Source organism: Xenopus laevis, chromosome 1L (genome assembly GCF_017654675.1).
Source record: "Xenopus laevis strain J_2021 chromosome 1L, Xenopus_laevis_v10.1, whole genome shotgun sequence".
In the NCBI taxonomy this organism is placed as follows: domain Eukaryota; kingdom Metazoa; phylum Chordata; class Amphibia; order Anura; family Pipidae; genus Xenopus; species Xenopus laevis.
The window spans coordinates 161,563,917-161,636,005 of record NC_054371.1 but is presented as its reverse complement, the minus strand read 5'-3'; positions in this window follow the sequence as shown (position 1 = coordinate 161,636,005).

The following is a 72,089-nucleotide window of genomic DNA, read 5'->3' as shown; positions in this document are numbered from 1 at the left end:
AGCTGCCCACTGCAGCTACATACAGAGCACTGCAGTAGAAGGTAGATTACTAGCCAGCAAAGCTACCTAAGCTTAAATGTCCCTCAAACCCCTGCAGACTTCTGTCCCTCCAATAACAGAGCAGTATCAAAACGATTACTAGCCAGCAAACTTTCAACTGTCCCTGAAATCACTAACAGGCAGCAGCTCTCTCCCTACACTATCTCTTCAGCACACACAGGCAGAGTGAAAAAACGCTGCAGGGCTTCGGTTTTTATAGGGAAGGGGAGTGGTCCAGGGGAGAGCTTCCTGATTGGCTGCCATGTACCTGCTGGTCTGGGGTGAGAGGGCAAAAAAAAGCGCCAACAATGGCGAACCCAAAATGGCGAACGTCGCGCGACGTTCGCGAACTTCCGGCGAGCGCGAACACCCGATGTTCGCGCGAACAAGTTCGCCGGCGAACAGTTCGCGACATCTCTACCTATGAGTATTCCTCAATACATTCTGGAGATGCCCTTATCTTGAAAACCCTTATTGCCTATCAAGGTTTAGAGGTTTTTTTTTTTATATATATATATATATATATATATATATACACTTGTCGCTAATCTTATAGGAGATGATGATATGATCACTGTTCCCCAAATGTTCACCTACAAAAGTATTTGAGATAAGTTTTGTAGTAATAGTGTTTACAAGATCCAAGAGAGTTTCTTTTTGAGAATTAAAGTTATACATTAGCATATTCAGAATCATGAACATTTTATGTTGTTAATCTGTTGTTAAGGCATATTTTGTCACCCTCTATACTTAGGTTTAAAAAACAGAAACATTAGGTGCCCTTATACTTTGAAAGTTGTGATTCAGTTTTTTTGCAGCAATATTATGTAAAGACTACAGAATTCAATTCAATAATTTTCCAGTTCTCTTCCTCGTTCTGCTTATCCTTTTCAGAGGGAGGATGCTGTAAGCATTTCACAGAAAGTGAACATTTGATGAATTAATATAGTCTAATCCACCAATAGTTAAAAGGTACAGTGCACTGTATATTTTATCATAGGAGACAATCCCTCATATAATTACTTTAGCTGATTTATTCAGAATCAGTCACAACACCTTAGATTTTTAAGAATCAAGTAAATGTATAAAATGTATATAAATAACACTGCACTAACACTAGTAATTCATGACAATTATGTACTTCACTGCTCCATTAAAACTGGCATATATAACTAAAAGAAAGTATTACATAGTATGTGCACTGTTAAAGACTTTATAAGCATATTAGGTTTATATGCCCATGTTTGCATCCCATTTTGACATATATATGAATATTTCTTCCCTACAGTAATATGCATCAATACAAAACTCCATTAACTTGGCATATTTTAATAGCTCAGAGTGTTTGTTGAGGCATTTTGCTTGAGTGCTCTTTCTGCCTGTTATGCATTGAATTTAAACTAGACTGGAGTTTATTCAAGCCTTGTAAATTAATGTAACTGCTGCTCTTTCAGCAGTTCCAATATCTACGTAGGCCTCGCCTTACTATGCTGAAATATTTAACTAATTGAAGGTTGCATGGGTTATCAGTTTTTAAGTTTTTTTTGCCTGGGAAATTGGACTATGTAAAATAAGTCAAGATCACTGTGTCAAAATTTCTACTATAAGGTCCTGGTATATAAAAATTACCAATGTACTATCATTTTATATAGCATATCATAATGTTCTCTACATTTAGGGGCATATTTATCAAGGGTCGAATTTCAAATATGAAAAACTTCGAAATTCAAATTCAAAAAGACCAACCTAAATTAAGTCTAATGTTTTTTTTGGCTGTTCGTTTTTGATCGAATAGGTCCCTATTTGACCGAATTTAAATCGTACGAATTGAAAAAATAGTGCATTTGATCAAATTCGAATCCAAATTTTTCCCAAAAAAACCTTACATTTTTTTTAAAGTGCACCAATTGACTCCAAATAGGTTCTAGGAGGTGCCAATAGGCTAAAACAGCAATTCAGCAGTTTTAGATGGTAAATGGTCAAAGTCAAATTTTTGAAGAGACAGTACATGATAAATATCGATATTCGAATTTTTGAATTTTCTTCAAATTCGAATCGAGGTACACAAAAATAGCTCGAAATTAGAATTTTTTTAATTCAAAAATTCACCTCGACCTTTGATAATATTAAATGAGTGTCAGTAGTAAAAGTCCTGGAAGTCACCAAGGTGAGATAAGTGAATACATATAGTGGGGAGATAAGTAGATATATATTCAACCAATATATAAGCCACACTCCAGGCATGCTATAGTATAGTTATTGTGATTAAACAAATACTGCAATCAAATAGCCTCCAGAAGCTAGATTTCTGGGTGGTTTCCAGGAAATCAAGAATGGTAACCACAATGGGCCTAGCATTCCCTTATTCTAGTAGAAAGCACCCATATATGTGATATAGTTGACCTGCTAAGAAAAAGGTGGGAACAGGCAGGAGATATCTAGGCTACCTACTCAATTAGGGCTACTAGGTTTTGCCAGGATAATCTGGGAAATTATTAGATCATAGAAGGATATTATTATCAAGTTAATTTTACAGAGCTATTAATGACAGAGATATTCCCCCTATAGTAGGAAAGCATTTGGACAACTATAATAAACAGCAACAATTAAACAGTATGCATTTTAAAACAATATTATGCACTATTCACATCACATAGTCCTTGGTCCATGCAGGTAGTTTTCTGATTCTCTCAATACGCCTTATAGGTTCTCTTTCTTCAGGCCTATTGCAGTTGACATCAGGAGTAGGAAAATGTCCTTCATCAAATGGAGCTTCTCCAAAGTCATATCTAACAGGAGAAAGATGACTTGGATTCCATATGCGACAGTTAATATGTGTATGGTCCTCGCTGGTGTCTCACTTCAAGTGGTGTAGTAAATTTAGATTGTCCTTGTTTCAGTAGTCCTGGTTTCTTAATTCTGACTAAAGATCCAGACTGAAAGTGTACTTCTCTCGCACCACGTTTTCTGTCAGTATAAGCCTTGCATTTGGCTTGCTGATGTTTCACAATGTCAGCAGCATATGATTTTGTAGATTTCCCAGTAAGATTTGCTGTCTGTAGTGATTCTTTCAGACTTCTGTAAAAATCGCTTGATTTCTCCATTTGCTTGTGGGTAATACACTGAAGATTTCGTATGCACAATATTCCTCTCTCTCAGAAAGGATTCAAACTCATATGAGACAAACTGTGGTCCGTTATCTGATATTAACTCCTTTGGATTACCTTCTCTGCTGAAGACTGTAGACAGAAATTTTATTACTGTAGCTGATGTTATATGAGGAACAAATGCAATTTCAGGCCATTTACTGTAATAGTCTATCAAGTTTATGGCAAATCTACAGTCTATAGGAGCATCTGTAAAAGGACCGGCAATATCAACAGCAAGTTTTTCCCATGCTGAATCAGAAAATGGTACTGGTTTTACATCTGGTCTCAACTTAACTTTGTGTACAAAGTTCTTTGCACAACCCAGTTAAGTGTTGTTTTGTGGTGAAACTTTAAACACTGGCTATGTGGCAGGCCTGGTGCTGTAGTAATAAGACCATCAATTAATTGTAGGTTTAATGCAGCAAAGAGATCCCTTCCAAGTATAGCAGTACCCTTATTCACAATGTAAAAGTCACATTTTGCAGTATTTGATTCAAATTGTACAGTCACTGGCAAGCAACCAAGAACAGGGATTGGATCCTTTAAGTAACTGACAAGTTTCAGGGCAGGTGCAACAAGCGGATCTATTGCAAAGTATTTCAAGAAAATATCCTTTGGTAGTATAGAAACAGCTGAACCTGTATCAAGCATCAGGTTAATGGGGTGTCCCTTGTCAGCAGAAGCAGTACTGACACTGACAGTGCATATAAACTTGTCTGGAATAAATGTACCAGCTTTATCCACACTTAATACTGTAACATTTGTAGTAGTGACTTCATGAACATCTTTAGCAGAACTACGGCAGATCTTAGCAAAAGGTCCTACTTTTGTGCATTTGCGGCACCATTTAGCTTTTGCAGGACATGTAACATGATTTGCAGTGTGTTGTGTTGAACCATGGCAAAGCAGTATTTTTTATTTGTATTTGCTGCACGGTTTTGCAGTGTAGGCGAATCCCTTTCCTTAGCACTGTTTTTTTCCTGTGACTGTGCATTATTAGGCCACAGTGCTGAATTCACAGTCTGTACATTCCCAGCAGTTCCCTGACTGAGAGTTTTAGCCTCTGCCACTGCTATTTCAATTTGGCTAGAAACTGTAATAGACTTTGCAAGGGTTGAATCCTGCTCTAGGAGCAGTCTCTCTCTAATGCGAGGTGAGTTTGTTTTTTTCACTATTTGGTCTCTTAGCATTTCATCTGTTAGATTCCCAAATTCACAGTTAACAACCAGCTCTCTCAAAGATGCTACAAATTGTTCTGTGGATTCGCCATTACGTTGTCCACATTTACTCTTGGCACGAAAAAGTTCTTTATAGCAGTAAGAGCAGTTTCATAAGTATCATCAAGTAATGGTAATGTATAGAATAAACGCTGTCCCTCTGCTCCCAGGCAGTGAATAAGTAAAGCACGCTTACTAGCAGCAGAAATCTCCCATTGGTCAGCAGCAATAATGTAATTGTCAAACATATGGATCCAAGCAGTAAAAGGTATAGTAGGCTCAGCAGGGTTTGGAAGAAAGGGTGCAGGCTGCTGCAGAGGTAGAAGATCCATTTCGTTGTCAATCTGTTATGTTTTTGGTAGCCAAGGTTGAGGAGCGTATTAGCAGGCTCTCATGCAGCCATTACACAACAGTAGCATTCACTTTTAAGCTGTCAGGAAGTATGCACAGTATAAGTCTGAACACAGTGACATCTACAGGCCATTTGTATAAACACCACTCACCTGAGACTGCCAGAGCCCGCAGTCACTCATGGAATCTAGGTAGTATTAGGGCTATCCCTGTAGATTTGGAAGGGGTCAAGTAGGAGGCCATCAGAGAATTAGTAAATAACCCCCAAGATGTTTGGTACCAGTTTGCAGGTTAACAACTAGTCATCTTGATAAATACTTTGTAATACCTTCAGTAACCAAAAAAAAGACAGACAGAAATAAGAGCGTACAGCCATTCACAATTTATGCGACATTTGCTGAAAAGTGCCATGATTGAACCAGATACTGTGCTAGTGCTCCAACATTTGGAGCCATGGAAAAAGTTTTTAAGAAGGAATTCAGAAATGGATTCATGAGAGTAAAGTTTAAGGGGATAGAGGACAGTAGATCTGGGTGGAGTAAATGGAGTAAAATGTCCAGAAACTTATCTGAAAAGATGTACAAAAATATAAAAGGCTGAAATAAAAGAGAGGGCTTTTGCAAATATCCATTGCTTAATGGGGAACCTAACATATTTAGTAGCAGAATATAAGATTTAAAGGGTGATTCACCTTTAACTTTTAGTATATTATAGAATGGCTGATTCTAAGAAACTTTTCAATTTGCCTTCATTATATATATATATATATATATATATATTTTTTTTTTTATTATTATTATTTGCCTTCTTATCTTCTGACTCTTTCCAAATTTCAACTGGGAGTCACTGACCACATCTAAAAATGTAAATGCTATGTAAAGCTACAAATTTATTGTTAATGCTACTTTTATTTTTTTTTCAGGTCCTCTCCTATTCATATTCCAGTCTCTTGTTCAAATCAATGCCAGATTTCTAAAATTACAAACTGGAGAACTGCTGAATAAAAAGCTAAATAACTAAAAAAAAACAAATATAATAAAAAATTAAAACCAATTGCAAATTGTCTCAGAATATCTCTCTACATCATACTAAAAGTTAAATGAAAGGTGAACAACTCCTTTAAGGGTGCAGAGGTAATAGTCTAGGTGGTTGGTTTGTAGAAGACTGGAGTACTTGGAAAAGGATAAGGACAGGAATAAGAGATTTTTGTTTGCTTGAAAAACAAAAAAAATAGAACTTTGCAAATACGAGAAGCAAAAATCAACAGTTTTTATTGCGGTGAGAAGAGAAGGAAAAGGAACAGTCAAATATTACCCCAATATGAATATATAGATTGATCCATTTCAGCTAAATTTTTTGTATTACCTTAAATAAACCTGTAAATGAGACAACAGTAGAACAGAAAAAGCTCTATGCGATATTCATGGCATTCATGGCATATTTCAGCATTTGTTTAATATATTAAGAAATGTATTCTTCAATTTGTGTCATGTTAAGTGCTCCAACTAAGTGATCCAACAGTTTAAATGGATCGAGTATTACACATTTACAGGGGCACATTTACTTAGCTCGAGTGAAGGTTTAGAAGGAAAAAAACTTTGAATTTCGAAGGGTTTTTTTTGGTTACTTCGACCATCGAATTGGCTACTTCGACCTTCGACTACGACTTGGACTTCGAATCGAACAATTCAAACTAAAAATCGTTCGACTATTCGACCATTCAATATTCGAAGTACTGTCTCTTTAAAAAAAACTTTGACCACCTACTTCGCCACCTAAAACCTACCGAGCACCAATGTTAGCCTTTGGGGAAGGTCCCCATAAGCTTCCCTTGCTTTTTTTGATCGAAAAAAAATCGTTTGATTAAAATCCTTCGAATAGTTCGATTTTAATCGTTTGATCGATGGAAATGCGGTAAATCCTTTGACTTCCATATTCGAAGTCGAAGGATTTTACTTCAACGGTCGAATATCGAGGGTTAACTAACCCTCGATATTCGACCAATAGTAAATGTGCCCCATAATGTAAAATTAATAAAAAATTTAGTGAATGGACCTTGAAGTTACTTTTATTCTGTGAATATAAAATGTTTTCATTGAACTAAAAGTCCTGGTATTTATTGCAGTTGTTTGTTATCAGCTCTACTATTTTCAAAACCTGCATATAAATCTATGAAAAAAAAACTACAAACTATTCCTAATACAGGAATATAGACTAGTCAAACAGTAATTGTAAATGAATTTTGGGCATTTTTATTTGGCAGTGATACTGGCCCTTTAAACTGGGGTTTTCATATATCAGCTTCCCATATATTTTATTATAATTAATATGTCTGTCACATACAATATGGAAAATATGCCTATTGCCTTTAAACATAGACTGCATATTTCATGAAAAACATCATTGTATGCTAAATTTTTCATCATTGTGATTTAGTTAAAAGTAAAATCAGCACCCTTATTCATAAAAACAAAGCAGAAAAATAAAAGTAAATTACATTCCACTCTATTTTTCCTCTCGCCTTCTGAACAGAATCAGTGAAAGGTAAATTATTTGGAGTTTGCTTCATCTCTTGGGTAAGATGCTGTTATAGAATGAACTGTGAAGGGACATAGAAGGGTAAATTGGGATACTTGTACATGAAAGTTAGAGTGACAAATCAATTGCACTGAATGAGGAATTCAGCCTCAGCAGCATCATTTCCATTTCCTATTCTGAATTTCAATTGGAATCTACATTACATTGGAAAATTTCATTACCTAGCTCATAGGGAATTATAACACTACTTGACATAAAATATACAACCTCCTGAGATATTCCAAAGTTTTAAGGCTAATCAAAGCTGCCCAAGGTATGCAAAAGGACCCAGAGTGAAGTTAGCCTTTCCAAATGACTGCCCAATCACAGCAACAATTATTCAGGAATAATATCTATTTTTATTCTGTTTAATAATAATTCTAATAATAATATTCTATTTTAGCTAGTTCTTGCAAAATAGATGAAATGGTATAATGCAATGTTAGATACTGTAATACCATTTTCTTAAAATTCCGAAGAAAACAGTCACTTTAAAATTGAGAGGTGTAGCAGTATTTTTTTTATAAGGGAAACTTTTAGATTTAGAATCTATTCTATTAATATGCTGTAATTTTTGGGTTATTGAGAAATGTTTCATAGTGATGAGCTACAATTGGCACCCGGACCCAAAAATGACACACGGGGAGTAAACTGTAGAAGACTCTAATCCCAAGGGGACAATGGGAGCATAATAATGAAGTCTCTATTTTTCTCTGGGAAAACATCTTAGATTCAGAGATATTGTTGTCGCTGGTCGCAACCCAAAATTGTACTGGGGCAAAAATGTTAACTCATTCCTTATATTTAACCTTTCAGTGTACTACTTCACCTTGATCCAGATAATGCAAAAACACCACCATAGTGCTTGCCAGCTGAAGACTAATATGTATACTTGTTTTCTGCTTGCAAACAAAGTTGTCTATCGACCTGCATTAGCAATGCTAGGTCTATGATACTGATTCCATAGCATAAATTGCACCCCATGCCTGGCATTGGCTGCAGAGGTGTTTAGTATGACAACCTATACTACATGGCATTTGCACCCACAATTTAACCCACACCATATTATATCATTCACACCTATACTAAACCAACTAGACCTGCAGTTCAATGCTTAGTCTCACCCTGAGATATTCCATCGACAACCATTAAAGGTATGGGATCTATTATCTGGAATGTTTGGGATAAACACTTTTCTGGATAAGGGGTTGAATGCATCATATAAAAGAGTTCTTGGGAAAAACTATTTTATTTAGTATTAATAAATGCAGCATTACATGCATAAACTGACCCAAACTTTGCATTTAATCTGTTTAGTAAAGCAAGTCAACTTTTAATCAGAGCTGGTGCAAAATACAAAATAAACCTAGTTATAATAGCTTATTTTTTAACTACTGCAAATTTTCAGATTCAATATAGTCAGAAAACAGTCTTCATTCCATTATCTGAGCACCATGTATTAGACAAGTAAGATTATTTAATGTTGTAATTGTCATTTACAGCCCTGGCCTCTTGCATTGATTTCTTAGTCATAAGATTTACAAAGCTGCAGTACCATTTATGATCATTTGAAAATCTTTGCGTTAAAATCCTATTACTGGATGCTGATCAGTACCTGGAAATGAATAGATTATGTTTTTAATTTAGCAACATAATGGATTATAGATCTTTTAACTCTTGCAAGGTCAGAAAATCTACAACTGGCAGGAGCATTATTTCTCATGAATTAAGAATGCTTCAACAAAGCTATCAATTGTTTTATTTTCATTATTTTGCTGATGAATTGTTTTTTTTGTGATGTCAATGGATATTTCTTAGATTTGTATGTGTTCTAACCCAACCCCTTACAAATAAATATTCATACTTGCTGTCACAACTGGCTCCCTAAATCCAGAACAGGTGCTAGGTTCCCTGGTCTCGGCTCTGCTTCTGCCTGTAGCAGTCGCCTTTCACTTCGGGAGGAGCCCTCCGCTAATTGGATGCCGCCAGGTCTTAATAAGAGAGGAATAGAGAGGGGATGCACACTCAATGAAGAAAATAATACTTGGTAAACAAAGGTGGTATTTAAACATTTTATTTTATATAGTGTATAGCAAACAAATATACATCAGACAAACTGGTATATTATGCACAACAGTATTAGCACAAATATGTACATACCTTCTAACTTGTAACTTGGTGGTATGTATATATTTGTGCTGATATTGTTGTGCATAATATACCAGTTTGTCTGATGTATATTTGTTTGCTATACACTATATAAAAGAAAATGTTTAAATACCACCTTTGTTTACCAAGTATTATTTTCTTCATTGAGTGTGCATCCCCTCCCCTATTCTTATATATGGTTTTGGGTAACTGACTGTGGGGTTATCCCAGGGTTATCTGCACCTCATATTTCTTAAAAAAAAGAGCATTTTTACCTTTCTAATACTGGGAGTGCCTCCATTAACTTATATTTCTTAATAAGATGGGAGCCTATTAAAAGTTCTGGATGAGTGAAGGGGCACAGTCTTTATAAAGTCTTTATTTATGTATTGGGGGGAACAGACCAGGTCAACGCAGTACTTTTTTGCAATTTATACTTTATTCGACACTACATGTTTCAAGCCAAATTGACCTTTATCAAGTGTAATACACACCATTAACACACACTCTTTATAAGGATACAGTGGGTGGAGAATAGGTAGCCTGTCCCTAAGTGGTTAGGGGGTAAGGTAAGGATACAGATCTGTGCAAACAATCTTGATTCTTTTGTCACCAGAACGTGCAAATACATTAGTCCATTGCTAATCCACAGGTGATATGTGTCAACATTCGAATATTAGTAGATTATCCGCATAAAAAATAATTTCACTAGTGATGGGCGAATTTGCGCCTAAAAATTCTCGAAATTCGCGAAACGGCGAAAAATTTGCGAAACGGTGCCGGTGTCTCGTTTTTGTGGCCGGCGCCCGTTTTTCCGACGCCGGCCCCCGTTTTTGACGCCGGCGAATTTTTTCGGCGAATTTTCGCGGGCGTTTCGCGAATTTATTCGCTGGACGCGAATCGCGCAAATTCGCCGCAAATTCGCGCCTGGCGAATAAATTCGCCCATCACTAAATTTCACTGTTTAAGGCTTTATATCAACCTGGTTAAATAAAAACATATGTACAAATAAACACATTTAAAAGCCTAGAACTTGTTTGCCTACTGGAACAATAACTTGACAGTTGACACATACGTATCAAATTATGTTTTCACATATTATGTTTCGATTTGATTAACTGGTTATGTCTGCATCTGATCTATCTCTGCACATGGAATGACAGACTATCAGAATATAGTATACTTAGTTTCTTACTGATTGTAAGGTTAGGGCAGGACTCTGTGGGATAAAAGAAAGCATATATTAGGTTAGCTGTTATAGGAAGCATCTTCCACTTCACTGGTCATTTAGCCCAGTTGGTTGCATGCTCTCCAATTTCTTTATCCACGCAGCTTCTCTTTGTAAGAGTGCATTTTTCCTATCACCTCCTCTTGTCTGCATATTTACTACTACTACTACTAACCATCTCAGCTGAGATGCATTATGATGACACCACCATTTCTGTGCTGGTATTGGGGGCACAATTCCTTATGTTCCCCTTGTGTTCTTTTATTCTCTCTCTTTTACACACCTTGATGTTTGCCCTATATAAATCTTGCCACAAGGGCATTTTAATAAGTACACCACAGAACTTGTATTACATGTGGCATAGTGTTTCATATTAACTTTGTGTCCTTTTGTAGGGTGGTTGATGTATTTGTCAGGACTGCCAGACGTACCCGACCCAGAAGTATCCAACGGCGCTGTTTACATTCCCGGCGGTCACAGTGAAGATCCAAGATGGCGGCGCCCATGCTGAACACATGGCTGCAGCGTCACTGTATGATGATGTCATCTCTGGTGCTGGGATCTCATCATAAAAGGGCGCCCAAAACACTGTGACGGCGCCCAAGAATAGGATTTGCTGCCATTAATCCTGGGTTCCTGTTTGTGTTTCCTGTATCCTGATTCCTGCTCCTGCCTTGGTTTTGACCCCCTGCCTGGACTCTTGTTATTTGATCCTGATCTGCCTGCCATTGAACTCTTGCCTGGACTTTGACCTTGATTCTGCTTAACCCTTTGGATACCGCGACCTTGCTCCCTCAAGAGGGCTTCCTCCTTGATCCAGACTACCTCCCTGGAGGGAGCTCCCGGCTCCCTGACATTATTCTTGGGCCATGGATCCCACTGAGGAAGCTCAGCCAGATTTCGGCAGGGCCTTTCGAGGTCTGCATACTCGCATGGAGGCGTACGAAGCTCGGCAAAATTATGTCGGACGCACGCTGGAGGCGATTTTGGAAAAGTTATCTATGCTGACGCCGACTACTCCAACGCCGACAACGCCCACGCTAGTTGCTGCCGACATGGCTACACAGTCCTCCACTTCTGGTCCACGTATTCCTGCACCGCCTCTCTACAGTGGCGACCCTCAAGCCTGTCGTGGTTTTGTGAATCAGTGCCAGATTCGGTTCGCCCTGCAACCTGCAGAATTTAACTCTGAGCGAGCAAAGGTTGGTTTCGTGATCACTCGTCTGGCAGGGAAAGTGCTCGAATGGGCATCTCCGCACTGGGAGAAGGAGTCTCCTTTAATTGATGATTCCAAAGCCTTCCTTCTAGAATTCCGGACTGTGTTCGATGCTCCCGGTCGGGTGGCGACCGCTCTGTTCCAGATCCGCCAAGGAAATCGCAGTGTTGCAGAATATGCCATTGAATTCCATACTCTCGCTGCAGAGACTTGTTAGAACAATGATGCCTATCATGCTGCCTTCCACAATGGTCTCTCTATCCGCCTCAAAGATGACCTGGTCTCTCGTGAATTACCCACGCAGGTTGAAGACCTCATTGCTTTGTCTGTCAAGGTGGACTCCCGTCAGAGAGAACATCAAGCTGATAGGGACCGAGTCAAGAAATTTCAACCCATGTTGGCTCCTCGCTTTCAAAGACCTCTATTACCTCCTACCCCCCAGCAGCCTTCTGTTATTCCTCCGGAGGAACCTATGCAAGTCGGAAGAGCTCGTCTCTCTGAACAGGAGAAACTCCGGAGACGTACGGCTGGACTTTGTCTCTACTGTGGGGGTCAATCTCACTTTGCCAACTCCTGTCCTGTGAAGCCTCAGAGTTCCTCTCTTCAAGGTAACCTTGGAAAGACTCATGTAGGGGGCGTTACTCCCAAGTCACAAGAGAACTCTCACAGGTTTCTTCTGCCTTTACAGATCCGTCTGTCCACTAAGACAATTGTTGGCTCAGCTTTTATTGACTCTGGAGCTGCCGGAAATTTCATGGACGCTCTCTTTGCCAAGCATATGAATGTTCCCCTGTTTCCATTGACTCCTCCACTTCGAGTAACCGCCATTGATGACCGACCCCTTGAATCCGAGTTTATCTCTATGACGACTGGGGAATTGCCTGTGCAGGTTGGGACTTTACACAAAGAAAAGTTATCGTTCCTGATTATTTCCTGTCCTTCTGTTCCAGTCGTCTTGGGGCTTCCCTGGTTACGCCTGCATAACCCTATCATTGATTGGTCCTCGGGGCAGGTTTCCCGTTGGAGTCCATACTGCCAACAGAATTGCCTTCCTGCTGAACCCATCCAGAGGGTGAATATTTCTACGTCAGATTTGAAGACGCTTCCCTCCTTCTACAAGGAATTCTCTGATGTCTTCTGTAAAAAGTCTGCAGAATTTCTCCCTCCTCATCGTCACTACGATTGTCCAGTTGATCTCCTGCCCGGAACCATGCCTCCTAGAGGTCGCACTTATCCTCTCTCTCCTGCCGAACATAATTATGATGTAGGAAATCGTGAACTCCTGCCTGTCAAGCTTGCCTTAGAAGAGTGGCGTCACCTCCTTGAAGGTTCCTTGATCCCAGTCACGATCTACACAGATCATAAGAATCTTGAGTTCATTCAATCTCTCAAGAGGCTGAATCCCAGACAAGCAAGGTGGGCTCTCTTCTTCTCTCGATTTAACTTTGTCTTGACTTATCGCCCTGGCTCCAAGAATCGGAAAGCCGATGCTCTGTCTCGAAGTTTCACTCCGGTGGATCGTACTCCTGAAAGACAAGAGCCAATTATTCCTCCTGTCAAGATCATCGCTTCTTTATACCCTCAATTTGCTGATCAAATTCTGGCTGGTCAATCTTCTGCTCCTCCTGATACTCCCATCGGAATGGCATTCGTACCTCCTGAACTTCGTCTGCCTATCCTGCAACAGACTCATAGCTCCAAGCAAGCGGGACACCCTGGTCCTGCTAAGACTCTAGAACTTTTACGGCGTCTAGTCTGGTGGCCGACTATTCGTAAAGATGTCAAAGACTTTGTTGCTGCTTGTACCGTTTGTGCCACTTCCAAGCCTAGCCATTCTCGCCCTAGCGGGTTACTACAGCCTTTGCCTGTCCCCTCTCGTCCTTGGACGCATTTGGCAATGGACTTCATAGTCGAACTTCCTCCCTCCAGTGGGAACACCGTGATCTGGGTCGTCATAGATCGTTTTAGCAAGATGGCCCACTTCATCCCTTTACGGAAGCTTCCATCTGCAGTGGAGTTGTCACAGTTGTTTATTCAATTCATTTTCTGCCTGCATGGCTTCCCGGTGGAGATTGTCTCTGACAGAGGTTCCCAGTTCACGGCGAAGTTTTGGCGTTCCTTATGCAAGGTCTTGGGTATTGCTCTTCAATTCTCCTCTGCCTATCATCCCCAAACGAATGGGGCAGTGGAGCGAGTGAATCAAGCCTTAGAGCAATTCCTGAGAAATCATGTCTCCCTCTGCCAAGATGATTGGTCTGACCTTCTCCCGTGGGCGGAATTTGCTCATAACAACGCCTGTCATTCATCCACTGGAAGATCTCCATTCATGTCTGTGTATGGCCAACATCCTCAAGCCTTTCCGCAAGACTTTGTTTTGACTGATGTCCCAGCCGCTGATGACCATGCTGCCCATATGTCCGCTATTTGGGCTGCAACCAAGTCTAATTTGGAGAAGAGTGCTCTTGTGCACAAGACCTTCGCGGATCGGAGACGTAGGTCCTCTCCTCTCTTCAAGGTTGGTGATAAAGTTTGGCTTTCTTCCCGAAACATTCGTCTGAAGGTGCCATCTCCCAAGTTGGGTCCGAAGTTTGTGGGTCCATTTCCCATCTTGGAGATTATCAATCCTGTGGCTGTCAGACTTCAGCTTCCCCCTGAGATGCGAATCCCCAACGTGTTTCATGTCTCCTTGGTGAAACCCGCTACCTCCAACCGCTTTTCTATTGACCAGTCTCCCCCTCCTACTATCTCTGTGGATGGTCAACAAGAATATGAGGTGGAAAAGATCCTTGACTCCAGAATCTCCAGGGGTTCTCTTCAGTACCTCATCAAGTGGAAGGGCTTTGGCCCTGAAGAATGCTCCTGGGAAGGACACTCTGATGTTCATGCTCCTCGTCTTGTGAGGGATTTGCCAGGTTTCCCCAAAAGCCTTGTCCTGGTGGTCCAGAGGCCCCCCGTGGGGGAGGGGGTACTGTCAGGACTGCCAGACGTACCCGACCCAGAAGTATCCAACGGCGCTGTTTACATTCCCGGCGGTCACAGTGAAGATCCAAGATGGCGGCGCCCATGGTGAACACATGGCTGCAGCGTCACTGTATGATGATGTCATCTCTGGTGCCGGGATCTCATCATAAAAGGGCGCCCAAAACACTGTGACGGCGCCCAAGAATAGGATTTGCTGCCATTAATCCTGGGTTCCTGTTTGTGTTTCCTGTATCCTGATTCCTGCTCCTGCCTTGGTTTTGACCCCCTGCCTGGACTCTTGTTATTTGATCCTGATCTGCCTGCCATTGAACTCTTGCCTGGACTTTGACCTTGATTCTGCTTAACCCTTTGGATACCGCGACCTTGCTCCCTCAAGAGGGCTTCCTCCTTGATCCAGACTACCTCCCTGGAGGGAGCTCCCGGCTCCCTGACAGTATTGACCCTTTATAATAGACGAGCAACACACACAATTTAAGCATGGGAAAGTACCAATTTGGGGGGTGCTGTGAAAGATTGTTTGCTTTTATTTTCCAATTCAACATTCCATAACTTGTCCTTAATTGTTTTCCCTCTCATAGGAACTTGTTTATTGAACAAACATTGAACAAGGCTTTATCTGTATGTAGTATTGGCCAATATTTTTTAATAATGGATTACATTTTCCTGCTCTGTTGGCCATATTGACTTATGAAAGGAATCCTATCCTGATGTGTCTTATTTGTCTTCTCCTTTAACAGGGATTCTCTAGGTACATCTCTTACTTCCTGTATAAGCATGTCTATAACTTGTGGGGCATGTTCTTTTTCCAAAAAGCTATGTTTTAAAGTTTGGGCTGCCTGTTCAAAACCTTTGTCCTTAGACGCAATCCTCCTTGCTCTCAACAGTTGACTTTAGGAATCCCTCTAATGTATTTCAGATTGTGGAAACTGTTTCTATGTAAAAAAATGTTTCTATCCATAGGCTTATAGTAAATACTGATTTCTATATCTAAGAAATGCAGATTACTCTTAGCTATTTATGTAGTGAATCTTATTGTGGGGTGGCTCATATTAGCTTTTTCCACCATTTCTTGAAACACATTGTCTCCCTGCCATATTACCAGAATATCGTTCACAAACCTTTGGTATAGTAAGATATACTGGCTATACTCTGCTATAAGAAACATCTTTAACTTCAACATTTTAGCATTCTTATCACATGCCTCTGTTAAGTCTTAAACCAAAATCTGGCAGGTGTTGAAACACAAGTTTGAAAGACCCATTGGGAAGAGGACCATATAAGCTCATTGATGCAGTCCTCACCCCAACTGCCTGTGTCCCTGTCATATTCTGATCAACCCAATATCACCCACTTCAAAGATCTTTCAATGCAAACCACCTCTAGACTGAAGGCAAATGAAAGGTTGGAGAAGGATCAAAAACACTTCGGCAACCTCCCATTAACTATATTATGAACTTCCTTTGAATGCAAGTCCTGGTGGTTTTGGGTAGTTTTAGGCATATTTAAGGCATTTTTCAGCCAGGAGAGAAAACTCCCTATATGCTTTTAGAAACCTACGGTAGGACAGTGAAAATAAGAGAAAGACCCCTGATGCATTTATAGACAATAAATCTAAGGCCCAAACAAGCTCATGCCCTAAGAAACAAGTACAATACATTTCTTTAAACAGAATAAAAAGGTGTGATTGATATATGTTATGTTATATACATATGTGTATATGTATATCTGCAGGAATAGCGACACTCACGGGACTCTTCTGAAGCTTAATAAATGTGATACTTTATTGGAGACTCAACGTTTAGATTTTTTGCCTACAATATACATTTAATACATTGGGCCAGGGCCCGCACCCCCTCAGGGCCCCCGGCAGCTTGCACGCCACTGACTCCAGTGGCAGAAAATGGTGTACAGAGGGGGGTGCGGGCCCGGCTCACGTCCTGCTCCAGGGCCCGTCCCCTCTAGTTACGTTACTGCAGCTCTAAATTGCATTTTGCTCACAAATTCATAATTCAATGATGCTGTAATGGACGCAACTGCATGCAAGCTTCATTTCAAATTGGACAACAAATATTTTCCAAGTCTATCCAAGTCCATGTTTTCCACTAGTTAGTGACATAATTTAAGGTGTATGGCATGCATGTGATGTATGTATCCAGTTCTTTTGGTGCAACTGCACTACTGCAAGTTGCCTCCTGGTCCAGAGGTTGCAGTAGCTTCCTGGTTTTATTGCGTCAATTAGGGCAGCAGCACTCAATTCTGAATCGAAGGCAGGAAGACCGAACAACGCTGAGCACTATAGTAACACTGTTACTGCACTGTATCCTTGAGAAAGGTCCCCATGTGGGACCGAAACGTCGGATAAGATGTGTGAATAAATCAACACTTGTTTTCACCTAAATATCACAGAGTGTGCTGATCTTCTATTCATTATTACTACAGACTTGATCGTGCACCTCTGACTTTGTCATTGACTGAGTGCGGGCACTGCCTGACACTATATATATATATATATATATATATATATATATATATATATATATATATATATATATATATATATATATATATATATATATATATATATATATATATATATATTATACATTTAAAATTGTATTAATGCTAAAATGAATTCTTCAATATGCAAAAGCTTGAAAGACACGTGGGTTATATCAGGTCATAGTGACCCAAAGAAAATAATGATGCTTTCAAATACCTATATAGATTTTTATATTTGATTTTAAAATACAGTCCCCCTTATATTGTGCAATAGCCCAAATGTACGCAGAGATTATATGAGGCTGCCTATTTCATATTAAAAATTAGTGCATTACCTACTGAGCAATGGGGTGTCAAATGCGACAGTTCATTTGCATCTTGAGGCAAAGCACACAATTAGGAAATGGAGCTTTCGAGGTTAGTAAATGCATGACATGAATGTAAAAGCTCCGGCTGAAATCAATACCTAAATATGAAATAAATAACCAACCATTTAAGCTTTAAACTGAAAATTCCCTTAAAAAAAGGATAATTGCATTTTCCTTTTGATATTTAAGTATACAATAAAGGCAGCACTAAATGTAAGTAGGGTGTTACAGTGAGGGGGCAAGAAGAGCATAATTAAACTCTGCATTGCTGAAAGATGCATACATCTACAAGGTAGGCTAATGAGACATGTACTTGCGCTGTGGTATTATATTAATGATCCATTAGGGAATACAATCACAAAAAGGCTTTCACTGTAATTACCAGACTAATGACCAGCAGTGACATCATGTTAGAGTACAGGCATTGCTTGTTTTGGACTGATTTCAAAGTCAGAAGTTCTTTGACGGGTGAGTATTAAAGCTTTCAACAAGATTACCTTATCCTGCTGTACTTGCTTACCATTTATTCCGACTGCCTTGTTGGTTGTTGGCTTCTAGCCAGCCTTCACTGGAGTCCTGTTTTCACATGCATTTTAAGGTTGCCTCTGAGGCTAGGAACACTAAGCAGCAATTTGTCAGCACTAGCACTGTTCTAAATGTTGTATACAGAGTGAATAGCTTATAGAGCAGGATAAAGTAGAAGGGCTAAGAGGCAAAAATCTAAGCGTTTTGCTTTGTGAACCTTTTAAAGAGTATTTAATAAACAATGATTTATGAACTAATGCACTCTCCTCGAGCAAGTCTGCCCTGTTTAACCTTTTTAATGGTGTTTGAATAAATACTAGCTCTCTGCAGTACCCATTGAAATGAGTGGCTTGCCTCTCAATTACATTACATATTTTATTTGCTGCAACTATCTTTTGATAAGAGCCACTTAGCACAAAGTGGATATTTTTATTTTCCCGAAAGGTCATAGTGTGGTTGTCCTGGTGGACTTTCTTATGATCTGTTGCAACATATGTGAATGTGTTTAGTGTTAATTGTTAATTTAACAATGAGATAAGGAGATGGTTATATAATGTAATTTGTCTGTTATGCTTTAATAAAAAAGTACAAAAAACTACTGATTTTAGTTACAGTATTTTAGTTACTGAAAAAAGCATTCCTTTGTGGGTGCCAAGAAACTGCTAACATTTTACTATTTCTTTCTTTTTTTTTTTTGCTCCTTCCTTTGTATTGTTTATGTCATGTTAGGTATGTATTTTATATTCATGTGTTTTTCATGTTCTGCATTTGGAATTACTTTGGAAAAGTCTTCTTGACGAATATAGTATAATTACTTCATAATAAATATAGGCTATGCTAATAATCCAAAACTCTGTTTATTTTAGATAACTAGAAATGACTCATAGGAAAAGGTAAGCTGTTGAGAAAATGGTAAAAGTTGTGTGCAGCAATAAACAGATTAACTGTCAAAACAATGCATGGATTGGATCTCATACGGTCCTTTTTTCTAAATGGGCACAAATAGAGTCCAATTGTTTACAGTAGATACACCCTGCAAGCTTGTTATGGACCAAGCATACATTTCCCCAGATTGCCAACCCCTCAGTCATATCAACATACAGTATGAGAACGGAGAGAAACTTTATGATATTTAAAATATTTCATTTTAGACTCCCCATTGACTCAATTCAGAGGACTCTCAGGTTTCTTATCAGTATTGCAACCAGGACTCCATTCCAGATCGACTTCACAAGAGCCTTTCTGGCACAAAGAACTGAACAGGTTAAACAGTACCAGGATTTGCTAGAAGATCTTTGAAACTATTCCCCAGATCCCTGTATCTACAAATTAGGAATTACATACATTCTCTTCTCCCTAACAAAACAGAAGAGAGAAATCACCCCGATTATACATATCTGTAAGGAAAGCTACATACAGAAAAGGTTAATCACAAACTGAAATTCTTTGCTTATATTTGGAGACCTAGAAACTATTCCCCACCCATGCATGGAAAAATTGGAGAGAGACTTAAACACCCCAATCCCACTTCCAACCTGGTACAGAATCTGGGAAAATGCACCGAAGACTTACTATTTGTAACTTCTAAAGAAAATATTTATAATTTAAGGATGAGAAGGTATCACATACCTTTGCTATTATAGAAACTATTTCCACATTCTACCTCCCCAGTTTGCTGGAGATGCCAACAGAGATAAGACCCTAGTACATACAGGGCCGGATTTGGGAATAGGGCACCTAGGCCGGCAAGATGTTTAGGGGCAAAAAGCAGGGGCCCCTTACATCTATATAACTGACAGCATATCCAGAACAGACCACCCATAACCAGCAGATCAGCTTCTCTACCATGTGACTGTGTTGTATAAAGCTGTAACATTTATTTTCATAAAGACATTGGCATTCCACTCATAGTTGCCCTGACTAGGGATGGGTGAGGTTTTTTTGCCTTGTTTCACTGCGGAAATGACGCTCATAGACTTCTAAAAAAAATTTGCCGGGCGTAGACTTTAATTGCCGTCGGTGACATTTCGCCGGCAGTCAAATTTTGGCGAAACTAAACCAAACAAAGCCAAATTCGCCCATCCCTAACCGCGTCATAATGAACTCTTTATCTTTAGTTCTCGTCTCTGCCATGGAGCTGTGCACAGGCCGATACTACAGTTCATATGAATCTGGCTGGCTGGCTGGCTGCCGATGCAATCATCTGCAATTTAAAAGCACAGCCACAACAGGCAGGGAAACATTTACAGAACTGTACTTTTTTCTTTATTGGAAATCGTCCAGTTGGTAGGTTAATTATATAAATAATAATATGGGTGTGCTGTCTGCCTAATAACTAAAATAGATTTTAAACAAATGGTGCTGCTGAAATTAATATAAGGATCTTCCCCCCCCCCCAAAAAAATTGGCTTTTTATTTCATAATATTTAATTGACACTGCCACTGGAGTTTGGAGCACAAAGGTAGGCAAAGTTTGTGATTGTTTATGTTTTATTACACACTTATTTGCAGTGTATTATCTGTGTTCTTTTATTTGGATCAAGATTTGCTTCCAGGAGATTGTGGGGAGGGGCGGCACAGCAGCTGGGCCTGGGGGACAAGAAAGGTAAAGCTGGCCCTGAGTACATAACTTCTAGAACTGTCTAGGCTTAACTGTTTTTTTTTTGGAAATGGTAAGGTCTTGGTTAAATGCAGTTTTTTATACAGAAATAAGCAAAGAAGTGAAAGTGTTTCTTTTGGGAGACAAGTTATCCAATTTTAGAAATCCAGCAAAAGGATTGGCAAGTGCTATATATCTCATAGCTAAAAACTGAAAAAGCACACAAACCCCAACGGAAAAAGAATTCCTGAATAAAGTACAATATATTTGCAGGATAGAATATCTTACTGCACTGAGAAATAATTCAGTAGAGAATTTTGACAACATTTGGTAAAATTGGGATGGACATAAAAACACAGGCTGATTTAGTTCCATGAAACCCCATATAATGGGATGTATCTGCATAATAATGTACTCCAACTCACTAGGGGAAACACCCACCAGGGCTCCCTAACACCTGCCCTAAGGACACCTCTAAAACATGGACAAATCCAACTGTATGTTAGGCCTAACACGAAAATCTTTTTCTTTTCCTCCCTAAACAGAATGTTGCAGACAAAAAAAAAACAGACTAACTAGGTGGCAATATGCATATGGCAATAGAGACTTCTCAGTGTCGATCTTATAGCACATCAGGCATGGTGCTCACAGCTGGAACTGGTGCTAGTGGTAGCCGCAAATTAACTAGCATGCAGTGGTTGCAAACAGTAGATTAGCAGGCTACCTTCTTGCAGTTAGTTAGGATTGGAATTCTCGTCAAGAGTCAGGAATTGGGAAAAGCCAGTTGATGCAGATAAGACATTGGTCATTAATACTACATTGATACTACATTTTCTTTGTTTTGACTTGGTACTTTGTTTTATACCAGTTTCTAATAAATGTAATTCGAATGTTCTAAAGTGGTCAGGGGTCTCATACCGAAGAAGCACCTCAGAATGCAATAATTTAACACAACCCTAAACTGTCTGTTATGCCATATGTTATGTCAGTTTACCATTGATACAGAATGTGCCTCCTTTGAGTTAATTCCTAGAACAACAGGGGTCAATAGTTTAAGATATGATCAGGTAGACAAGAGGGAATATATATAAAAGAAAAAAATGGGTAGAAGGATGACATATCAGGAAAATTAGAGTTTACCAAAAAAATAAGTATGAAGCAAGAGAAGAAAGTTTTCTAAGGATTTCTATATTTATGCAGAAATAGAGGTGCACACTTGGGGGCAAATTTACTAAAGGCCGAAAATTCACCAGCATGACGTCATTTTGCCACTTCGCCGATTTACTAACGGGTGCTGGCGTAAATTCACTAGTGAAGTGCACTGTAAGGCTACTCACCGTTGTGTGGAAGGGATGTCTGGGGCTGTCCGCCCTTGCAGGCAAGTAGTTTGTCGCAGTCGCCGGCGGAAGCGCGCCTGTGCGCAAGCATGCGCTTTGATGCGCGTGTGCATTGTCGCGCGCGCGTCTTTGTGTGCGCTGCATATGTTCGTGCGTGCGTTGCGTCGCCCGGCGTTTTTGCGCATGCGAGTTCACGCCAGGCCTATATCAACTCAGTTGACATACAAACAAACTGCTAGGTTATCTTAGTTCATTTCCAAGAGACCCCAGCGTTATATATTTGATCTCCTGTTGTTGACCCGGCTATTCCTGACTCGCTTGAACTCTGCCTGCACCCGAACTCGGCCTGATATTGACTACGAACCTCATCTGCCTGCATCTGACCTCAGCCCGACTCCGTTTATGAACCTGAGCTGCCTGCCTCTGACCCGGACCTGTTTTGACCTCAGCCTTCATACTTCTGTTACTTGTCCGGACTCTCCGGCCTCTTTTCACAGCGCATTCTTCCTGTTTCATCCTCAGGTTAGTCTGTCGCTGGTGGAAGCTGCTTGTGAGCCCTCTTCTACTAATTGCTCCGCATAAAGCCTTATATGCACCTACTCTAGCGCTACTTCGAACCCTTACGCCAGGAGAAGTTGTGCTATGGCGAAGGGAGGTAACTACACTAATTCACTAAGTTGCAGATTTTCGTGAACGTTACCTCTTGCGCCAGACTTTTCTTTGCCACCTCAGACCAGGCGAAGTGCAATAGAGTAGATAGGGATGGTTCAAAAAATGTTGACATTTTTCTAAGTCCCAAAAAAAAATGTTTTAGGGTACCCTCCTTTCCCTCTACATTTGATAACATATGGCACCTAAACTATACTTTGGGCACATGTGTAGGGCATTAGAATAAATTTATTAAGGTTCCCTGGCCTTGTGTGGTGTAATGTGTTTACTGCTGCATATACGGCCATTGTATTTTAACTGCAAATTTCTGATAGCTAGCGTAACTTCAAACCACTGATCGTTCCATTGCTAGCGCAACTTTGCAAATGATCGGTAACTTGTGCGCAACTTCGGATCTTTGTGAATTTGCGCAGCCCTCGGTTAGTAAATTTGCCCCTTAGAATGACTGAGTTACATAACTCAATGAAACTTAGTAAGCAAACCTACAACTTTCATCAACTTTTATCTTGAACATATCTTAATGATGCCAACACATTGTCTGCTCTTGCCTCTACCAGCACACACTAAGGGCCCATTTATTAAACCTTGACTGTTTTTCTGGTCGAGGTTTTTAAGGGGAACAATTTTAGAAATGTATTATACCCCCAAAGCTGATAAAAATCTGAATCCGAAGATATCTGAAACCTGTCGAGGTCTTGTAGCAGTCAATGGCAGTTGTCTCTGAAGTTGTTCTTGACATTGTGATCTGCACTGGATAAGCCGATAAAGGGCCAGATTCAATTCAGTGAGAAAAAGTAATCTCTAGTGATGAGCAAATTTATTCACCAGCCATGGATTTGTAGCAAAATTCCAAATTTTCTTGTGAAACTGTGAAAAAATTTGCAGAGAAAAAACGCCCATTGACTTAAATGCATTTGGACAAAAAAGTCACCATAAGAGAAAGCGCCTATTGACTTTAATGCATTATGACAAAAGTCCACCATTAGAAAAATCACCCCTTGACTTTAATGCATTTGGAGTAAGAAGAATTGTTGTGCATGTAAAAAATTGTAAATTGTAAAAACGCCCATTGACTTCAATGCGTTTCGCAAATTTTTCACTCATCACAAGTAATCCCATGACAACTTTTTAAGTCTTTAAAAAAAAAATGTAAAGTTTTTTCTTTTGCCAACTTTTTTGTCTCTAAGGCTTTTTGTTCAAATGCATTAAAATCAATGGGCAGTTTTTCTTATGGCAATTTTTTTGTCTCAGCAATAATTTTTTCTTGGCAAATTTTTTTGTTGCGCCAAATTTTTCTGCAGCAATTTTTTGCTGCAAAACCATGGCTGCCAAAAAAATTCACTCATCACTAGTGAAAAGTCATGGACGAGATTCAATTTGTCAGTTTCCGATTTTTCCCATAGATTTCGATAGAGTTTTCAAGTGATAAACCTTGAGATGTTTTTCTGAATTGAACTGCATCTCATATTGAATCACATTCATGACTTTTCACTGAATTGAATCTGGCCCAAAGTTGGGTTTTGGAGCGTCAATCGTACGAAACAAATTGATGCTCAATTTTGTTGCAACGTTTTGTTGCTCTGATTTTTTTTTAGAAAAATTATCTATAGATGAGTTCTATTTGTGGAAGGGAGCTTGGTCAACTTTGTTTTCATTAGTGATGGACGAATTTGCGGCGTTTCGCCGAAAAATTTGCGCAATTTGCGAAATGGCAAAAAATTCGTGAAATGGCACCGGCGTCTCGTTTTTGACGCCGACAAATTTTTTCGGGCGAATTTTCGCGGGCGGCGAATCGCGCAAATTCGCAGCAAATTCGCGCCTGCCGAATAAATTCGCCCATCACTAGTTTTCATAAAAAAATGGGTTTTAGTCAAGTTTTAATGAGCCCCTATGTGAGCATGAGCAGTGCTGCTCTTTTAAGAGCCACAATACCCTCTCTTTTTTATACAGAATTATTTCTTGCACAAGAAAATATTTTTCATACCACATATTTATTCATCTGTCTGTAAAAGGCTATAAGAAAATATTGGGTTTGTTTCTTCCACAAATGTTGTTTACAGAAGTATTTGTGCTGTCACATACTTTGTTATATCTTGCAATGTGCCAGGAGGTTATGTTAGGCACCAGTTGGCTTTTTTGTAATGGGAGCGTAAATTCATAAGAAGGTCAATAAGAAGTAAAAATGATCTTGTAGCCAGCTTGTTACTGAGATCATAGATGTTTGGGTAAGGCCTAAACTGCAAGCTGAGTCATGAACTTTATCATAGAAGCCTGGATATAATTAAAAGGAAATAAATGCAAACTCAATTTTTAATATTACAATTCATTGGAACAGTTAAAACCCTGTTGGCTTATCCAAAAAAAAATTATTGCAGTTTTTTTTAAAAAAAAATTTTTAATTTCGCTTGATCTTTACTCCCATCGATTAACTAAATTTAAGTATATTTAATGCTTGGGACCTGGGGTTTTCTAGATAAGGTGTCCTTCCGTAATTTGTATCGCCAATGAGGATTCATTATATCTTAGCTGGGATCAAGTACAAGGCACTCTTATGTTATTACAAAAAAATTTTTTATATTTTTAAAAAAAAAAAAGAATTATTTGATTAAATTATGGTCTATGGGAGGCGAACTTCCCGTAATTTTCAGCTTTCTGGATAACACATCCTATACCTGTAATTCACATGGCTTTTAAATAACAACTGAGAAAGGATAGATTTAATCTGTCTCCATTATATTACACTTGCTGCTCATTTATTGTATTTTCCAAATGCTAACTTAATTGCTGTGTGTGTTTAAATGTGTCTGATTAATAAATATAGACACAACCTGCCTCTTTATACCAAATTATACTGTACTCAAATGAGGATAAAACAATGTCTAGTTAGATGTAGTTATTTCAAGTAACCAGGAGCCAAATAGCTCTCTTTTTGTATATGGATCTGCATTAGATATCTAGATATACATGTCATACCTATGATTAAGAGTAGCTGAATGCAGTGATATTCGTTTGTCAACTGCAGTGGTTCTCATGAAATGCGAGGGAAGATTGAGGAAGGGAGGGGGTTTGATTCAAGGTCTGCTCCCTGCATGACTGATCAACATCATTTCCATACTATAATTACATTGCCCAATCCTCTCCTGATTTTACTGCTATCTTGTAAGGCATCCTGGTTCTGAGTAATTTAAAGCTATATGAGATGTCAGACTGCTTGAAACAATCAACCTCTGAAGAAATATGGTCAGAGATAATAATTGATAAGTCCCTTTAGGTTATGAGGCCTCTTATTCTGACTTGGCCTCTCCTGAAAATACCTTGTTCCTTCATCTCATAAAGATTTTCTTACTTTACGCATAAGGGAAATAAAAGCACACTCTTTAAAAAAGAAAATGATATAGAGATGGAAAGTCTCCATTGAAAAAGTGTAAGCATAAGTAAAAGAATCTTACTAAACCATGTTTGAGTTTTTTGCAATAACTGTATACAAGTAGGTACAATTTGCATAACACTATTTACAGTTACATCATGTAGAAAAGTAGTAAGAGTAATCAGTCTATATGATTAGTCACAATTGACAAAATCAGATGAATTTGCTCCTAAATTTGCTCCTTGTGAATTGACCCTAATACTGTATGTTTTATGAATATTTTAGGATCCTTAGATTGCAAGTTTCACTGGTGCAGGGACTAATGTGAATAATGAACAATTTCCATAAAGTGCTGCATAAATGTGTCAACATTATACTAAGCATAATAAAGTGAAAACAAGAAATAATATTGCATTTAAACACAGTGAAATGGGGGCACATTTTGAGATTTTCTGTAATTTTGGAAATAATGTCAGGAACAAATCTGGAGAGAGCAAAGAGGTATAGTGTCTGAAGTGCAACTACTCCATCTTTTGAGTTGGCAGAATGGCAACATTCTAGATTTCTAAAGCTCTGCCCACTTTCACAGCAGCCTATCTGAATATAAGGAGAAAAGTCAGTGTAAAAATAGGTGTGTATAAAAGTTTCAATTGATAAAAAGTTTCAATAAGCATTTCCTAAGCTGTAACAGATAGAAAATGGCTAAAATCTCTCCAAAATTTGGCATTGTAAAATACATGTGTTTTGTATTTGTACCGTATAAAAGTCACACAAGGGATTTCAGAAAGAAGTGTAAGAGGACTAAGAAGCACAAAACCTGTCCCTTATTACTAATTTAAAGTTCCATTCTGGGTCTGGCTGAGCTCTGCAAAAAATGTTTGCGAGATGCAAAACACAGCAGTGGCAGACACAAGACATAGGGAAAGTGATAGGTACAGGGTCCTGTAAGGAGTGGGAGGGGATGCCCACATGCCTCTCCTGCCCACTTCTCATGTATAGAGCACTTCTGAACAATGCTGTATTCATTGGGGGATTGCAGGAAATACAGGGCAAATTGTGCTTGTTTTTTGCACTTTGCATCCAGTCCACTCTATAATAAATGACCTCTACTCTGTACAGTATTGTATGTTGTCTGCAACCAGTATGCCTTTGTTTTAGTTCCATTTCACATGTGCGTGCACTCACAAAGCTATTTTATATTCTGTAGATTCTATGAACAATAAACCTTCTAGTAATATGTTGTAGCGCTATAGTAAATTGACTTGTGCTAGGACAGTTTAGCTACTTTCCTTGGTGGGCTGAGACCACCGATGAGCTCTCTTTCTCAGGGGTAAGCCCTCGCAGGGGGGTCGAGGCAAGGGTGTAGTGTAACTGTAACCTGATGCGATAGCACAATGATGGGCGCCAGTAGTTCTTTAACAGTTGAACCAAGAACAGTATTTATTGAACAATAGCACAGAGATCATTTAGCACATTGATCCACAATGGAGTATAGAACATACACAGCAGCATAAAGGAAGCATATACTCACAGCACGTATAGGCTGAATCCCCACAGGCTAGGGAATATACAGCAGAGAGTAAGTTGACAGCATGTGATGGGTATTGCCCGTTTTTCAGGATATCTTCCAGTGGCAGACTAGGGGAACTCCTGACATCCCTATCTCAACACTTGGTTCCTTACTCTGGGTCAGTAATACCCTGGGATCTTAATCCCTCTAATCTCCTCGGCGGAGCCTTGAGCTGCTCAACTAAATAACCTTTCTATCACTCCTAGAGCGATCTATAAAACGAGTATAGCTGTCTTATTACTAGGGCCAAGGCGCCTAGGGTCAGCACTACCCATTCCCTTCCAGCCTGCTTGGTTGGGCTAAAGCAATGGACCCAGAGCACATGGTTCCTAAACCTTTTATACTGTGGCACAGTGCCTCTAGAGTACACTGTGTGAACTGCAGGGGTTACATAAGCACAAGGTCCCCATAAGGACCCACTGAGGTGTCCGTATTACTGGGGATGTGCCTATCTGTAAAGTGTAAGGGTGTCTAAGATTTTCACATCCCTACATTGTGATTTCTTACAGTAGGTTACTTTGAGATGAGGTTAAAGCACTCTTACAAGTACTGCCTTGTTAGCAGTATTTTTCCCTCAATAAATTTAAGAAAGAGTGTTTCATGAAAATTGTCTGTCACTAAAACACAGAACAGTGAGAAGTGGACCTAAAGAAACAAACCCATTAGGATTTCTAATGAAGTGTTTAATGTAGAACATTACTGCTTAAGGGTATTAGCGGAATAAGATTCTAAAACCATTGGGTTCCATGACATTAATGCAGACAGCAATATTGGAACTGTTGTAGTTCACTTTCCTGGAGAGGTTTGTTTACTGTGATATCTATGAAGAAGTGGAAGATTAATGACTATTCAAATTAATGGGACATTGAAAAACAGTGTGAGTGAGGTCCTACTGAGATATTCATGTTACAGAAAATAGATAGAGGGGGAGACACAGAATAATGCAATTAGTATTTTTATAAAGAATAACATTAAATGTAAATCTTCAAAATCACAAAAAGCATAATCACACAGTATGCACTTTAATATTAATCTATAAAACTAATTGATATAATCTTGTTTCCAGAACATCATAGTGAATGATCAGAATATTGAAAAACTTCAAAAACAGATGAACTTTTAATACATTTATGAATGTGTTCAACAGCTCCCACTCAGTGTATGCTACAGCATTAAAACAAATACAAAACTGTATATCGATTAGGATTGTATACATTGATGTTAAACTTAACTATAACTAAATTGCGCAATAATAATAATGATAACTGTAATTAGCCTGTTACCATGTTGACAAGCTGCTCCTATATATTCTTAATACAGTATCAGCCAAAGAGTGCATAGCATGTGGGTCACTATATTGTTTCCCTGGAATATAAAGAAAATGGGTGTATAATGTTTTATGAACTAATGAAGATACTTTTGTTTTTTTATGTACAATTAGTTGCTTAATCTTGCTTGATGTTTATTGTGCAGAGGAAGCATCAAATACAGTTTTGTCTCAAATTATACTTCATGGGGGTTATTTATTGAAACTAGATTTTTTCTGGTCAGGTCTTGAATTTTTCATGGGAAAAAACACGAAAAAAAAGGTTGTGTTTCGGGAGAAAAGTCAGAAAAAATCATATGATTACGAATTTTTTTTACCGACCCAATTTGTTTAAGTTATTTTATTAATATATAAGGCAAAATCAGGGATGGGAGTTTGGTGAAGCTTTTTGTATTTAAAAAGTGAGATAAAGTCGGATTTTAGTAAATAGTTTGGTAGTTAAACTCCCAGGTAATCACCTCATCTGGACACACGGATAATGCTCAAACTCAGAAGATAAGATTTATTGAAAGGTGCACCAAACTGCAGATTAGCAAGAAAGCAATCACACAGGTCCTGACAGTGGCTCTGCACTCTTTACACCGTGTAATACAATTTTATACCAAGATCAAAATATCATCAACATTTTTGATTACGAAACATATTTGTTTCAATTTCATAGGTTAGTACACCAAATATTTAATTATTGCTTATTTCGCATTGGTGTTTTTATACAGACATTATCTCAGTGCCTAAAAGAAATTGAAAAACACTCAAGAAATTGCAGACTTACAGTATAATATCCTTGAGACACTGAGTTGTTTTCATTAACTGTGCTTCAATGTCCTTGATAGTTCCATGGCTTCTTGATAAGAACCACATACCACAGCAAACACTTTGAGGGTTATTTACTAAGCTCCGAATGCCCGAAATTCCCAAATTTTCACAAATTTCACAAATTTTTCAGAATTTATTATACCCCGAGGGCTAAAAAGCCCGAATATAAAATCACGGCATCTCAAACCTGTCGAGGTTGCATAAAAGTCAATGGGAACAGTCCCATTCCTGAGGAATCCCATATAATAAGACTTGGCAGTACCCAAACAACTGTGGGTTAGGTATGAAGCCAAAGGTCTATGATGCTTAATTTTTTGATGGTTTATTGAGTTTGAGTCAACTTTCGATAGTATATAATCAACACAAAATTTGGTTTTGAGTAAACTATGCTATATTGCTTTTGGTATGCTATATGATATTAAATAAAGTTCTATAAATGTAAGAACAAATTCTCCACCGATATTAATACAAGCTGAAACAAAGTGTGGAAATATAGCCTATCCTGCTGCTCACTAGGCTGAGCTTATCACTATTAGCATCAACTTTGCACATTTTCCAATATTTGCTGAATTTGCTGAATTTTAAAGGCAAGTAACATATAGAATTTGAATGACAGATTAATGTTAAGACTAAATACATTCTAAAATTATAAATTCTCAAGGCCTACTAATGGTTGCTTAGAAAGTTAATGAGGTATTTCAATGGAATCACAAAGGCAATGGAAACAATTATGAATCAGCAATAAAAATAAAACTAAACAAAACCTTTGCCACTTAAAAAATCCAAACTAATTAAATTGAAAATTAGGACACAACACAGACAAGTCATTTGAACACCATAAAAGTGTTTACTTGTATTATAATCCTTTTAAGACCAATTCCAATTTTCCAACTTGCAGAGCTGTTAATTTGGGTTCTAGTTGACTTTGGAATGGATGACTGTTTAAATGATGTATGTCTAATAAAATAATTAAATTTATTGTCTCCACATCTCCATGGCTGACAAATAATTATGCACTGAATAAACCAAATGAAAAACACAAGTGCTCAGTGTGAGTGTGTGTGTAATAATTGTATATGATTGGAAAAAGAGAGGAGGAGATATATATGTTGTTCTCAAACATTTAGAGATTAATAATTATATTGCACCACACAATGGCCATTCCCAAAAAAACCCTTTCGGGTTGCTGTCTTCTAGTGGCAAACCACTCAACCATAATATTTTCTAGCAAACCAATGAAACCTTATAAGATTGTATGATAAAGCACATAGCAGGTGATTTACTCTTAGGGATAATTAATCATGTTGTCCTCTTGTTCCTTATTTTTTTTACCTAAGGCGAGATTTAGATACCTTTGTTATATATTGAATGCACATTCATCTATTGGGATGTGCATTTAACTTTTTTTTTAAACATGAAAAAATGGTAGAACACAATGTTAAATGCATGGCCGTTTTTCTTTCCCTTTTTCTTATACATGACACCTTGTAAGTGGAACATACTGTATAGCTGAATGCATGGCCATACTCAGTGGGGCTCATTTATAAACACTAGGCAAATTTGCACCTGGTCAGTAACCCATAGCAACCAATCAGTGATTAGCTTTTTTCAGTCAGCTGCAGGTGAACACTGAAAGCAATTATCTGATTGGTTGCTATGGGTTACTGCCCTGGTGCAAATTTGCCCATTGTTTATAAATGAGCCCCAACTGTGTCCCTGGGGGAGGAAGCTGTAAATGCACAGATGCATCTTTCTTCCTGCTTTCCTAGCACCAAAGCCAGACTTCCCTCGGGTCTTCCTCCTTTCCCATATCCACCCATTTCTTTTCCCATAGAACGCTTTAAGTACTTGTCCAAGCTCCTATCTAGTGATGGGTGAATTTATTCGCCAGCCGCAATTCGCCAGCGGGGAATAAATTTGTGAGACCGCCATGAAAATTCGCCAGCGTCCAAAAAAACAGATGCTGGCATCAAAAATGAGACGCCGGCGCCATTTCGCGATTTTTTTTTTGCGTAGCGAAACGCCCCAAATTCGGCCATCACTACTCTTAGCCAGTCGGATTGCTGTCTTGTCTGTAACTGGGCCAGATGATGTCACAGGAACAGGAGCTGGTTGGCCTGTAGGGAATGCAAGTAGACATGGAGGTAAGGATCATCTGATCCAATAAATGGTTTCTAGGGTGGTTTTTTTTTCATTATTAGCAACTGTATTTGAATAGTCTTAAAAAAAGCACCATTAGATGATACCTCTTTTAGCTCCGATAGGCAACCTTTGTGAACTAAACAAAATAACATGGGCACTTTAAATAAATATATTATCACTTTGATTAATTTGTAATTGTGTTTTGAATAGTGATTTATGGCTTGCCTTTATACTTTGTATTAATCATATATTTATTAAGGGAATGAATCACCTATTTTGGCTGTATTTAGAGCTTTTTATAATGTTTTTAGCTTTTAGGTTATATTTTTGGGGTTTTAGTTGGTGTAAAACTCTAAGTACTTTGGTTGTCATCTGTAATCTCTGACATCTTATATCTCTCTTTAGTGGATCACAAGATAACTATTGCTATTATTTCAGTTTTCAGATAGATGCTATTTTTGGAAGTTGTTAAGATGTTATTAATATACGTTGGTCGATTGGAAGTCTTCTTGATCTGCGCCTCAATTCAATACGTAAGCTGCAGGCATTTTAAAAAGACATTTGTGCTTTTGAAGCTTACATTTATTGGATATTTGGCATATTGTAGATTTTTGTTTGATTATCTTTATTAACCAGACCTTGTTCTGTCCAATTAGTAAGTTAATTTAGTGACAAAGAATTATTGTCTAATACCAAAGGAATGAAAATAATGAACTCACAAATAGTTTTGGGTCACATGTGAAAATTGTGTTGAAGAATTAAAGATTATGTTTCTCAAATATATCATAGTAACTGTTAGACATGGTGGAGGAGAACAAAATACTGTTTGAACCAAATCCATTTCTTGCTCCTACATGGCACTACCCAATTGGGTTTTTGGTAAGGGAACAGAAACGAAGAAATGATTACATTGGTGACTTTTCGTCACACAAACAAGTAAGTAAAAAACGTTTAACTGCTCACTGTGCTTTGGTTCGCTTTGTCCATTCCTTGCCCTAATTTACATATTTATGTATAATTAGAGATTGGATTCAGTTCCATATTTGGCCAAATCTTTCACAAAGGATTCAGGATTTGCCAGAATACCAAGAAAGTAGATTTGGTGCATCCCTAAAAGGCATATATAATTTAAATCATCATTCACATATTTCGCAAGACTCCAGTATCGGAAAGGAACTGTTTACTTTTGCTTAACTCCTTCCACAAATAGCTGTGTTTTTTATGTAGTACGGAATACATTTGATGATGAAGCCAGGATTCATTATGATTTTGGCTCACCTTTTCAAATTTGTCCAGTTCTAACACCTGTGTCAGCACTTAAGGTACAGCAGTGAGCTGCACAAAGCAGATTAAATTACAATTGCTCCATTATTATTTTTTAAATATATTTTATCTGGCTATTTTTTTCACAAAGTGTTCCAATAAACACAGAAAGAAAAAGTGGATCTCAGCTCGCTAGAGGGACAAAAAATCATACAATTTAAAGAAAAATATTTGGCAGTTTTACAGATAAACAAATCACTTTTCCAAATTGCTTCTTTAGGGAATTAGTGCTTCTGGAAATGAAATACACACAGATTATTAAAAAAGAGCTTCCCGTCGGGAGAGCAACAGTATTTACAAGAGAAGATGTGCCTAGCCGGACCTCTAATTGCTGTTCATTATCTCATATTGATTTAATTAGTTGTTGCACTCAGGTCTAAATTGCCTGCTGTCCACAGCAGGGACTTAGGAGTTCGGGTGTGTGAATTAAACAAGAAGGGTAGCAAAATGAGACCCCATGGTGAGAAACACAAGGGTTACCTAACAGGGTGTCATTAGTGCTTTTGGATGTGGGTGGGCAAGGAATGAGAAATACCCTTGTGGGCTTTTTTAAATTCTTTTTAACTGTGTTGCCTGAGAAAAGCTAATTAACCAAAGTAATTAGAGTTAGTGTCTTCATAAAGCAGAATTAGAGTGTTGCTGTGAAAGCACAGTGAGATATATTGTATGAGATGAGCAAGAGAAAAAGGAAGAAGTTCAAAGGAAGAAGAAGCATTAATAAATTAGCTCAATTTATAGACAAAATACCCTGGTGTAATGTACATATACAGCAAAATGTATGCATAGGAATTATTGAATTTTACTCATTTTGGCCTTAACCAAATGTTTGCGCTAAGCCAATTTTGTCAAGAAAAAGGTTATTAACATTTTAGATTAGTATCCATTTGGGACTAATTGTTTTATGCATTAATTGCTAGTGAATAATGAGGAAGTCAACGATCTTGCTTAAAAGGTTGAGAACTAATTGGTGCTGGAAGACAATTATGTCCACAGAACAGCATGATAAGCATACAAAGATTTAGGTCAATTTAAAGACTGGATTTATGTCACAAAAAACCAACCTATTAATAACACTGTTGGTTTCACTACAGTGTATGATTAGCTACTGAAATAATTATAGTGCAGCTGTACTACTTTTTTTTTTCTTTCTTACTTTTCCCAGTTTTTTTTTTTAATTCAATGAATTTAAAATCTAGTGAAATAATGAATATAAATGAATATAGTAAAGCTATCACAGTAACATTTAGTATGGCTCACTTAGCAAAATACATGCAATAAGCAAGAAAGTACATTTTCTATGTGTTTAAATAACTATCCTGAACCTGGAATGCAGTTTATAATATTTGCTATGTATTCTGAACCCAATGTTGTAATAGCACCTGTTTTTTCCTGAAAACGTTGTGCTTTGCCTGAATGGGGCTGGACCAACAACTGTGAACACTCTTTGCTAGATACCTACACGTAAAGGAGAAGGAAAGGCTAAAGTTAAGTAAGCTTTATCAAAAGGTCTATATAAATACACCAGTAAACCCTCAAAGTAATGCTGCTGTGAGTCCTCTGTAAAAAAAAAAAACACATAATTTCTTTCCTTCTATTGTGTATACATCGCTTCTGTAGCAGCCTTTCTGTTTCCAGCATTAAACCTCCAGGGCTAGGGCATGAGCATGCTCAGTTTGCTACTCTCCCCTTCCCTCCTCCCCTCCCTCATGTAATCTGAGCCCAGAGTTATGAGTGAGCTGGGAGATACTGAAACAGGAAGTGATGTCACAACAATCTAATATTGCAGTTGCTATCCGAAACAAACAGAGAGAGCTTCTAGAGCTGTTTAGTCAGGTAAAGCATTCTGCAGAATAAGTATAGTATTATAGCTTGCACCATTGTAGCTAATCTATTTGCAATAAACTGCTTTGTTAGCTTTCCTTCACCTTTAACAAGATAATAAGTTATTTATTTATGGTAGATAACAAGTGTTGGAGGTCAAAATGAATATTTCCCTTTCCAACCCCTGCAGCACCCCCTTACTCACTGAGCAAAGGAACTGGAAAAGTGATGTAAGATAAACTTACATTACACATAAGGAAGTAGAAAGGGGGAAGTTCAGGCAAATGAAATTCAAAAAGTGAATATATATGGCTTTTGTCACTAGGTGACATCATAATGTAAGCAATTAAAGGAGAAGGAAAGGCTAACATTAAGTAAGCTTTATCAAAAGGTCTATTTAAATACACCAGTAAACCCTCAAAGTAATGCTGCTCTGAGTCCTCTGTCAAAAGAAACACTGCATTTATTTCCTTCTATTGTGTACACATGGGCTTCTGTATCAGATTTCCTGTTTTCTAGAGCTGTTTACTCAGGTATGGCCAAGCATTCTACAGAATAAATATAGCATTCCAACATGCACTATTGTGGTTAATCTATTGGTAATAAACTGCCTCGGTAGCTTTCCTTCTCCTTTAAACATATCCATATCAAAGGGGCAGTATACCCACTTCCTCAACATCAGTTTAGTGAAAAGAGTTTGTGCTAAACCTACTTTCTGACAATTTAAGTTTTACGGGAAATCGTTTTTTAAAAATGGAAATTATTTCTTTACAATGGAGTTTCCATAATTCAGAGCTTTCTCTGTATATGTGTATCTATATATATATATATATATATATATATATATATATATATATATATATATATATATATATATATATATATATATATATATAAACGTTGGTTATCCGCACTCCACTGTATTCAGCAAGTTCCGCATAATCAATATCTTCCAAAGTAAATGAGTGCACACTGGGAACCTATCGGCAGTTTAGTTTAAAAGCATAGTTTTATTTAAATAATTAAAAAACAGGCCATATATATATATATATATATATATATATATATATATATATACTGTATATATAGAGAGAGTCTGAAGAGCAGCACACTCACCCCTAGAAAAATGCAAAAAAGCCCAGGTGCTGCCGCAAAAAGTAATATCAGCATAAAGAACATGGCGCATTCATGGGACTTAATTTATGTGCAAAGACTTACACCATTAAAGCTTTGCACATAAATTAAGTCCCATGAATGTTCCATGTTCTATACACACACACACACACACACACACATATATATATATATATATATATATATATTTTTTTTACAGTATATATATATATATATATATATATATATATATATATATATATATATTATATACATGGCAGACATGAAAATTGAACATACTCCATTGGTCAAGTGTGATGCTGAAGATGTTGCAACTTTCTTTGTTGAAAGAAATCAAAACAAACTGTCTGACATCCCTTCCTATTTTTCCATTAGCTGCCATAAAAAGCCAAGCATATGTCATATTTGCTAAACAAAATGCCAAACTTAAAATATATGGATTCAGATTATGTTGGGAGCTGCTGGTGCATGGTAGGGTCACTGCACTGTTTAGCGGTACTGAAAAAAATATTCTATGAAAGGAAAATTAAATACAACCATGTTTTAAGGGGATAAATAGTCAGGAATGGAGGTGTGATTGTAAGAAGTGGGAAATATTTTGATTGTAATCACTATTATTTTTGGTTTAGCCACCAGGTGATGCTTTTGGGCAGGGGAATGCCCCAGGAGAGGAATATGAGCATAGTGAGCCAATTTCTCTTTGACTGAGAAAGAGAACAAGTATATGATGTTTAGGAGCCTGAGGCCTGACATCTCAGACAGCCAAGCACAAGGAGAAGTAGATAGGGTAATGAGAGACATGTTCGATTTGTAGAGCTCACTGTATGTAGTGAGAGTTTGTGGTAGGTTAGAGAGACAAGCATGTAATGCTCCAATGAGGAGATAGGAAGGGACCAGTGTTTTGGTGGTACATCACCAAAACCCAGTGGAAGGGGAACTAGGTTAGGTAGGGCTTAGTGCACCTTAAATGCAAAGCTGACCCCTGTGTTGAAAGCCTGTAGGAAGGTACTGCATCCCAGAAGAAAAGTAAAGATCAGGGAAGTAGGCATCAGGCTGGGCATCAGGCAGGGCCCTAGTGGCCTTAATACTTTAACCCGTTGGGTTGAGACGCTTCCGGTGCATTCTCTCCCGGCACCTAGGCACCTGGTGAAAACGCGCCCAGTGCATTTAGTTCTGGCGCATCCGCGCCTGGTGCATTGTTCAATATAGGAAATGGCATCTGTGTCCATTTGGATTCTAATTGTGCATCTTCTGTGCTTATTGGTCCCCTTCCTTGCCAATCAAGGTTACTCTTGTCCCATTGGTCCTTTAAATAGCTCCTCCCCCTCTTTGCCCAATCTGGCTTCTGTATATACAGTTACTGCCTAAGTCTTGTTTGTGTTGTTGTTCCAGTTTTTGACTCCTGCCTGCCTTCTGACTCTGATCCTGCCTAAGTCTTGTTCGTGTCTGGCTTTGACTTCTGCCTGGTTGCCGACTCCGATCCGTGCTGCATGTCCCGAACCTTGCCTGGTCTTGACTTCGATTCTGCTTCCTCCTTGTCTGTACTGCGAGTATCCTAGATGTGTTCAGGTTCTCTGTTGATTCTGCAGCAGAAAGTACGGGGCCCCAAAAGGGCGTCGGTGAAGACCAGGATTGTCACCGGTGAACTTGTTCACCGAAAGTTACTTAATAGGGTTCTTCCTTGTTAAATAGCATTACAAATACCTTATGCTGGTTACATTGTGTGTCTGAAACCTGTGCAGTGATGCAGTGACCGTTTATGGAGAAGTTGTCTTGAGTGTAAATAAAGTGTTCCTGAATTCATTCGCAATGTGTGAACCTCCTGTTTATTGAATAATAAGTTCCCCGGTGCAAGTACTAATTGGCTAAGAGAATAAAGATCCCCATGTTACATGCTTAATTTGCTAATATACTTTTCTATTTTTTAGCCAATAAAAAAATATAAAACCTCATTTCCTGCTCCTGGGTTAAAGCAAGAGAAATGTTCAGAAGCTCAAATTTTAGGGCAGGAATCCACGGACGATTCCGCCGCGATCCGCCGCGCTGCACAAAAACACAGGCGTCACGTCAGATGCGACGGAAATAAGGTAAGTAATGCTATTGACAGCGTTTTTGTGCAGCGTGTCGAATTGTGGAGGAATCGTCCGTGGAGTCCTGCCTTTAGAATCACTGTACAGAATCACAAATAATTATCTTGCACATGATCCTTCTTCACAGTTATCCAAAGCCCTCAGTTCTTACTATACTTACACCTTCATTATCTTCTCTAAACAGCCCATACCAACAATATTTTTCTGGTGAAATTTTAGGACCAAATGCACTGCATTTAAAAAAATATTTCTTTATTTATTTTAATAAATATGACAATCCAAGATCTAAAAAAAAAAAAAGCTTTGTTTGTGGATTGATAGGTTATTATGTTTAGGTTTTTAGATGCTGTTTATTTTGTTTATATTGTATCTTTGTTAAATTAATAATATATATTAAAACTATATTTACAGAAAAAAATATGTTTAAGATTACTTGTTTCACAACAGGAATAAACAATTCTGGTCTATGCTATTTTAAATGTTGTCAGTGTGGATTTGAATTCCAGGAGCTGAGGACATTATTGATTTAAGCAAGTTGTCAGTTAAACCAAAGTTGTAATCGCCAATGTAGTTTCATTGTAAAGTGCAAGTCCCAAAGGGGAATTAAAGTTTGTTGTTAATAGGCTGTATGATCCTGCAACCTTTGATGTATTGAATCTAGTGAAGCTTGTGGAATACAAATGTACAACAATAGTGGCAACTCGTTTTCTTTTCTTTCAGAGTAGTTCTAACATCAATATATATCCTGTTTTAAATGTAATCCTGCAACAACCGTAAACATTTTCATCTGAAATCATATGTCCCTATATATCATTCATATTCTGTCTGTACATGGACCAATCTTAGAAATAGTATCAACATGAAATTCAATATCCCCAAAAGATGTATAAAAAATCTTATTTTTTCAGATATTAAAGTTGCTATGTATTTAGATAAGTAAAACAATATATTTCATATAAGGGTATAAATCCATATTTAAAGAAAAAAATTCCAACCCCTTTCTTACAATGTTCCATTGTGGAGTGATGGATTCTGGCAGTTTAGGTCCCTCTATTTTCCAGATAATCTATGCACCACCTTCTGTGGAAAGCAGATGGACTTCAAGTTCCAGAATATATGACTTCACAAAGGAATAAGGGTTGGGTGGGATTGCATTACACCATCAGCCCTAAGGGATAGTCAGTATAACATTTCCTTTCAATCTGTGGAATCAGGTACATCTGTTTAAAACAAAAAATAATTTTTTTTGAAAGTTCAGATTTTTACTGTTCAGTGTTTACTGTAAACACCTTTCCTACAAAAGCTTAATACCCTTCCGAATTGTGTCTGTAAGTACCCTGCCATTAAGACTGTAAGCCCTACGGGGCAGGGACCTCCATCCTTTTGTCTCCTTGACACTGAACACTTATATACATACATACACATTACACATTAAAAGGATTCTGTCATGATTTTTATGATCTAGTTTTTATTTCTAAATAACACTGTTTACACTGCAAATAATTCACTCTACAATATAAAATTTCATTTCTGAACCAGAAAGTGTATTTTTTTTTAGTTGTAATATTGGTGTGTAGGCTCCATCTCGGGTCATTTTGCCTGGTCATGTGCTTTCAGAAAGAGCCAGCACTTTAGGATGGAACTGCTTTCTGGCAGGCTGTTGTTTCTCCTACTCAATGTAACTGAATGTGTCGCAGCGGGACCTGGGATTTTACAATTGAGTGCTGTTCTTAGATCTACCAGGGAGCTGTTATCTTGTGTTAGGGAGCTATTATCTTATTACCTTCCCAATGTTCTGTTGTTAGGCTGCTTGGGGGGTGAGGGAATATTGGTGATATCACTCCAACTTGCAGTACAACAATTCAAAATGAAATATAAAATGTTGCCAAACGAGCAGCTCTCTCCTCGATATGCCCAACTTGAGGTAGGCAATATCGGCCTGATCCGATTGTGGGCTCTAGGGTCCACGTTCGGATCATAACGATGGATAATGGGCGGTGGGATCGATGGAACGCAATATGGTACAGGATACCATATATGACTTCCTAATGGAAGGCAGAAAAGCTCACAATGCAAACTTTCCTATCTTTTAGAACATTTACACTTAGGCAAGGTCATTTAGTAGAACATATTTCTGATCAGAACTATATTGTGCAACATAAACTGTGTGTGAACTGGAATATCTTCTTTAACTAGCTCTGGTCTTGTATTGTGGGTGCTATATGGAGAAACTCTCATGTGAACATTAAGAAAGAAAAACATGGAGGGGGCACCATCAATCACCCCTTATGATCACACAGCAAGTCTAGGTTGTCAGGCTTCAGCTAAAGCTTTAGTGTTACTGTACCTTCCTAGAAACTTTTTTTTTTTATTTTCTTTCTGAAGTTTTCCAGTTTGTGCTCAAACTTTTATGTGGTACAATCTATTTACCCAGTTTTTATTTTTACACGGAACTGTTCCTTTAATGCCAGACTTAACAAATGCATTATTTCATAGTGTCTGCAATAATCATGAAGATACCCAGGTTTGTACTTTTGCAAGAGGTAAAGGCAACTACAAAAGTCCTGGGGAATTATGTAAAGTAGAAGAAGACCACAGCTAAGACAATCAAAGCCAAACCATTAATACATTATGTTTTGCATGTTTATTTTATGTTATACTGTACATATAATGAACCTTCTTCTTCTCTGAGTTACCTGTAGAATTTGATGTGAACATTTCTACAGTTCAGGGCATTGTAAAATAATAGAGTTCATTTATACAGACACACAGTTATGCAAAATACAACTACAAAATGGATGAAAAATTAATTTGGAGTGCTTTGCCAGTATTAACAAAGGTACTTGCTCCCATACATGGTGCTAATGCATTGAGAACCAATGCCCCTGTTCAGCATACTAAAAGGAATTGCATTCAAGTATTCTGGGGAACTCTGTTATAGTAAGCCTAAATCTAGCAGTACCAGGCCTCACATAGCAGGCTGCATGGATGCAAATGACTGAACAATGCATCAAAAAAGATTTTCCATTAAAAAAAAGAAACAAATATTATGATGATGATAGTGATGACAATAGTTTACTAAAAATGCTAAGGGACAGATTTTTTTAACCTATCAGTAATTATGGCTACTAGATAAAGTACCTTATAAGCTTCCGGATTTAATAAGGAATACACATTGCAATATTTACATTTAATTTAGGCCAGTAAAACAATGGCTATTTTTTCTGACCATAATATCTTCAGTTAAAAAAATGGTGAAAGAACATGTACTAATCTTTTGTGATAGATATCATGAAAAAGGCTAGCAACATTCTCAGGGACATAAGTGACACAAAAGAGTAGTGGACAACGGAGAATAATAAAATCTAACATTTCATGAGATAAGACTGAAAACGATATAAAAATGTTCAATAATGCTCAGTAAGATAAAAAGGTCCTTGATTTGCCCTGGAAGATTGAGAAATAGTTTTCTTAACCCAACATTTTCTATGTATAAGATGAAATCAGGTTTTTTTTTGGAAAAGTTCAAATTTTCCCCTTGAGAGAGTTAATGTATGAGAAGAGCAACCAGAGCTCTTAAAGAAACCTCAGGCCATATTAGTTGAACAATTTCTTGGCATGAAAACAGTAAAAAGAGAATTGACGGATTTTAGGAAATTAAAATGGAGGTGCTGGGGAGTCTGGGGAAAATGAGCTATGCCCACACCCACTTTTTAAACTGCATGAAAAATGGAAAACAATAGTAAATGAGGTTATCATGCATTCTAAGCAATGACCAGACACTTAAAGCATCTGAACATACTGTCCTATTGGGACACTGGGGTTCAGTCTCAAAAACTGGGACGTAGGGGAGGCCTGCTTTAACCATATATAGTTAATACCCCCTGAATATATAATCAAAAGAGGATACAAAAAGAAACAAAAAAAAATAAATAAATTAAAATAGAACCATATTAGTATAAAGTCCCTACATATATATATATCAAAATATATCCTTGTAAAACTCAACAAACCAAGCACAAGTTGGGACTCACTAGTTGGGCATATTTGCACCCAGTTGATTCATACAGAAAATTATTTAAACCTCTCAAAAAAGAAGATAATGCAGTAGATGTTTATCTCCCTATAAGGATCAGTCAAACGTATTTGTACCAGGGCAGTTACCCATGGCAACTAATCACATTTATGCTTTATTGCCAATTTGCCTCAAATTGCACTTATTAAAATATTGACTGCAGTTATGTTGGAATTATGTAGAAAATACTGCACTATGGGGAAATTACATGACAACTTGTGCGCTACCATAACATATCATTATGAATTATTCAAATGTGAACTAATGTTTACATTTGAACTTTGCTTAAGCATTTGATGCAGTACCACACAGAAGTTTACTGTTAAAATTAAGAAATATTGGCCTGGAACAGGGTATTTGCATTTGAAGAACTGGCTGGAGGATAGATTACAAACAGTGGTAGTAAATGGAACATTTTTTAATTGGTCCAGTGTTGTTAGTAGAGAACCGCAGGGATCTGTCCTTGGTCCTTTGCTTTTTAACTTGTTTATCAATGACCTGCAGGTTGGCATTGAAAGCACTGTTTCTATTTTTGATGAAACTAAACAACGCTGAAGTATAAGTTCCATGCAGGATGCTACCGCTTTGCAGAGTTATTTGACTAAACTGGAAAACTGGGTTGCAAACTGTAAAATTTGGTCCAATGCTGATAAATACAAAGTTATGCACTTTGATAGAAAGGCGCAAATTTGTGGCAAATCCGAATTTCGCCGCTGGCAAATAAATTCACGAATTTGTCAAAAAAAAATTGCCGGCGTCGAAAATTTTCGATGCTGGCAACAATTCTGACACTGGCAACAATTAAGGGCATCCAGTGACTTTAGTGCACATCAGAATTGTCGGTGGCGTCGGAATTGTCGCCAGCATAAAAAAAATTGACGCCGGCGTCAAAATTTGGGTTTTGCAAATTTTTCTCCATTTCGTGAATTTTTTAGCAAAGCGGGAGAAATTCGCCCATTACTAGTATAAATAATATAAATGCAAGTTAAACATTAAAGGTAGTGTATTGGGGGCATCCTTAATTCAAAATAATCTAGGGTTTTTGTAGATAACAAGTTGTCTAATTCCAGACAGCGTTATTCTGGTAAGTTTTCACCTTGAGTATGCAGTTCAGTTCTGGGCTCCAGTCCTTAAGAAAGATATAAATGTGCTGGGGCGAGTGCAGAGACATACACTGGTGAAAGGGATGGAAGATGGAAGATTTAATTTCTCAGGATATAGTGTCAAGGTTGGGGTTGTTCCCTCTGGAAAAAAGGCGCTTGCAAAAAGACATGATCACTGTTTAGTACATTAGAGGACATTATAGACAGATAGTGAGGGATCTTTTTTCCTTTGAAAATGATGAACACAATAGAGGCCATCCCTTTACACTAAAAGAACAGAACTTTCATTCGAAGCAGTGTAGTTGGTTCTTCACAGTGAGGGCAGTGACCCTAGGGAATGCCTTGATGGGTGATATCATGATGGCAGATTCTATTAATGCCTTTAATAATGGCTTGGATGATTTTTGGACAATCACTGATACTAAAATCTACATTTAGTATAGATATTGGTATATATAGTTTATATATGCGAATGTATAGATTGGTCGGTATAAGTATGTGTATACATGTACACTGGGATCCTTTGGAGGGATTTGAATTTTGGTCTTTTTTCAACACAACATAACTATATAACTATGATGTGGTAGTGGCTAGACTAGTGATGAATTTGACAAGGCTGGACAGGTCAATAAACCTAAGATATGTAGAATCAATAATTGTGTACAATGGGCCATATTCAATTCAGTGAGAAAAAGGTATATTATCATATGAAAAGTCATGAATGAGATTCAATTTGAGATTCAATTCAGAAAAACCTCTCACGGTTTATAACGTGAAAACTCTATGGGAAAAAAGTCTATGGGAAAAACTGAAACTGGAAAGTTTTTTCCCTTAAAATTGAATCTCGTTCAAAAGTTTTCACGTGATAAACCGTGAGATACCTTTTTCTCATTGAACTGAACTTCCTTTGGTATACTGGTATGGGTAAGTGGAAAAGATGTGTTTTTGCCTGCGTGAAAATTGTATCCTCATTGCACCCTGTATAGTTATAAATGTTTTCAGTGGCAAGCACAATTTATAGCCTGTGTCTTCATTTATGTATCATCTAAGACTGCATTTTAATAATTTCCTAAGCCTTCTAGGTGCTGTACACATTTAAAAATGAAATGAAGATATTTGGATATAAATTAGTATAATTTTAATATGCCCTTTAACTAAGGGAGTTTCTCCCAACCACTATATATTTTTTTTTGTTATAACAATTAAGTTGTGGATCTTGGATCTTAACTGTTAAGATGCATTAAAATATGTTCATTCTGCTCATTTTTTGTATAATTGCCAAAGTAAAAAGTGACATTAATTGACAGTGATGAATTGGAAGGATGATCTATATTCTGATGCATGATGTATGTAATAAGCTTAAAACATTTTAGAGTTCATTTTTTCTTGCATTTATTTTTAACTTTGCAATTTTTCAAATGGTAAATTGAAAGCATTTGACCAATATTCTTAACTAGCAAAAATATTAAAGCCAAATATTGCTGCATTTTAAATTTATTGATGTGTTGTCAGAATGCATTGATTTATATCATTACCGGATTTTACATCTGCATGTCACAAGTCACATTGTGATGTAGTTTTAAAGGACAAACAATAAATAATATAACACATTTTTTGCCCAAACTAGCTCTTCTAATTTTTCAGTATTCAGCTACAGTATATTGGACCCAAACATGCCTGTACAAAGAAGGAGAAGCAGAAAGGCTGTTCAGCAGATTACAAATAAAAACTAAAGAAATGGATTTAATGTCAGACACAAAGCAGTTTAGTATAATTCAGTGAAAAATGGCACTATCAAACAACAGATAAGAACACAGGGCTCAATGTCTAAAGCACTTACCCTCAGCTTAGGGAGTGGATAAACCAATGGTAGGAAACAGGGGGCATCCAGGAACTTAAAAATACTCCACAAGGGCAACCAAAAAATAACAAAAATATTTATTGTAGATTAATTTAAAAATTCTACAATAAAGTCATGGACTAAGAGTGTAGGGCCAATGGATACTGATCATTTTAAATGCATCTACAATAAATAATATGTTTTATACTATATTTTTGCTGGCCCTTGTGGAATTTTTTGAGTGCCTGGATGCCTCCTGTTTCCTGCTATTGGTTTATCTGCTCTCTAAGCTGAGATCTGGGGCTGGTACACCTAGATCACCTGATCTAAGTGGTGAGTGCTTTAGACATTGACTCCTGTGCCCCTGTCTGTTGTTTTATAGTGTCATGTTTTTACCCAAACTTCAATGTTTTTCCTAGAATCTTCATATCAATGAAAATCACAAAATTCTAATTTTAATTCAATTGTCAAGCATCAAGGTGCACAGCATAAATATCATCCAATTTGCTTGGTGTATGTCAGTGTACAATAGGGAAACTCATTTAAACATGCCTAAATTAACCAACTGTAACACTAATTGGGTGCTTCTAAAATGGCATTGGTTTTTTTAATGTGCTTGTGAAAGTCAGTGCTACTCAATAGGGATGGGCAAATCTTTTCGCCGTGAAAATGGCACCCATAGACTTGTATGGTGGCGTGCGTAAAAAAAAAATGACGCGGGCCAAAAATAAATAGCCTCGCAACTAAAAAATGTTGACGCCCATAGGGCGTCGGCGACTTTTCGATGGCGGCAAATTTTTGGCGAATCGAAACGGTCAACTTCGCTCAACCCTACTACTCAATTGCTCATGATGCAAGTTCTAAAGCAGAATCATATTCCATGCTCATTTAGTATGCTATTGCATCCAGGGCATACCTGCTTTCTGTACCTTAAGCTAGAGAAGTGGGGGTGATGATGCATATGTGCCTCCACCATCAATACAATGCTGCTAAACACATGCAGGGGCCGATTCACAAAGGGTCGAATATCGAGGGTTAATTAACCCTCGATATTCGACTGGGAATTAAAATCCTTCGACTTTGAATATCGAAGTTGAAGGATTTTAGCGCAAATAGTGCGATCGAACGATCGGAGGATTATTCCTTCGATCGAACGATAAAATCCAACGATCGAAGGATTATCCTTCGACCAAAAAAACTTTGGAAAGCCTATGGGGACCTTCCCCATAGGCTAACATTGACTTCGGTAGCTTTTAGATGGCGAACTAGGGGGTCGAAGTTTTTTCTTAAAGAGACAGTACTATCGAATGGTCGATTAGTCGAACGATTTTTAGTTCGGATAGTTTGATTCGAAGTCGTAGTCGAAGGTCGAAGTAGCCCATTCATTGGTCAAAGTAGCCCAAAAAACACTTCGAAATTTGAAGTTTTTTTTACTTCGAATCCTTCACTCGAAGTTAGTGAATCGGCCCCGCAGTGCTGGATTCATGGCAGGTCTGGAGTGCAAAGACCTGCACCCAAGGTTCCCAGCATGTCATAAATGGCTCCTCAGGTGTTTTTGACCATCTACTAATAAGCATTTGGCTTCTGTTCTGCTCAGAAGACATTAGGCTCGTTTGAATAAGAGAGTATGTGAAGGACTGGAAATGGTGCATATTTGAGAATAAAAATAAAACATGTCCTACAATGATGAGCAGTTAACTAATTATTACTGTAATTTGCTTGTTCAAGTGCCATATCAAAGCTTCCTGTTAAGTGTATTATTTTTACTTACAGTCATGACAGTATTGGATAAAAAGGTGTTGAAAAGAATATTGCTATTTCACATAAATGAATCAAAGATCTTTGACCCAGTTTTTACAGTCTGAGAGTTGTCAGCAGAAGGTGTTAATTTATAGTTAAAGTACATGACTCAAACAATAATGAATAAAGTGGAATTAGGTATATGTTTAATTATCTCTGTGTTTAATTTTAGAATATCTACATCAACGTTCAGTGTCAAATTTATGAACATGTTTCCTACTGTTGCAAACACTGTGTACAGTGTCTGTGAAAGCTTAATGGCTAGTGTTTTTTCTTTGATAACATGTCAACATACTTCAACAGTTCAATGTTGGCCATAAAAGTACATCTTTTTTTTCATTTGTCTTGCAAATTATTTTCTTTTCTTGATATATACTATATATATATATATATATATGGATACATACAAGAGTCCCCTGCACTCAACCTATTTTTCAAGGAAAAAGGTCCCAGAGAGGACTGAAACGTTGGAAATGCATTTGTGAATAAAGCACATCAATTTTTTCACTACAAACAAAGAGTGTGGGTCCGTTTACTACGATATATATATATATATATATATATATATATATATATATATATATATATATATATATATATATATATATATATATATATATATATATATATATATATATATATATATATACACATGCTGCACACACAAAGACACATGTAAAAAAAAAAGAATAGTCTTAAAATACTAATAAACATTTTTAAAAATAAAACACTTTGGGGTAATATGCAATGGACAGCCCCACATTTTTCTGTACACAGACTGTGTGCAAAACCTGCATCTCCTCAATTTGCTTCCTCTATTTGGCAGCACAGTTTTCATGAGAATCAGACTAGTGTACCTACCATCCAGCCTCCTTCCGATCTTCTAACGTGCACATCATTCAGGTGTTCAGTACAAGGATGGCATCAGCCACAGAGATGTATTTTACACCTTGTGCTTGATTCAGAGCAAGAAACAAGTCTTATGCTCAGTAACCGTAGCCTCTCATTGTTTTTCGTTCCGCTTTTGCTCAAAACTATCCAAGGTTGCTGTGTACTCTTGAAGTAAAGAATATAATGCATTGCAACATATTTCCCAGACTAAACTCTGGTCTTTTTATTAATAAAAAGTATACATTCTGATGTAGAAGAATTAAATCGGTAAAACCAAGCCGCGGTACATCAAGAACATGCCCCCCCAAATCTTAGGAGGGAGGAGGGGCCCAGTGCACACAAATATCTAGCCACCTCCCTCTGCTGATGGGCACACACATTTTTCAGGACTAGAGTTGCTATTGAGGATGCAACCCTGTGGTCCGGGCCCCCCAGGCCCCACCATGGGTTCTGCTTAATTTGTAGTTACACCACTGAAACCAAGTGCTCCAGAGATAACTAAAGCTACCACCAGGGATTGCATCCTAAATTAGCATAGATTGTATACTGAGAACCAAACACAGATTTATAATATCTGAATAATAAACATTTTAGTAATTATCATCATTAATAAATGTCTTATGCCCACACTGATAGCAACAGTCACTGTAGGTTGCTATTCTACCCAAACAATGTCAGTAACCAAAATATATTCTATGTGCACACAGAAATGTGAATGCTTATTAGGCCTCTTTATTATCTTAGTATTATGACTATCATAAGTAGGTTATCAAGAAAACAAAACATATTCTGACTAATGGATACATTTTCCATGCAGCCCTTGAAGATACTTATGCCATTATAATTAAATAAATTGGTTATCCCGATCACAATCCTATACAATAGTATCCTATATACATTGTACATTATACAGATTATGTCTATGATGTTAATTAAGATGATAATTACAGTGTACTTTTGTATATGTTGATTTACCATATAATCCAACTATGTTGTACTGTGTAGCCATGCATTTCATGTACACACAGTAGCATTGAGGGTTATGTGAACAGGGAACTATATCATTGTTAAATAGACCATATAGCCACAACTTTCAGGGCCATAATAATATACATATGTTTATTTTTATATATGTGCTGATGTTCACTTAATGAACTATTGGCTTATTTTTGCAAACCAAATTAACTATATAACTGTAAGTATTGAACAGAACGATATTTTTGATATAGGCACCAACAGGTAGAGACTAGGGTGGCAACATTGTAGTGAGTAGACATTGTGTGCCTATATATAAAAAAATGTTTTAAAAATCCCCAATTTCTTCAAATTTCCTTAAAATGCTCGTCAATCACCAGATACTATGAAATCCACTGGTGTATGAGTGGGTGGGTGTAGTTAGCAGCAATATAACGTAATATAAAATCTGGTATACTGCATATTCATGAATAAAATATTTTTACTCATATGGTGTAATGGACGATGTCCCAAACAAACTCCAAGGCCTATAGCAACCGCCTTTTGCAGGAGCCCTCCACTACTCAGATGTCACCAGGACTTAACGTGAGAGAACCAGGGAGAGAGTTCTGGGTGAGCAAGGAACAAAACATATAAGGAAGGGAAAAGGGAGTAGACAGTGCAATCAGGCTACTTTAAACACACTCTTTCACATGAATGATGAATCAAGCATTTATTGTGTCCATCTTGCCTTTTTTGCTGCATTGTGCACAAGTGCACCTATTGACATTGTAGAATTCTGTAGATACTATTAACTTAATACTAACTTGATATTACTACTTATATAGAAGTAATATCAAGGTTCTAACATAATTTTAAGGTCGAATGACAATTCGCAAAATGCAATTGAATTTGGTTTGGCACATCAGGTGCACAACTCTCCACATGGCCTCACTGGTGTTATGACAAAACAAAAAAAAAAATGGCAATTTAGGTCTAAAATTGCCCTTTGCACTTGCAGTTTTAAATGAACCTTTCGGTTGTTATTATTATGATTATTAATGCATATTTCTAATGCGCCAATAAATTCAGTAGTGCTGTACAATAAATGGGAGCATACATTGAACATACAAATTTACATTCAAAAACAACCAATAACTAATACAAGAGGTAAAGATGGCCCTGCCCAAACAAGCTTATAATTGAGTTGGAGTTTTCCTTAAATTACTGTACTGTGTTGGAGGAATTTACCAAGCAAATTATAGACTATAGGGGTAATTTACTTATTGCACACAGGTATTATTTATTACAAGAATGAATTCAAAGTTGAATCTTCTGATTATTGTAAAAACTGCATTAATCTGTATAAACTCTAAGAAGATTATCATTTTATTTTTTTTATGATTTTCCACATTAAAATAAGTATAGATATTATGTTCAGTCTGTAAGCACAATAAAGTAATTACAAGTGTTAAAAAGTAATTGATAGGTGTTTATCCTCCCTCACTCCCCAGGGTTTAGTAGATTATAATATTAAATTACATTTCTTTCGCACTGCATTTAATGCACTGCCCATTCATACATATCAGTTTACTCCTCCCCATTCTCTTCTACAAATCACTTTTGCCCTTTCTGCATAACTTACAATCACTATCACTAACATTTTCCAGTGCACATTTTTTGAATTTCCATTCTTCTTCCCTCTTTACTGCTGTTGAAGTTAACATATTACATTCTCATGCCTAGCTCAAGGATTGTACACTTTTTTTTTTACTTTTTTTACACAGTCCTTGGAATCACTAATTTGAAATATCGCTACCAAAATTACAAATTACAATTTCTTTGTCTGAAAAAAAAATTATAACTAGTACAAAACAATGGTTTTCCACTTGGTAAAAGAACTTACAGCAACCACCATATATACAGTAGGTATAAATTGAAACCAGTCTTGTTTAATATATTACGTAGGTACATTACGTGCTTTAGATATTTAGCAATGGATAAATGGTTACCAAACATAGCTTTTCTTAGTTAGATATAGGACATCAAAGGGATAAAAGCATATGCGGAATTCAATCATCTTAAATGATGATTAATTCAGAGCATTGTACTTCACAATCTTAATAAACAGTAGTACTGTAAAATAAAGAGGAGAGAAATCACATAGAAGAAAGAGTACATAGCAGGTCAGAATTGTTAAGAGCAAAGAACCCTGCAGAACTCTGCAAGATAAAGAAAACAATGGCAACAAACTGAGGGGAAAAAATATGACAAATACTACATAGATATTGGTTAACATTATAGAGCATCTTATATTAGAAATCAAAGACAAGAACCAGTGCAGAAAGGCCAGAGTTGTAAATGTATTTATACAGCATATATAAAAACAGTACAGACCAACTGTGACTTATAAACAAACTTTAAAGGGACAGGATACACCCGTTTACAAAATTGGTTTAATGAAAAGTACTTTTGAAACTAAAGCCATTTTCTGCTTCCTGATCCTAAAAAGTAAAATAAAACAGCAGTCCACTACATATGATGAGTCCATTATTTAATGAGCTGCCCTTTATCCAAAAAGATAACAGGCTATATCTGGGGGAAAGGGGGGGGGGGGTTCTTTACACAGCTTCCCAGTGAGCTGCTTATTTTTTTATGGCTCAGGAAGTAAAATGTGGCTTGAGTTTCATTTTGAAATGTTGCCCTGTTTATGCAAGACATAACAAATAAACATAGATATTTCATAATTAAAGCAATAGGCAAAAAACCCTATTGCACCTGTGTTGAAAGGGGGGTGTACTGTCAAAAATAAATCTTCACAAACTGGTAAGCCATCCCACATACTGTAACGAGGCATATAAAAAAAACTGTTAAATGTTAAATGTTCTGTAACAACAATGCTCTGACCCTCTACATGTACATTTCTTGATGTCAGAAGCATTGGTGTGAAAAAAAGGGATATAAAGAGAAGCAAGAAGAAGAGTACAATGGACTTCTTTTGGTCTGCAGCCAGAGTGGCTTTGCTTTATCCTGGCATGTGTCTTAAAACCTATATTTTCAGGCAAATCTCAGCATGGGCACAGTGGACACCCCAAACAAACTGAGCACAAATATATATATATATATTCTTTATTTAACTCCATCTATACTGAAATATATACTATACTATACTGACTATACTGAAATATAGAAACAGGAAAATTATCCAATACCACTATTAGATGATCCACCCCATCCAACTCACTTTACCTATTTTGAATATGAGAATAACTACATGGTAACATAGTAAGTTTGGTTGAAAAAAGACATGCCCTTCAAGTTCACCCTTTTAGTTTATCCAGAGAAAGGCAAAAAAAAAAACATTTGATGCCTCTCCAATTTGCCTCAGAGGGGGAAAAAGTCCTTCATGACTCCATGAAGACTAGTCCCTGGATCAACTTGTACTATGAGCTATTTGCCATAACCCTGTATTCCCTCACTTGCTAAAAAGACAGCCAACCCCTTCTTAAAACTGTCTAATGTATCAGCATGTATGACTGATTCAGGGAGAGAATTCCTCATCTTCACAGCTCTCACTGTTAAAAAACCCCTTCTGAAAATTTAGGAGAAACCTCCTTTCTTCTAATTAGAATGGCTGACCTTGCATCAGATGGAAATACCTACTGGAAAATAAAGCATTAGAGAGATTGTTATATGGTCCCCTTATACAGTATATTTATACATATTTGTCATATCACCACTTAAGTGCCTCAATTTGGCCAGTCTTCAACTACTAGGTATATATCTTTTTTTCTCAGTAGAACAAGCCCAGGTTTTTTTCAAGGGCCTCAAATGAGTATTTTAGAATAATACATTATTTTACTCCAGAAACTAGACATACTCTATATGCCCTTTGCTGAACTAAATATTGAATTCTAACTTTCTATACTTACAATACATGCTGTCTATTTGTAATAACCTAAAACTTGGCAATTTTTTTTTGTTGCTTTGAGGAAACATCCTCGTGGAAAATAATTCCACTCTATTAAAAAAACAAGTAAACATAAGGCGAGTTAAAGAACTCACTAATATTTTAAAAAATTGTATCACCCTAACTCAAACTTTGCAGCATAATATATCAGCCCCTTAATGTCACAAACATATTTTAGCACAGAATTGAAACTGTTATGTAGATTTAATATATAATGCCCATGATTTATTCAGTGCTGCATATTTTATTTGAAATTGGAAACATCAGAAAGTATAGACTGTTCCATTCATTATCTGTTGTAGTTAAGTATTCGTGGTAGAATTCTATTTGTTTATGTATTAAGAACACATTGTCTTTTCGTCTCACAAAGGTAGCGTTGCAATTGAATGAAGAATGAGTTCTAATGTTAATTGGGTGACAGGACTCTTATATCCCAATACTTTGAGCTGTGTGGGTCACTAACATAATAAACATCCCACCTTGGTGCTTCAGATGGCTCAAAAATCAAACAAGATATTATGAATAATGGAGTGAGAATCTTCTTTTCCTCTACCCCTTTCCTGCCCTTCAAATCCTCAGAGGATGAGTAAAGCTGCTTGTCTGCCTCATTAAAGACTATTCAGCCATTTGATTTCTGGAAGAATGAGCATGCTCACCAGAGTTTTCACACCTAGTTGAGTTTTAAAACAGTCACTCGTAAGAATTTAGCTTTGAATTTCTGAATATTTGTGCAATATCAATTTTGTACATCAGAATATTCTCTTGGAAACTATTCCGCTATACTACCACATGTCATAGACTGTAAGAGTTAATGCCCTTAAAATAAATGCTTTTTTAAAAATAGTTTAATCCTATAAAAAACTTCTAATAAATATTTTTTCCTGCCTTAGCTATAGCTATCTATATTCTGGGATAAACACATTTTTCACAGCAAATTGTGTGTCACTGAAAAATTTCTAAAGTTTAGTAACTTAGCAATACCTGGTAGTAGTAATATTGATAGTAGCTTTAATTTACATTGTATTATTGCAGAAAAAAAGTTCTACAAGTGGCAACAGTGACACATTTTGTGGCGCAGACTGGTAACAATGGCTGACATCATGAGGAGAATGAGAATATTAAAAAATAGGATCTGACACTTAGCAGACATCTGACATTGGTTGTTGGTTATCAGGTCAAGTCTCACTTGGAAGAGTAACCTGTGGTCAATGTCCTACTTTTGCTTATAACAATTATAATAATATGAAACATTGATGTATCCGCCATGCAGCCATAGCTCCAAGAATATCTTGGACAGAACAAATCTTCAAAATTATTTTCAAGCTGGGTGTTTATGTGTGTATAGGAGAGCAAATTGACATTTTGGGGCATATTTATCAAAGTCCGATTTTTTTATTTTAGTAAAAAAAGTCAGACCAAATGAGAATTCACAATTGGAACTTATTTATTAATGAAAAAGCACTATTAAATCAGATCAGGACAAACACGAAATAAATTGAGTGAAAATCCGAATTGTACAATTTTTCCCAATAAGCCCAAACTTTTTGGAAATAGTCAGATTTTCAGGCTAATTCCAGTGCAGACTAAATAAACTTCCAGATAGGATAAGGACCTCTACCATTGGCTTATATACAACCTCAGTAGGTCTGAGATGCCGGATTTTCGGATTCTGACTTTTTCCATCCTCGTAGTATAATAAATCTCAAATTCAAATTTTTGGCATTTGGACTTTAATAAATAACCCCCTCAGTCTATTTTATACCTACAAGCATGGCTCCCCAGGCCACTTTAATAGAGTGTGTATCTAGACTAGATAAGTCATACAAGTTATTCAAATCAAAACAGCAAGCACAATAAAAGAATTTATGTAACAATGTAAATGGATCACCATAAACCCTTATGGATGGTTGTGACGCTCAATGCTTATTGATGTAACCACAAAAAAAAATTATATATATATATATATATATATATATATATATATATATATATAGACACACACAGATGAAGCCACTTTGGTTTGTGTGTTTGACACAGAATAACTAAACCCAGATATCCCACTTATCCCATTTAACACAGAAAATTGTGTCACAGCATCCCCTCTAATTAAAGCATTCACCAATGGTGCTTTGGTATGCTAATGAAAAGGTTAAATGCATTAGATGAGTTAAGGTGAATTTAGATAACACAGTTTCTTCAATTAATCCAGAGTCATGCCGCATTTGACACAAATCCAAGTGGCTTCATGTGTATATATATATATATATATATATATATATATATATATATATATATATATATATATATATATATAGAGAGAGAGAGAGAGAGAGAGAGAGAGAGAGAGAAGTGAAGAAGCTCGCACTCACAGGACTTATCAAAATCAAAAATGGTGTTTATTTCAATATAAGTAACTAACGTTTCGGCTTGCACTCAAGCCTTTCTCAAAAAGAAAGGCTTGAGTGCAAGCCGAAACGTTAGTTACTTATATTGAAATAAACACCATTTTTGATTTTGATAAGTCCTGTGAGTGCGAGCTTCTTCACTTCTCTACTTAATTTTTGGGCATATTGCACCCAGGCAGCGATGACTTTTTGACGTGCTGTGCCGGCTTCCTGATTATCTTATATATATATATATACAGTATCTATATATCAAATCTTAAGGAATCCGAGTCACGGAACCTTATGTAACCTTATGAGTCCCAATGATGTTGGCATTAAAATCCATACCTTTCTTCTCTTTTAGGGATGGGCGAATTTGACCCGTTTCGTTTTGCCAAAAATTTGCTGCCAGTGAAATGTCGCCGACGCCCATTAAAGTCTGTGGGCGAAATTTTTTTGACGCACGTCAGTTTATTTTGACGCACAACACCATACAAGTCTATGGGCGTCTTTTTTCGGTGAACCAGGGATGGAAATTTTGCTTGGTTTACTTTGCAAAATGCCATTGTGTAATTATATATGGTTTTAAACTACACAAATGTCCTTTTGCCTGGTCATGTGCTTTCAGAAAGAGCCAGCACTTCATGATGGAAATACTTTCAGATAGGCTATTGTTTCTCCAACTCAATGTATCTGAAGGAGTGGCAGCGGAACTTGGATTTTTTACTATTAAGGGCAGAGATACACGCTGTCGCCCATCGACAAATCACTTCTTCTTCGGGGGACTAGTCTACCCAAACTGCCTTCACGCCAACTAGAATGTAAATTGCTGGTGGGATGGCACTCGGGCACTTCGTTTTCCAAAGTCACCCAAAGTTGCCTCACTAGGAAACTTAGGACGACTTCGGAAAGCCAAAGCGATCCGAGTGCCATCCCACCATTATCTTGTGTCAGGGAGCTTTATCTGCTTACTTCCCATTGTTCTATTGATAGGCTGCTGGGTGGGAAAGTGAGGTGGGTGCAGCAGTAAAGATTGACTGAACAGTGCAACAGTAAAAAATGTTAAATATCTGGACTCTGGGAGACATTATTTCATTTAATCTTATTCTTGTGGAGGGTTTTTCACATAAAACCATATTGCTGGGAATATTTGTTACTTTGTTATAACTTGTTGTCAGAACTTGTTAATAAATTTGATAACTATCTTTGCAATATTAATATTCTTAAAGTGATACCCCCTCCTTCTTCCCTTCTGTACCCCCATTCTATCTTGCTATGTAAAATTAAAAATAAAGAATTGAAAAAAAATAGGAATTTATAGATTCAACCCTAATCAAGCTCTGATGTTAAAACATATTGCATAATTAACATTTAAATGCTAAACTCAATGTAATATCATAAACAAAGTTTGGAAATAAAAATAGCCTTAAATTAATTAAGGGTTTCAGACTGTAAGTTTTGATTTCACAATAGTTCCCCTTTAATATAGATATAATATCCTGAATAATGTCCTGTTTTCTTACATTGGTAGAAATACACTGGCACACACGGCAATTCAAACAGGGAAATCCCTTGTGTCTTTATTTGCAGAAAAGCAAATAAAGGCACACACGTTTGAATTGCCGTGTGTGCCAGTGTATTTCTACCATTTGACCTTGGGGAGGGTGCCGATCCCTCCAGCATTGAGCACCTGGCTATCCTGACTGAAGGCCTGGGTGTGCGAGCCGACATTTCTATCTTGAACTGTTTTCTTACATTCACATTTCTGATACTTTGGTAACATATCTGGATAATTTTTCTTGGGCTTGTTGTTAAAAAGTCTGAAATTCAAAAATTTAAGCTAAAATCCAGTGTGTAGTTTTCTCTCATTTAAATTTTCACTCATAATTAGGATTTCCTACTAGCAATTAAATAAACATCTATTCACGCTTTGTGCAAAGGAAAACGGCAGATATTTAAATTGGCATCAAACATTTGCAAGGTATATTTGAATTCAGCACCACATCCTTTCTACCTATCATGGACTTCATGGTTAATTGACAAATGTTTAATTTTTGATTTTACTGATTTAATGGTTTCAAGAATGTCCCAATTGTGATATGTAATTTTTAAGACATTTGTGGATCATTAAAACAGTCAGAAGAATAACCTTGAAGCTAGTGAATTGGTTTAACATTCTAATTATGTACAGTGTAGAGAAAAGGAAATGCATAGATACAAATGCTATCACACAATTATATTATTCTAGATAATGATATTGACTAATACAAAACCAGTGTCAATTTTCAATTGTTTATAACAACCAATTAAAGTAAATATGATTCAGGCCCTTTGGGAAGAAAAACTTGAGTTACCGTAACTGTGTAGATTTCTTACAAATTTTGATTTAGTCATAAAATGACTTTCAGTTGAACTTAATTTATTATTCTATAAAAAAAAAGGCAGCCAATTACTGCTAATGATTGTAAGAATAGGTATGGTTTAGGATGCCTGATAGTTCCCTGTTTTTTACATTACCTAAAGCAACAGGATGATTACTTCTGAAAACAACCTCAGAGCATTTACTACCTCTGCTCTACAGTTCCATCTTAAGCTTTAATATGATTTTTCTTTAATTTGATTTTTAGTATTGGGGACACATTTGCTAAAGCTTCTTGTTACAAATATCTACCTTCCTAATATTTATTTAAAAATATGTTGTAACAAATTGTTGTTGCATGAAAATAAAGTGCCTTGATTATGATTACATTGAAAATATTAGTTATTACAGTTACTGTCCCATTTGCTAGGATTTATGACCAATAATTGACATTAGGAACTGGCTTACATATTTAAAAAAACAAAAACTTCAGTGGAGACAAAAAAAAAGCATAAGCCACCTCCCCATATGTCTCAGTGTTCTAAATTATGCTTATGTTTTGTGTTTTTGTGTGTACAAAATTCTATACATATGTCTATGCCACATAACTTCAATGTAATCAGCTTTGAAAAAGTACTTAAATGTTATGAAAGTTTGCTGTCATTATCATGCTAGTTAGCCAATAAGGGTATCACCATTACACTACTTTTGCTACATATCAATGTTTTACCATATCATTTTTTTGACACAGTACAAAAAACTTTACCAAGGGTTTGTCATAAACTGCTTCGCATTGAATTAATCAACAGAAGGCAACACTGTGCCCGGGCAGCACCTGTGACTCTCCATGGGATGATGTGGCTAGGAAGCCCTGGGTATAGCGCTCCCACTGGCCAAGGCATGAGCTTCTGTAATGGGAGAGATGGCTAGCGGCGTGGAGGCGGCGTGGAGGAGGCGGGGAGGAGCCAAGGCTGAACCAGTGCTGCTACATCTTCCTCCTGCACTGCTGCTGCTTAGTGTCCCTTCTTCCTCTTCCCAGCCCACGCTCCTTCACATGCTGTCCGTAAAATAGCCAGGGAGGATAAATCAAGCGCCGCAGGATGGATGGTCACCCTGTCGCCTATTCTGAAGCGGAGTTTCAGTAATTTATTTCTTAATAAAGGCTTTGCGATTTTAAAGTTTACTTTGTCTTGGTGTTTTTTTTTCATTGTATACAAACGCATTTTTTTAAAAAAGAAATTGATGTTACTGGTCCTTTAAGAAAAGTTTCTGCAACATCACATTCTAGAATCCTTCTATTCCTCTGATTATCTTAACATTTATGCTTACTGTACATTATTACATGTCTAACATATTGCTCATCCTCAGTCATTGCTTTTAATTTATTGTAAACTCTTGCTTCACTGTAATTTATCATGTCTTTTTCTTTGTTATAAATTTAAAAAATGACATTCTTTAAACCCCGTATGAATACAAAGTGCTATGCTTAATTTATTATCACAGTGAATTCATTGTGAATAATATTACTTTATGACATCACAAAACCTGGAAACTTGAAAATACACAAGTTAGTTAATTGTCTTGGATCTAAAATGTTTCTTTCCTTCCAATAACATCTCTTTCCATGCCATAACATTGGTGGTCAAGAGATATGTAAGATACTGTATAATCAATAACCACAAAGGTACGTGTCACTAAATGTGTCAAAAATCAAAAAAAAAATATTTATATTTGTGCATACTGAATTTAAATAAGCTCCAAATAAAGAAAAAATAATATCAATTAATTCATGCTATGCATTGGTACCAAAGGCATGCATATTATAATTAAACAGTGATACCCAAACTGAAACATTTTTCTGTCTACAAGTTTGCACCACTTACTGCCATAGTAATTGAGTTGTTGTAACTTTTTTTCCCATGATCCCTCTAATGTTATTATTACAGGTACCCCAGCCCTTAGTCTAGGCACAAATATGTACTTAGAAGAACATGAGTATCCAAAACATATTTGGCACAAGCGGAACTTAGAAACCTTGTAAAAATTAAGAATTGCATGCTGCTTACCTATACTTTGTCTGCATGTTGGCTGCACAATAGAAAAAGGTTGGAGAGATGATGTGTGTTTACATTCAACAACAACTGAGTTTGTTAGATGGGAAGTGCATGGTATCCAATAAAAAAACTAGCGCAAGGTGCAGGCAAGCTTCTATGGCAGTTAGCCAATCCCAAAATGAAAACAAAGACGTGTAGTCGGAGGGTTACTGCCATACAGTGTTTAGTGTTCTTGGTGAATGTTCAGAAGTTGGATTAAAGGAGTTGTGTTTTCTAGGGTCCTTATGTGTGCATAATAATGCAGTCTGTTGCCTTTTCTAATGTATAAAAAAAATACAGAAATAGGAAGCAAATACTATTTTCTTCATTTTTTTTAATCTGAGCAAAGCAACGCTGACATCTCTAAAGAGTGGGGGTTTTTAAAGTGCATATTAGCCATTTTTCTCAGCTCCCTGAGGCTCTGTAATAGGGCCAAAATGTTGGTCACTTTAATGCACTTAATATAAGCACTTATTATAGTAAGCTTATTACAGTAACGTTGTTTGGTTACATTTGGGTTGTTCCACTTGCTATATGGATTAACCTGTGTGGATCACTTCACAACTGTCTTGTCTTGATATATAGCAAAACGCGACGAAAAAATGTGATCATCCCTAGCTGAGGCATTGCTGTGGATGAACTACCACTTGGCACCCAGGCAGTTGGTGGATTTTTTGTGTGCCTTCCATATATATATATATATATATATATATATATATATATATATATATATATATATATATATATATATATATATATATATATACACACACAGGCACCCGCGCCTAATGGTTTTAAAAAATAGTGGTGAGCACAACGTTCCCTTGTTTGTTATAGTTATACAGGAGCAGTGACCAGCTCCATGTTGTAGCTCCCACCCTTCCCAGCTATAGTCAGGTGATCCCACTGGTGTCTAATAAAAGGGCAGCCAAGTTTGGGAGTTTTACTTTGAAAGCAGCTAGTAAGTTGCAGGTAAAACTTAGTCCCTTTGTAAAATGTATAATTAAGCAATTAAATTCTTAATGAATCAGATGAAAATTAAGCGTAGGACTGGCCAGATATGGGATGACTTTGACGTAGTTGGCCAGCTTAAATATATTGCAATATATGGACAAACAATCCCTGTGTTGTTTAAAGGGTAAGGCATTTTTTCAGTAGCAGTATGCACAAAATGTCTCTGTCTTAAATATATTGATAATGGGTTGAGTGCGGAGGATCTCTTGTATTTGACTATATGTATTTTGTGGTCACACCCTCATTGCACCCCCGCCTAATGGTTTTAAAAAATAGTGGTGAGCACAACTTTCCCTTGTTTGTTATAGTTATACAGGAGCAGTGACCAGCTCCAGGTTGTAGCTCCAAACCTTCCCAGCTATAGTCAGGTGATCCCACTGGTGTCTAATTAAAGGGCAGCCAAGTTTGGGAGTTTTACTTTGAAAGCAGCTAGTAAGTTGCAGGTAAAACTTAGTCCCTTTGTAAAATGTATAATTAAGCAATTGAATTCTTAATGAATCAGATGAAAATCAAGCGTAGGACTGGCCAGATATGGGATGTCTTTGACGTAGTTGGCCAGCTTAAATGTATTGCAATATATGGACAAACAATCCCTGTGTTGTTTAAAGGGTAAGGCATTTTTTCAGTAGCAGTATGCACAAAATGTCTCTGTCTTAAATATATTGATAATGGGTTGAGTGCAGAGGATCTCTTGTATTTGACTATATATACACAGTATATATATACAGTCGTATGAAAAAGTTTGGGAACCCCTCTCAGCCTGCATAATAATTTTCAACAAAAAAGAAAACAGTGGTATGTCTTTCATTTCCCATCTGAACATCTGAGTACTGGGGTGTTTTCTGAACAAAGATTTTTAGTGAAGCAGTATTCAGTTGTATGCAACTAAATCAAATGTGAAAACTGGCTGTGCAGTACCCTTGTAGTTTTGCTTAGTTAAATTCATGTAACTGCTCAATGCTGATTACTGGCAACACCAAATTGGTTGTATTAGCTCGTTAAGACTTGAACTTCATAGATAGGTGTGTCCAATCATGAGGTGGCCAATTGCAAGTTGTGCATCTGTTAGCATGGGATCCTCAAAGCAAATCTCAAAAGATCTGAAAAAAAAGATTGTTCAGTATCATGGTTTAGGGGAAGGCTACAAAAAGCTATCTCAGAGGTTTACACTGTCAGTTTCAACTGTAAGGAAAGTAAACAGGAAATGCAAGGCCACAGGCACAGTTGCTATAAAACCCAGGTCTGGCAGGCAAAGAATAATACACGAGCGGTATGCAAAAACTCATGTAGACAAGCCACAGTCATTTTCGAGACAAAAATTTAGTTATTTGGTTATAACAAAAACAGCTTTGCATGGTGGAAGAAGAACACGCATTCCAAGAAAAACACCTGCTACCTACTGTCAAATTTGGTGGAGGTTCCATCATGCTGTGGGTCTGTGTGGCTAGTTCAGGGACTGGGGCCCCTGTTAAAGTCTAGGTTTGGATGAATTCAACCCAATATCAACAAATTCTTAAGGATAATGTTCAAGCATCAGTCACAAAGTTGAATTCACGCTGAGGTTGTATATTCCAACAAGACAATTACATAGTTAGTTACATATTTAAATTAGGTTGAAAAAAGACAGTCCATCAAGTTCAATCCCTCCAAATGAAAACCCAGCATCCATACAAACACCACTCCCTACTTTCACATAAATTAAATATACCCATATCTATACTAACTATAGAGTTTAGTATCACAATAGTCTTTGAAATTATGTCTATCCAAGAAATCATCCAAGCCATTCTTAAAGGCATTAACTGAATCAGCCATCACAACATCACCCGGCAGTGCATTCCACAACCTTTCTGTCCTCACTATTAAGAATCACATTTGCAAAAGGAGGCTCAACTATGTATTGATGGGGGTTCTAATTTGTTTTGCATATTGCATATTTTCTGTTAATCCAATAAACTTCATGTCACTGCTGAAATTGAAGTTGCTAATAAAGTATGGCTACTGAAAGCTCAGCCAATGATAAACAAAACTCCAAAGAATATATATATATATATATATATATATATATATATATATATATATATATATATATATATATATATATATATATATATATATATATATATATATATATATATATATATATATATATATATGTATTTATATATATATATATATATATATTTGTCCAACCAGATCGCACTCCATGTATAAAATATAGCCTTTATTTAGCTTGTTAAAATGTAGCAAAAAAGTGACATTCTTAGTATCAAAAGTAATAGCGTCATTTGTAGCAAGACACTTATCTTTAGGAAGTCCAATATAAACGCTCAATTTGACCACACTCACGCGACGTTTCGGGAAGCGTCAGTTCCGTTTCTCAAGCGTATTTCTCGTGTAGCAGCGTGTAGGACTCCATTGCACAAATCATTTGCTTCCTTGTCAGGCGGAGCTTACGTGGTAAGTAACTGTGGTGACGCGTCCTCACAAAGGGGACGGATCTGCACGTCAGTAGCCACACATCTCCACCCACCCTTTGCTATCCCAGGTCCATAGTTACAACTGAGAAAAAATATGCTAATATACTGTTAACAGCAGATTATATGGGTTTAATTGTTATGTCTGTGTGACATAGAGGACAATTGTGATAAAGTATCTATTTCTTCACGGCTCATGTTGTAACTACTCAGGCTGAGTGGCAACTTTAGAAATGATTCTATATCTGTTTTTACTTTGTTTATATAAGTTTCTACAGTAGAATAGGACGTTGGAGGAACAAATTTGATTTTGTTTCTCAAACCCAATCTATTCGTATCAAACCCCGATATAGAAGCTGAATTAACACTAGTTATTTCCTGATTCTGTGCAAAATGTACTTTGAGTCTCAGCAGGCGAAAAAAACGGTATAAGTCCACCTGTGATTGAAAAGAGTCTACTTTAGATGTTGGACAATAATTTAATCCATATGATAGGACTTTCATCTGTACTAGTGTCAGCTCCACAGATGAAAGATAATATACTATTGTTTTGGGGTCCCAGGAAAGAAGGCATGTATAGATGTAGAGGTTGTGCCCAGTGTCGCTATGTACTTGTGGGTCCTGAGTTTGACCATCCCCATAGGGATCAGAAGTATCAAATTAGGGGTTATAACACATGTGACACCAATTTTGCCGTATACATGCTGGTTTGTCCGTATGGGCTGGTCTATGTTGGGGAAACCACCCAAAAGGTTAAGGATAGGTTTTCCCAGCATAGATCAACTATACATACGGGCAATAGGTCATTGCCAGTCTCTAGACATTGTCTGGAACATGGACATACATCTGATGACTTGAAATTTAGGGTTATCCAACACGTTCCACCTCTGAAGAGAGGAGGGGATCGTGCCTTAGCACTTAAAAGAGCAGAAGTCAAATGGATTGATAGGTTGGGCACCCTTAGTCCACAAGGTTTAAATCGTGACTTTGATTTGCATCTTTTTTTGTAAGTACCATTTCTATAAGCAGACATGCCTCTTGCAATTGATTTGTGCAAGTATCACTTTGGGGCACATTTACAAAGCTCGAGTGAAGGATTCGAATTAAAAAAACTTCGAATTTCGAAGTGTTTTTTGGGCTACTTCGACCATCGAATGGGCTACTTCGACCTTTGACTACTACTTCGACTTCGAATCGAACGATTCGAACTAAAAATCGTTCGACTATTCGACCATTCGATAGTCAAAGTACTGTCTCTTTAAGAAAAACTTCGACCCCCTAGTTCGGCAGCTAAAAGCTACCGAAGTCAATGTTAGCCTATGGGGAAGGTCCCCATAGGCTTGCCTGAGATTTTTTGATCGAAGGATATTCCTTCGATCGTTGTATTAAAATCCTTTGAATCGTTCGAATCGAAGGATTTAATCGTTCGATCGAACCAATAATCCTTCGATCGTTCGATCGCAGGATTTGCGCTAAATCGTTCGACTTCGATATTCGAAGTCTAACGATTTTAGTTCCTAGTCGAATATCGAGGGTTAATTAACCCTCGATATTCGACCCTTCATACATCTGCCCCTTTGTGTATCTTTTTGTAATCTGTTTAGTATCTGCTTGCATATTTTTCTGCATTTTTTCTATTTTTCTTGTAATTTTTTGTATATATTTTTTGTATATATTCTGTTGTTTATAATTTTGAATATTTTTGAATGTTTTTGTATTTTTTGTATTTTTTTTTATTTTTTCCAATTTTTGGCGAATAATTCTGTAACTCCTCATTTATATTAATATTCTGATGTGCACAAGAGATTATGACCATCTAGTATAGTGAAAAATGCCCATATAATCTGCTGTTAACAGTATATTAGCATATTTTTTCTCAGTTGTAACTATGGACCTGGGATAGCAACGGGTGGGTGGAGATGTGTGGCTACTGACGTGCAGATCCGTCCCCTTTGTAAGGACGCGTCATCACAGTTACTTACCACGTAAGCTCCGCCTGACAAGGAAGCAAACGATTTGTGCAATGGAGTCCTACACGCTGCTACACGAGAAATACGCTTGAGAGCGTGGTCAAATTGAGCGTTTATATTGGACTTCCTAAAGATAAGTGTCTTGCTACAAATGACGCTATTACTTTTGATACTAAGAATGTCACTTTTTTGCTACATTTTAAAAAGCTAAATAAAGGCTATATTTTATACATGGAGTGCGATCTGGTTGGACAAATATAGTATGAGAAGCGGAATTACTCACCGCCATTGAGATCAGCACCCTATTAGGGATGTAGCGAACGTCGGAAAAAAAGTTCGCGAACATATTCGCGAACTTGCGCAAAAATGCGAACGGTTCGCGAACGGTTCGCGAACCCCATAGACTTCAATGGGAAGGCGAACTTTAACATCTAGAAAAGACATTTCTGGCCAGAAAAATGATTTTAAAGTTGTTTAAAGGGTGCAACGACCTGGACAGTGGCATGCCAGAGGGGGATCAAGGGCAAAAATGTATCTGAAAAATCTGCCTGTGTGTGCTTGGAAGAGATAGTGTAGGGGGAGAGCTGTTAGTGATTTCAGGGACAGATGATAGTAAGTTTGCTGGCTAGTAATCTGCTTGATACTGCTCTGTATTGGAGCTGCCCACTGCAGCTACATACAGAGCACTGCAGTAGAAGGTAGATTACTAGCCAGCAAAGCTACCTAAGCTAAAATGTCCCTCAAACCCCTGCAGACTTCTGTCCCTCCAATAACAGAGCAGTATCAAAACGATTACTAGCCAGCAAACTTTCAACTGTCCCTGAAATCACTAACAGGCAGCAGCTCTCTCCCTACACTATCTCTTCAGCACACACAGGCAGAGTGAAAAAACGCTGCAGGGCTTCGGTTTTTATAGGGAAGGGGAGTGGTCCAGGGGAGAGCTTCCTGATTGGCTGCCATGTACCTGCTGGTCTGGGGTGAGAGGGCAAAAAAAAGCGCCAACAATGGCGAACCCAAAATGGCGAACGTCGCGCGACGTTCGCGAACTTCCGGCGAGCGCGAACACCCGATGTTCGCGCGAACAAGTTCGCCGGCGAACAGTTCGCGACATCTCTACACCCTATACTCCAGTATTGACAAAGAACCCTGTGATTAGTGCATCACAATTGTTGGAATTGTATGTATATATATATATATATATATATATATATATATATATATATATATATATATATATATATATATATATATATATATATGTATGTATATGTGTGTATTTAGGGTGTTATTTATCAAGGTCCGAATTTATCTCAGTATTTCTAATATCAAACTCTGAGTAACTCCGAATTCCAAATGGAACTTTTTTTGAAGAAAAAAGAGCAAAAAAATATTGTCAGGCAAAACTATGGAGTTTTCTGCAAAAACTATGATTTTTTCCGAGTTTTTTGCACAGAAACCCTGAAATCATTGGATATCGGTACGGACATCAGCTCAGACACTGGGACCTTCGCCATTGATTTATAAAGTACCTCGAGAGCTTTAAGATGCAGGGGTTTCGGATTCAGAGTTTTTAGACCATCGGACTTTAATAAATCTCGAAAAATTCATAGTTTATTCAAGGTTCGGATATTAAGAGCTTGATAAATAACCACGTTAGTGTATTATCAATATATATGCACCATCTGTCTTTCCAGTCTTCCTAGTGTATCATTCCTGTCATACTAGATTTGCAGATGTTTGTTTCAGATATTCATACATTCATGGAATAAGAATATAAACTGCATATCTTACCTTGACTAAATCAAAATGATGTTTATCTACTGAATGGTACTCAAATTCCTAATGCTAGATTATAGAGGTAATTACCAACATTTAGGGGCAGATTTATCAAGGGTCGAATTTCAAATTTATGGGAATTTTTTTGAACTCCCATAACTTCGAAATTCTAATAAAAAAAGCTAACCGCAATTTATTAAACTTTAAAGGGTATTAATACTGAGATTAACTGGTCCCTGCATTGTTTACACCTCGAAATCAGACTGTAAACTCATGCATTGTTTACACCTGTAATCCCCCTGCATTGATCACACCTGTAATATCTTTATTGTTCACAACCCTAAAACCCTGTAATGTTCACACCTCAGACCCAGACTAAAAGTACCCACATTGTTCATCTGTTCACACCTCGTATAAATGTGTGCCATACTCTGCCTGCCCTATGCTCCTTGTGTGTACAATACACTGCCTGCCCTACTCTACCTGTGGAATGTGAATCTGGTAGGGTTTGTTAGCATTTGGAAATTGTGGTTAGAGGCCCTTTAGGTGTTTAATCATATGCTGGGGGGACTCTGTGTTATTCACAGAGGAGGAGGCATATGGATTTAAGAGTATGTTTTAATATGACTTTAATGTTTCATGTACATGAGTGATGAGTGATATCCATGCAGTGTGCACCAACCATTTGTTTTTAGTGTGCTACCACCATTAATGTGGATATGGCCTTAAACATTCTTGTGGTAACATGGGTGTGGTTTAAAGTGGGTGTGGTTTAAAAAGGGTAGTGGCCAACACTGACTTCCATTATCAGCCCTCCAGAATAATTCTGGCCCTCGGTACCTCAGTACTGCCTTAGACTGTAAGCCCCACTGGGGTAGGGACTGATATAAATGATATATAATATAATGTATGTAACATGTTTTTAGACCAGGCCAACAGGTTAACAAACAGCTAGTATACTAGAGCATGGGTTACACTGGACTCTATCATCTGCCCAGCAACTAGGGAGATCAGGAAGTGTAGGTATTTAAAACCATATGGGCACATTAACTCTACGGGTCCCTACAGTTTAATCTCTGTAAAATGCTGTGGAATATGTCAGTGCTCTATAATATGAGCTCCAGTTTTACGAGCTGTTTCATTGAGAAGTTATTTGTTAGCATCAGTGCCTTATCTAAATAATAACATATACACATGAAGTCAGTACGATACATCTGCTAAATAAAAAATTTTTCTTCCACCTTCCAACAAATATATGATTGCTCATTTCATGGATTAGTGTTCACAGCCTTCTAGACATGCATTTACTCCTACATCCGCATTAAAAAGGTTTGCCTTGGTGCAGTAACCAGCAGGAAGCAGTTACTGGTCATCTGTTTTGTTTAATCATCTTATATGTTGCCATGGGTTACTGCTCCTGGGCAAATATTGTGCCTTTTATTACATATGGGGGATCGTTTTTATTATATGTATGCATGAGTTTCTAGGCTAGGGAACTAGCCTAGAAAAGCTAGTGGCTAAGGAGGATAGAAGCAAAATAGTTGATGAAGAGCATAGAGACAAAAAAGACAGAAAAAAGAGGGAATGTAGCGGTAAGTAAATAAAAAAAGTGAGACAGATTGTTTCAAGTGCAGTTTAAGCATATAAACAAAACTATACAATAAAAAAATATAGTATAAGTTGTAGTCAAAGCTTGAGTGTATATACCCTATATATATATATATACATAAATGTAAATCAGCTAAAATATGCAGCAGTTAGTATAGTGCTGAAAAGTGTGTTTTTCTTCATTAACTTCTTTTTATTTCTGTAAATTAGGACACAAGGATAAATGTTGTAGATGTGACAGTAACTCAGTAGGCCAAACCTGACATGTTTCTAATTACCTGCTAAAATTGTCGCTGTCTCCTAAAGTGCAAATTATCACCCAAAATGACAAGAGTAATGAATGACTAACTTTGATGTAATGCAACAATTAGACCTTAAAGACACTGTCTAATATGGTAATTTTGAACACCCACTCCCTGTTATTAAGTGACTGATAATTATTTAATTATCTATATGCCAGAATGATTTACTTCATTTATTCAGTAGTAGATCTGGGCCAAAAGTGGGAAAGTTTAAGGCCACAATGAATTGTCACTCAGACGGGTAATATTTGTTTGTGTTCTCTAACTAGCATTCCGGTTCAACTCAACAGCAGGGCATTGTGTTCTTACTGTATAACTTTATACTGTAAATATTTTAAGGAATATACCTGACTGGATGCTACATAGTATTAGAATATAAATACTAGTATCATCTAATAAAGGTTGCTTATACAAATGTATATCTAAAACTGTATATTTTCCTAGTAAAACTGCCCATGTATGTTCCCTACTTCTTATTTTTAACTCAAAAGTTTATTTTGTTTTTTTTTTTAGAATGTACTAAAAACTAAGGAAAGGTACAAAAAAGCAGTGTCAAACAAGAACACAAAATTCAATTGCTGCTGCCAGAGTATAGTAACCTGCCAGATTATCTCTGGAACAATTAGTTGGAAAAGAAGGCTTGTAGCTACACAAAATAGCTGCTAATGCTATAATAATGTCAAAAGTGTATTAAGCAATGTAAAGATACATTGTTGGTGCAGTGTGACAACTTATTTTGAAAAACTTCTATCAACTTGTGTGCTGTAATAGTAAAAATGTCATTCTTCTGTGCTGTATGGCTGAGATCTATCTGTCCATGTAACAGAGTACAGATGCTTGACAAAGGGGATCACCCCAAAACGTTGCATCACGCAAATAAAAATTTAGCAAGGGTTATCCCTGCTTGCAACTAATGACCTGTGTGCCGGTGGAATTATTCGTGCTGGAAGTTTTGTGGGTTTCCGATGCCCTCTCGGCCGGGCACCGGGCAATATACATTTTGGAGAGCCAGGGTGTGCAAGCTGGTAACTATATTTGTGCATGTAACAGAGTACCCAGGTGACCCAAGACCATATCTAAAACCCATTGTTTACATCACTGCAGAGGTTTGAATTGTAATTTATATAGTATACTGCATATGCAAATGTATATTGAAATTTTTTTTGATTTATTACAAAACTTTTTTTAAAAAAACTAGAGGAAAAAACTGTTCGCAAGTTTTTTCCTAAAACCCTAAATAATCTGGATTAATTAGAGAAAAAATCTACAAAAATATGCCAGAAAAAAACTTGGCAAGCAAAATCGGGCTAGGTTGTATAGTTAATGGGAATATTCTCTAACAACATTCTTTTTGTGTAGTAATAATAGTATTTTTCCATTACAGCATAATTGTGGCTGTGAGGGGGAGTTACAGTATGTCTGACACAATTGCACCTGATGCATCAAAATGTGCACACTTACATTTGTGTTTTGATGTGATTCTGATGAGAATTTGAGATAATTGGCATCATGTTGAGCACTTAGGGGCAAATTCACTAAATTGCCTACTGTATAGTTTAGGTGCCATATGTTAGGAAATGTAGGGGGGAAGGAGGGTACCCCCAAAAAAACTTTACGATCTTTTTCAGCCTATCACCCTTAAAAAAGGAAAAAACGCCAGCGTTTTTTGGGACTTAGAAAAAATTTCAACTATTTTTGAAGCAAGCCCTATCTACTCTATTGCACTTCACCTGGTCTGAGGTGGCGAAGGCAAGTCTGGCGCAAGAGGTAACGTTCAGTAAAATGCGCAAGTTAGTGAATTACCGTAGTTACATTGACCCTTCGCTAAAGCGCAACTTCGCCTGGCGTAAGGGTGTGAAGTAGCGCTAGAGTAGGTCCACTTCGCTAGCGAATTTACGCCAGCGCCCGTTAGTAAATCGGCGAAGTAACAAAATGACATGACGCTGGCGAATTTGCACTAACGTTAGGCGCTTCACGCTTTAGTGAATCCGCCTTTTAGCATCAACATTACATTTGCACCTCATTTTGACGGTGTAAATTTGCTGTGCATAATGACACAGCCCACAGTGGAAACCCTAGAATTAGTGCCACCTTGAAAGTGAGTGGCGTTACTAAAGTGTGGCGGGCCCCCTGCAATAAAAACCTGCAGAGGGGCCTAGAACACTCCAATCCCCATTCTTCCACCCACATCCCAATCCACCCACTCGATACCATGACCCCACCCACTGTCCACCCTGACTCTGCCCAAGGTCCTCCCCAAATCTGCCCACGACTTACCCCAACTTGTATCCCCTTCCTCACTGTGGCTGTTGAGGAGGGTGTTTTCTAATTAGTTATAGAGGAAGCAGACCCCAAAGTCTGGGTTCTGCTTCCTCTATAGTGATGCCACTGGGCTTAACCACTGGGTGCTGGGGCCCCCCAAAAAAATTTAAGATCCCGGTGCACACACAGCCAACCTGGCATGACCCTCTCCCTCAACCCTGCCCTCCTGCCTGATCATGTCCCATGCTCCCCTCTCATTTTCATGTAGCAGAGTGGCTGGGGATGGGGATTGCTATACTATAAGATGAAGCAGACCCCGAGGTCCAAATCCCCCCCCCCTCCTGTTCACCATATTCTCTATAATTACACCACTGAGTGATCGGATCATGTTTAGGCACAAGTAACAGTAACCCCTATATCGGCTCAACCGTGAGCCATGCTGTGCTCCTCTTTTCTACAACTCTTTTACAGAAAATGAAAGACAGAGGGTGTCAGAGGCCATGGGGCCTAATCTTTACAGGAGTCTAGTTGCCATGGCTCTCAGCAACATCCATCCTGTTCTGCATGTGGAGACCAAAGAGGCCTACTTCCCCAGCACTATAGCATACTGTGACTGGAAGTAGGCCCTATGCCCATGGACCATTAACATCCATGTGTAAATGAACTAACTCAGATACAGGCCCTTCTGCCAAGTAACTAAAGGAACTGACCTTGTAG